Source organism: Acomys russatus, chromosome X (assembly GCF_903995435.1).
Source record: "Acomys russatus chromosome X, mAcoRus1.1, whole genome shotgun sequence".
Classification (NCBI taxonomy): Eukaryota; Metazoa; Chordata; class Mammalia; order Rodentia; family Muridae; genus Acomys; species Acomys russatus.
Window position 1 is genome coordinate 56587606 of NC_067169.1, and position 54996 is coordinate 56642601.

Here is a 54996-nt window from a genome sequence, read left to right on the forward strand (position 1 = left end):
TCGCTCTGTAGACCAGGCTGACCTTGAACTCACACAGATCTGCCTGCTTCTGCCTCCAGATTCAGCTGGGATTACAGGTAAGTGCCACCACCACCTTGGCCTCATTACCCAACTTCCTTGCTAAAAGGCTACGCAAACCAACGGGACCACCTTTCTTGTCATAGGAGAGGAGCTTCCCTCTGGGTCTAGAGACACCAGGGAGGGGTTAGTGGAGAGCTGAATCCCATGGTTTTCTTGGTGTTTGTTTGGGAAATTCAGCTCAGCTCCCACTTCAGAACAGCTGCCATCAAGGAAGGAAAGGAGAAAAGTAAAGCTACAAAATAGTTTTGTCTCATGGCCCATGATGGTTTTTGAAGATGAAGGCTGCACAAGTTCAGCTTGCAGGAAATCTCTGTTTAAATAGCTCAACCAAGAAGAGTAGATTAATACATGACTGGCAAGATGGTGGTCATCATAACTGGTCCTTGCTGGCACTCTAATATCAGCTGTATTCCTTAAGAATGGTAAGAAATGTCTGTGCTGTAGGAAGAGCACAATGTATAGAACTGTGTAATAGGACCACGGGATGAGACAATTACACTAATCTAAGACCACAACAGTCTCTCCATGGCCACATATGTATGGTTAGAAGTCCATGAGGGGCATAAACAACAGTGAACAGAACATCAATATTTGTGGCATGGGATACTGAACAAACATAGGTTTCCCTCAAAAGAGGATGGGATTGATCCTGTTAAAACTGGTATGTACATTCCCATGAAATACCTTGCACTGTGAGAAGCAGTGAGCTAGAGAGACCATAGCACGGCTATTACAGGACATACTCAAACACGAATCTATTTGACAAGAAAAAAATATATATGGATCTAATTTAAATATATTCGTCAAGGTCACCTGATGAGAAGACCATTAGTGCTATTAGAAAGGAAAAATGAAAGAAAACAAGAGAAACAGAATTTCATTTAAAAAAATATAGTGTGATAAATTTCAATAATGCAAGCAAATGAATATATTACCTTAAACAGTGGGCACTTCACTCTATGTTCTGTTAATAAATGAAAACACTGGTAGAAAAGGCATCTATTTTAAACTAGGATTTAAACAAAATAGGTAGTCTTAGATGAAAAATTGTAATAGGAAAGGTGATGTCAGTATGGAACACATGGGTTTTGCTGTCCTTGGTAAAGGAAACGTCTTTATTGGGCACATGTTTTTTGCTGTTGCTGTTTTATAATGATCCTCATATCAATGTACTCATTAAAGGGCCCTATTAGTTTGGACAGGCATTAGGTATCATATCAAAAATACTATCAGAGACTAAGGGAAAGTCAATGTAACCAAAAATAACAGATGATGGGTTAATTTAACGAGTTTGAAGCAGCAAACTCTAGCAATCTAACAGGTATATGAAGAAGTGAGGAAGCATAAGCAGGTTTAAGAGGTTTAAGCCAAGCCTCCTGTTCCCAACCAGACTTTTAGTTCTAGCACATTGCCTCCCTCGCTAGGGTGTGAAGGTGGCACTTTTGACGTGCAAGGCAAATCTGGGGTTCTCAGGCAGCCTGCCCTGGACACCCTTCAGCCTCAAACTGGTCAGAGGTAGGGCTTTGTGAGGTCTCAGCCCCTCCTTAGCTGCTGCTGTTGGCTAGGGCGGACTTTGCTGACCAATCAGGGCTGAGGGGTGGGGCCGGCCATTGTTCACGCAACACAGATAAGCAGGGGTGCTAGGCGCTCTGGTCCAGTCTACTGCAAAGCTTCAGGCAGACCAGAATGGCCAGGAAGGCCACAGCGCCCAAGGTGGACCAAGGACCATGCGCGTCGACCTCCAAAGCCAAACCCAAGAAACAGCGCAAGGCTACCAGGGCTCGCAAGCCTCAACCCTATTATTGTCTTGGAAAAGCTGCAAATGTGAGAGGACCCAACCTAAGCCCATTCCCTCCTTTCTTCCGCCACCTCTTTCTGGAAGAATTTCCCTGGCCCTCTATAAAATCTTCTGCCTCTCCCCTTTTTCCCTAAAGCCCACACCTCATGCTGTCTTTCCCCAAACCAGTGTCCTGGTGACCTTAGTGTGTGATCCTTTCAGATCATCCGGAAGCGGAAGGAACCGCTGACAAGGACCGCTAAGAGGAAGGCGCCTGAGAAACCCGTCACACCGACAACTCCTACAGAGCCAAGTGAAACCGCCGCATTGACCTCAGTTATCCAAGAACCAGTGAATGAGGGTGCCAACATGAATGTCCCTGAGCCCATACAACCTGGCCCAGAGGGCGCCGGCATTTGTGTTGAGGAACCAGCCAGCTCCTAGGCTGAGATCGCATCGGCCCATAGGTCTGGCAGCTGGTCCACGGTCAATGATGTGAAAATAAAATTTCACCGCATGGTTGTTTCCCTGTTGGTGACAATAAAATAAATCGGATGTGAAAATATTTATGTCGCTTTCATTCTCTGATGGTGGAACAGGGAGGGAAGGGAAGGGTGGGTAGATGATAAGGAACATTGGTTTCTTCAAGCTTTGACGTAAGATGAGCAATCCTCTGATAGGCAGACACTGGAGGGTCAGAACTCAGCTGAAAACAAATGTTGCTGAAGCTTTATTTCACAGGATAAGAGGGAAAGCCCTGGGTATTCCTAAATGTCACTACATAGGGCTGGGGCTTGGTCTCAGGATATTGCATGTATATGAAATGACGTGTGGGTGGCAGTTCTAGCCCCAACCTAGGTAACACATAACCTTTGTGACAACTACTTCATTGTGATGTGTGTAACTGTCCTGCATTTCATCTCATGTACTAAAGACTCTCAGAAGGGTCAAAGGCCACACCATGTTAAAAGGTGCCAGTAAGTACCAAAGGCAGTAATGGTGGCAGGAGCTACAAGGGCAGCACTGACATAGCCTGCTTCCTTCAGAAATTTGGGGAGGAGTAGGACAGTGAGGAGAGGCCTTCCAACTGCCGCTGGCCACAGAGCAGGCAGTAAGTCTGCAGAGCACTTAAGAACAACTGATCTGTCTTTTCATCTAACTTTACTGTGTATTTTCTAATCCTTTTCTGAACTCCCCTCAGGAAGTGTCCTGAAACCAATTGTGCTGGAGAGAGGACTCAGGTGATTCCTCAAAGGCATCAGGACCTGAGTTTGAGTTTGATCCCCAGAACCCACATTAAAAAAAAAAAAAAACTAAACTAAACACCATGGATAAGAGTAAATTATTATTAAGTGAAATACAGTATGAACCCAGGGGCAAGCATGGCATGGCCTCACTAAATCTAAAGTAGTTGAACAGATACAAGTTAAGAATGGTTGTATATTGAGTGAGTTAACCCAGAAGCAGAAAGACTCACATAATATATAGTCACTTATAATTAGGCACTAGCAGAAAGGCATGTCTCATGAAAGTCTTCACTTACCAGGAGATTGGGATAGATGTGAGGACATCCTACTGGGACTCTAGGTAAGACAAATATAGGAGGATGGGGAAATGGAAGGATCCAGCTTGTCCTAGAAACCTACAAGAAGAACATCGTGACGGGTGGATCTGGGCCCAATGGGGACTGCTCAAACTACTGCACTAACCAAGGACAATACAAGTAGTAAACATTGAACCCCTACTCAGATCTACCCAATGGACAGGACATTCTCCACAGTTATGTAAAGAGAGGGGACTGACTCTCACATGAACTCTGGTGCCCCATATTTGACCACCTCCCCTTGGTGGGGAGGCCTGGTGGCACTCAGAGAAAGAATAAGCAGGCTACCAGGATGAGACTTGATAGCCTATGACCATATAGTGGAGGAGCAGGTCCCCCTTGGTCATAGGCCTAGGGGAGGGGAATAGGGTGAAAGAGGGAGGGAGGGAGGAACAGGAGGATACAAGTGATGGGCTAACAAATGAGATGTAATCTGAATAAACTAATAAAATAAAATTTTGAAAAAGAAGGCTGTGAAGAGCTGGGCATCATGGTGCATGCCTTTAATCCCAGTACTCAGGAGGCAGAGACAGGCGGATCTCTGTGAGTTCAAAGCCAGCCTGGTCTACAAAGTGAGTCCGGGACAGCCATGGCTACACAGAGAAACCCTTTCTTGAAAAACCAAACCAAACAACAAACCAAACAAACAAACCCCACCAAAACCAACAACAACAAAAACAAGGCTGTGAGTAGACAGTGGTGGTGCAAGCCTTTAAACCCAGCACTCAGGAGGCTGAGTTCTAGGCCAGCCTGGTCTACAGAGCCAGTTCCAGTACAGCCCTGCCTCAAAAAACCACACACACACACACACACACACACACACACACACACACACAGTGAGCAGGTGGATTGCTCACTGGCTCCTGGCCAGGCATGGTGGTACATGCCTTTAATTTTAGCACCCAGGAGGCAGAGGCAGGCTGATCTTTGTGAGTTCAAAGCTAGCCTGGTTTACATAGTGAGTTCTAAGATAGGCAGGGCTACATAGAGAGCTGCTGTTGGGGGGGTTGCACAACTGTAGGCTCAGCTACTCTAGAAGTTGAGGCAGAAGTACCTGCCTGACCTGGGAAGTTCAAATCCAGCCTGGGCAGTATAGTGAGATCTTGCCATAATAAACAAGGAAGGGGCTACGATTTATTAAAATGGGAGTAACTGTAGGTGGAATGGGAGCAGAAGAGAACAAAAGGTGAAATGTCCACTCTTGCCTGTCATTGTGATATATCCATAGATATCCCAGAGGGGATATCAAATAAGCAACTGGATATAGAAAATTCAGGTTGTGACATATAGAAAATAAAAACCAGTATGTGACCTTATAAGGGATATTTCTCATTCAAACCACAACAGTCGGTAGTCCAAAAATACATTTGGGGTGGGGCTGGAGAATTCACTCAGCAGTTAAAAAGCACCTGTTACTCTTTCAGAAGATCAGGCTTGCACATGGTATACAGACATCATACAGACAAAACACTCATACATGTTTTTTTTTTTTACTCCTTAAGGGGCTGGAGAGATGGCTCAGAGGTTAAGAGCACACTGTCTGTTCTTTCAAAGGTCCTGAGTTCAATTCCCAGCAACCACATGGTGGCTCACAACCATCTATAATGAGATCTGATGTCCTCTTCTGGCATGTTCAGGAAGAACATTGTATACATAATAAATAAATAAATCTTTTTAAAGATCTTTAAAAGTGTAGGGATAAAGATGGTGCAAACATTAAGGCAAAGGCAAATGAATAACTGGCCCAACTTGAGACCCACTCCAGGGGAGAGATCCAACCTGACACCATTAAGGAAACTCTGCTATGCTTGCAGACAGGAAGGAGCCTTGCATAACTGTCTTGTGAGAGGCTTTATCAAGCAACTGATGGATACAGATGCAGAGACCCACAGCCAAACAATAGGCGGAGCTTAGCAAGTCTTATGGAAGAGTGGGAGGAAGGATTGAGGGAGTCAGAGGGGTCAAGGACACCACAAGAAAACCTACAGAGTAAACTAACCTGGGCTCATGGGAGCTCACAGAGACCGAAGAGCTTGCATGAGCTGGACCTAGGCTCCCTACACATATGTAGAGATGTGCACCATGGTCATCATGTGGGTCCCCTAACAATAGAGATCAGGGGCTGTCTCTGACTCTGTTGCCTGACTCTGGATCCCTTTCCTCTAGCTGGGCTGCCTTGTCTGGCCTCAGTGGGATAGGACACGCTTAACCCTGGTGTGCCAGGGTGGAGGCTTTGGGGGCCTCCTCTTCTCTGAGAAGGAGACAGGGGAGGGACATGAGGGTGGGACTGGCAAGAGAGGAGAGGGGCCAGGTTCAGGCTGACAAGTGACTAAAGAAATGAATTTTTAAACTCCCAATTTAAATGGGTGAGATTCATTTTACATACTTTAATGTTTCTTCTTTGTGGTGCTGAGGATTGAATACTTGAATATGCTAAGAAAGCACCCTGTCACCGAACTATACCACTGATCCTTCTTCATTTTCATTCTGAAGATCAGATCACCTAAATTGAGATCTTCCTGTTTCAGTTAACAGAGTCCCAGGCGATCTGTGTATGTGTGAATTTCAAGCAGCTGCAATTAGAGGCATGAGCCACTGGGAAGTTATAGGGAAAAAAAAAAGTTTGTAACTGTGATGACTTTTTGCTGCCCCAGCTTTGGTAAACTGGAACTTTGATAAACTGTTCATAGGATCATGTCTCTTTGTATGTCGGTATTAGCCATATAGCTCATTTATCAAGAGATCTGAAAAGCAGAAGTGAAGCAACATCCCCATAGTGATTTATCTCTTTATTCTGAGAAAGTCGATGTCTTGCCTGGAGCACCAAGGTGGATTGCTCACTGGCTCCTGGCTCACCTTGGTGTAGGTAGTATCTGAGCCTGCAGTTCATTAGGCATCACTAGCGCCACTTGAACAGCTTGTGTTAAAGCCTACTATATGCAAGTGTACTCTGTTATGAAGGTGCCAACTTCTCTTTTTCCTCAGCCAGCCACACACAGCCCTTGGAGAGACAATTCCAGTCACATCTCTCCTTAGTACCCTGGCCTCCGAGCAGCTTGGGCACACAGGTTTCTGTGTAAGGAAGAAAACCAATCTCAAGAAGAGACAAAATGGAAGAGAAAAATGCTTCCAGTAGAAGATTTTTCATATTTCAATGTGTCATTGAAATAAGCAATGTGTTGGGCCTGGAAAGATGGCACAGAGGTTAAGAGCACTGCCTGCTCTTCCAATGGTCCTGAGTTCAATTCTCAGCAACCACATGGTGGCTCACAACCATCTATAATGAGATCTGGTGCCCTCTTCTGGCAAACAGGGGTACATGCAGGTGGAACACTGTGTGTGTATGTATATATATATTTATTTATTAAAGTAATGTGTTTTGGTTGCTTTTCTTTTCCTAAAAGAAGTTTCCTGTAATTCCACTGTCCATCAGACAAAAGGGAGGGCCAGAAAGGGGCAACGAAGGTGGCAAGGGGTGAGGATGGGGGAGGGTCTCTCCTTTGCCCATGTTGCCACGTGGCAGACAAGTTGTGGAGCCAGCTCTCCCACACTCACACCCTCAGCTCTGACATCAGGGTCAGCTCTACTGTGCTGCCCAGGTTAGGTTCAGTGCCAGCTCTCCTGCTCTCATGTCCCTGTCAGGGCCAATTCTCCTGCCTGCCACCAGTAGCAAAGGCAAAAGAGAAGAAAGAGATTTCTCCTTGCCAATGCCACTGCACAGCAGACAAGATGCAGGGCTGGCTCTCCCATGCTAATGCCCTCTGGGCCAGCTCACCTGCAACCCCCACACCCAGCTCTACTGTGCTGTCCATGTGAGGTATAAGGCCTGCTCTCCTGAGTGCTGCAGCAGGTGAGGGGCAGGGACAGTTCTCCTGCTTTAATGACCATGGGGCCAACTCTCCTGCCTGACATAGGTGGTAGAGCAGTGGGGGAGGACATCTCTCCCTCAGTCATGTCACAGCAGGGTGCACACATGCACATGTAATTCCAGCACTCTCCCCAGGAGGCAGAGGCAGGTGAATCTCTGTGAGTTCCAAGCCAACCTGCTCTACAAAGCAAGTTCAGAAGAGCCAAGGCTACACAGATAAACCCTGTCTCAGAATCTTTTGAACACAATCAAAGCTCAACAGAAGTGATTTTTCCTCTGTGGCTAAGTGACTGAGGTAGTGAAATTTAGCAGCCACTAATTTTTCACTCTGAAGACAGCCCCCGCCCACAAATCATCACCCTCTGGAAGGCATTGACTTGGTTAGCTGTAGCATTTGTATTAGAAAAGTAACTTGGAGGGCTGGAGAGATGGCTTAATAGCACCAGTGTCTGTTTTTCCAGAGATCCTGAGTTCAATTCCTAGCAACCACATGTTGGCTCACAGTCATGTATAATGAGATTTGGTGCCCTCTTCTGGTGTGCAGGTACACATGCAGACAGAACAACTGTATATGTAATAAATAAATAAACAAATCTTTTAAAAGGAAAAAAAAAAAAAAAAGAAAGAAAAGTAACTGGGAGCCAGCATGGTGGCCCAAGTCTTTAATCCCAACACTCTGGGAGGCAGAGGCAGGCAGATCTCTGTGAGTTCGAGGCTAGCCTGGTCTACAAAGTGAGTCCAAGACACAGAGAGACCCTGTCTTGAAGAAAAGTTCCCTTCTTCCTTCCAGTCTAAGACCTGTTTGCCTGCCCATTAACATCTGCTTCTCACCATTAGATATGGACTTTTAACCTTGAGACTAGCCAGGAAACTGGGACGTGAGCTGAGCAAATGAGGAACTCACAGCTAGTCTTATCCTTTGACATGTTAGAATCATAAAATATGGATTGGGAATCATCATCAGAGAGGCTCTTCCTCTGGCGGTTGATGGGAACAGATGCAGAGACATTAGGCAAACATTAGGCAGAGCTTGGGGAACCCCGCAGAAGAGGAGGAGAAAGGATTGTAGGAGCCAGAGGGGTCAAGGACACCACAGGAAAAGCCACAAAATTAACAAACCTGGCCTCATAGGGGCTCACTGAGATAGAACTGACGATCAAGGAGCCCGCATGGGTCTGAGTATATATTTTAGAGTTGAGTAGCTTAGTGTTCTTGTAGGACTTCTACCAATGGGAGCAGGGGCTATTGCTTTTGCCTGCCTGCTTTTGAGGCCTTTCTACTGAGTTTCCTTGTCCAGCCTTCAAATAAGGGTTTGTATCTGGTCTTATTGTAATTTGTTCTGCCATGTTTGGTTGATATCCCTGGGAGGCCTGCTCTTTCCTGAAGGAAAATGGAGGAAGAATGGATCTAGGGGGGAGGGGAGGTGGAAAGGAGGGAGTGGAAGAAGTGGAGGGAGGGAAACTGTGGTCAGGATGTAGTGCATGAAAGAAGAATAAAGAAAAATAATGATTATATACAATATAATGAATATATTATATAATATATTTATCATTATACACTATGTATTGTTACATATTATTATATATAATATATTATATATAAATATATATAAATGTACTGGGGAAATGGAAGAGACTCTTGATATATGATATGATTGTCATTTTTGCTTATAAGGTGTGGTTGAGGTCATGGAAAAAGCCAGTGGGGCTTGCTTTTGTTCCAAAGGCTGTCCTAGCTAAAGATAAGATTAAAGCTACATTCATCGTCCTTCGAATCTTTCCTATATCTCTGACTTTGTTAAGTAGTGTAATCTCTGAGTGGAGCATAAGCTCGCTCACATGGCAACCCATTTGAAACTCCTTTTTGTCCCTACTTCCTAGGTCTCTTAAAGGCGTACCATGCACTGTTGCTCTGAGCTCCCCGCCTCCCTTCAAGTATTGTGACTGAAATATCCTCTAAATATCCTGGCCGTATTTAAAACCAACTTTGGTGAAGCTCATTTTATTTGTTTGTTTGTTTGTTTGTTTGTTATGTAAGCTCTGTCTGCATGTACACCTGCAGGCCAGAAGAGGGCATCACATCTCATTATAGATGGTTGTGAGCTGCTATGTGGTTGCTGGGAACTGAACTCAGGACCTCTGGAAGAGCAAGCAGTCAGTGTGCCTTTAACCTCTCAGCCATCTCTCCAGCCCCGAAGTTCATTTTTTAAATGTGGTCGGTCCTGTCACGTGTGCATCAGTAGGTGGTAGAGAGGAGAGAGCCTATGTCTGTGCTCAGTGTTCTTATGAGCATCCAAATGATTAGTAGCCTAACACTCCCTGAAAAAAGGCAAGCCTGAGAGGACCACCATTCCTCCTTTGCACAGGCCCAGAAGGGCTTCCAGAACCAGGAGCAAGCTGAAGACTAGAAGATCCCTGCCTGGAACCAGGGCCCCAGGAGGAGCCCAAGACATGGGGCCACCCTTGGGCCGGGGGCAGAGAACAAGCCTGAGATGGCCACCAGTCTGGTGCTGTGCAGGCCTGGGGGCAGGGGCAGACTATGCCGGAGATGCCCCCTGCCCTGTGCCATATTCCATAAGCGGACCACTTTTGAATTGACCCCAGACACTCAGAGACCCTGGGCACCACTAAAAGGACCTAAGTGGTAGAGAAATGGAAGAGAAAGAGAAACAGTAGGATGTGGGCACAATGAAGAGAGGCAGAACTGGAGACTCCAGGGTAGTGAGGACCAGCCTGGTATGAGTAGCCTGTGACATCACCTGGGACCATGGTGGGGTACCTGGCCTTGGCTGCCACCACATCTACACCCCTGTCCTGCAGCAGCAGGGGTCTGTTACTACAAAAGGCTGCTGTCTGGGGACATGTTGATGTCTGAGGGCTGTGCAGAGTTAGTCCCACCCCTCACCTGAGCATCCTTGGAGCTGTCTCTTGTGTGGTGGCATGAAAGAGGGAGGGATCCCCTCCTCCCTTCCTGACCCTCACCACATGCAGCAGGCAAGAGACCTGGCCCCAGGAGTCATGAGGGGAAAAGAGCGGAGTCCTGGAGAGTGGGCGTGGCATCCAAGTGTGTGGGCGGAGCTCCAGACTCCTGGACATGGCCCGAAAGTCCTGGGTGGGGCCCGGGAACGCATGGGCAGAGTCCTGGAGCTTGTGGGCGGTGTCCTGGAGAGAATAGGTGGGGTCTTGGAGAGAGTGTGCGTGGTTCCAAGTGTGGGCGGGGCTCCAGACTCCTGGGCGTGGCCCGGGAGCATGTGGGTGGAGTCCTGGAACGCGTGGGCAGAGTCCTGGAGAGAGTGGGTGGAGTCTTAGAAAGAGTGGGCGTGGCGTGCAAGTGTGTGAGTGTGGCCCGGGAGTCCTGGGTGGGGCCCGGGAGCGCATGGGCGGAGTCCTGGAGTGCATGGGCAGAGTCCTGGAGAGAGTGGGCGGGGCTCTGGCGCGTGTGGGCGGAGTTCTGGTGAGAGTGGGCATAGCCTACAAATGTGTGGATCCAAAACTATAAGATCTCCATGACACAGGGCAGCAACAGGATATCTGAGAGGAGTCCCACCCAGTGAGGTTCCAGTATTGATAATATGGCAGAATCCAGAGACCTTATACCAGAACAATGGGTCATAGCAATGAACATTTGCAAGCAAAGAAGTTTGGGCAAAATGATATATTGTGAGCCAGGACGGTGGCGCACGCCTTTAATCCCAGCTCTTGGGAGGCAGAGGCAAGCAGGGGAGGCAGAGGCAAGCAGATATCTGTGAGTTTGAGACCAGCCTGGTCTACAAAGTGAAGACAGCCAGTGCTACACAGAGAAACCCTGTCTTGAAAAACCAAAGGGGGGAGAAATGGTAGTACTGTGACACTACAGATTCTACAAGGAGATTTTTTTCTTTGTTGTGGAGGAGGTTGCAGGAGTGGAGAGTGGGTATGAGGGGTCAGGGAGATGAGTGGGATTGGGGTGCATGATGGGAAATTCATGAAGAACCAATGAAAAGTAAATATAAATTAAAACAAACTGTGGTCCTGCCGCTGGATGGATATCCCAGTGGGTAAGAGTGCTTGCTGCACAACCATGAGAACCTGAGTTCAAATCCTTAGCATCTACATAAGAAGCTGGGTGTGGCAACTCCAATACTGGGGGGAGGAGAAGGCAGAGAGAGACAAGAGGATTGCTGAGGCCACCAGCCTAGCTCCTGGTTGAGTGAGAGATCTCTCAAGAGAATAAGACAGACAGTGATAGAGCAGGAGCGCAAACACCCTCCTTTGGTACACTTGCACACACATGTGCATAGGCCGCATGCAAAAAACTATAAAAAAAAAATAAAAAGAAATATGGTCCTCACTGGGGCTACATCTTGCTGGAAGGATTCATATCTCCCCCCTCCCACCCCTACTTCTCTCTCTGTCTCTGTCTCTCTGTCTCTGTCTCTCTGTCTCTGTCTCTGTCTGTCTCTCTGTCTCTCTCTCTGTGTGTATGTATGTATGTATATGTAGCTCAGTGGTAGAATGTTTATCTACCATGCATAAAAAATGAGGTTAAATCTCCAGTATTAGAAAAACAATATTAAAAAACAGACAGGCTCAGTGGCACACTCCTGTAATCCCAGCACTCTGGTAGGCAGAGGCAGGCAGATGGCTATGAGTTCAAGGCCAGCCTGTTCTACAAAGTGAGTCCAGGACAGCCAAGGCTACACAGAGAAACCTGGTCTCAAAAAACCAACCAACCAACCAATCAAATAAAAACAATAGTGAATTAGATCTAAGCCAACCTGGTCTTCAGAGAGACCTCCATCTCAAAAAACCAAGAAATAGGCCCTTAAAACTGTTGCAGGCAGCCGGACGTAGTGATGCACCCCTGTAATCCCAGCACTCAGGAAGGCTGAGACAGGCATGTCTCTGTGTGTTCGAGGCCAGCCTGGTCTACCAAGAGAGCCAAGGCTCTGTGTAGAAAAGACACACTGTCTGGGCACCCCCCCCCCCAAAATAACAACAACAACAACAACAAACTGCTGCAGGCTTGCCAGAGCCAAACCAAGTGAGCCCACTGAGATGAAGTTTTGAGTGCAGCATTGTTGCTTTTTGGATCAACCCAACCTACTAAGTGTTCTTCCATTGGTTCCTAGAGACCGATCTTCCCACTCTACTTTGGAAATAATCTCGAGTGCAAACTCACTGTTCATACTTTTGTCAAAGCACTTAACAAATAGTTACCTTTGGAAGACCGAGACGATTCTCTGTTGCTCTCCAGGATAACTGACACATAAGAAATTCATGAGGTGAAAAAGGTCGCACGTTTAAATTGACCCTGACGAAACGGTGCAATGTATTTACTATATTTTCCAGAGTCATATAAGCAAAGTAGATGAGCAAGGTTTTTAGAATCTTCATACTCACGCTAATGTTCATTTAAAGGCGGAGGGTATAGCTCAGTGGCAGAGCACATTGTTGTTAGGACCGAGCCGGGCCCTAGGCTCCGCCCCCAGCACCAGCTGAAGCGGCTTAGGGAAGAGCTGAAAGGGAAGATCTGCAGCACTGACAGAGGCTTTCCAGGAGCTGCTCAGGGCTCAGTCTCCTTTTATTTGTTTTTATTTTATGTGCCTTGGTTTTCTGCCTGCATGTATGTCTGTGTGAGGGCGTCGGATCCCCTGGAACTGGAGTTATAGAGTTATGAGCCGCCCTGTGGGTGCTGGGAATTGAACCCCAGTCCTCTGGAAGAGCAGCCAGTGCTCCTAACCACCGAGCCATCTCTCCAGCCCCCTCAAGGCTTCTTTGAAATGGTCCCGTCTGAATTCTGTCAGAAACCGCTTCAATCCAACATTTGCCACTTTGCTTTTTTGCTTGTCAGGGCATGCCCCATCTTCACTGTAAATTACTGTAGTTTCACTTCTCTGTTTCTTTGGGAAGCCCATTCTTTTTGACAAGAAAGCAGAAACAAAATAGGAATGAAGCCCATCCCCCGCCCCACCCCCGACCCCCGTCATGAAAAACAGTGTACTATCTGCAGCCTTTTCCTGGTACCGCATTTCCAGAGGAAAGCACATGGCTGTTTTGTTTTGCTTTCTGTGACAAACAAGTGCTCTGTGTGGGTCTCTTCGTTTCCTCTCTCCAGTTTCTGTTCTCAGATTTCCTCCATTAACTTAGGAGAATCACACGTGAAAGCAAATGTATCCAGATAGCATCAAGATCATTTCTTATTTTATCTTCTATGCATTAGGGTCTTAAATCTTCATTTAAGCTGAGTGTGGTGGTGCACACTTTTAATCCTAGCACTGGGGAGGCAGAGGCAGGTGGATCTCTGTGAATTCAAGGCCAGCCTGGTCTACAAAGTGAGTCCAGGACAGCCAGGGCTGATACACAGGAAGCCCCGTCTCCAAAAAACCTATAAATAAATAAATAAATACATTTTCATTTAAATGTTTTTTTTCAGGGGCTGGAGAGATGTAGAGGTTAAGAGCACTGGCTGCTCTTCCAGAGGTCCTGAGTTCAATTCCCAGAAACCCCATGGTGGCTCACAACCATCCATAATGAGGTCTGGTGCCCTCTTCTGGCCTGTCGGAGTTGTTTTCTGAGGCAGGGTTTCTCTGTGTAAGAGCCCTGGCTGTCCTGGAACTCCCTCTGTACTCCAGGCTGACCTTGAACTCACAGAGATCCACCTGCTTCTGCCTCAGGCATGCTGGGATTAAAGGCGTGCGCCACCACCTGGCTAAATAAATAAATTTTAAACAATGACTATAGAAAAAATTTTCAATCTTCATATTATTTGGGTAATATATCCCTTTTTATACACCATGGTTAGATCACACTATGTTTAATTTTTTGAAGATTATTATTATTATTTGTTTTGTTTTGTTTGAGACAGTTTTTTTTTTTTCTTTCTGTGTAGCCCTGGCTGTCCTGGAACTCACTCTGTAGACCAGGCTGGTCTCCAACTCAGATCTGCTTGCTTCTGCCTCTCAAGTACTGGCATTAAAGGTATGTACCACCATACCCAGCTCTATTTTTATAATTTTAATGGTCTCTCTCTCTGTGGGAGTTGTGGTGTGTGTGTGTGTGTGTGTGTGTGTGTGTGTGTGTGTGTGTGTGCGCGTGCGTGCGCGCGCTGAAGTCAAGGCAGGAATTTGAAGATGGAAACCATGGCTGCATGCTGTGTGCTGGCTCATCCACAGGCACATACCTATCTATATACAGCCCCTAGCCTAGGGATGGTACCACCTACAGTGGACTGGATGCTCCCATATCAATTAGCAATCAGAATAATGTTCCACCGGCATTCCAGCACTTGACTTCTCTCAATAACAAGTTGTGACCTGGAAGTAGAGAATTCATTGAATCCTTTCCTTCCCAAGTTGCTTTTAGTTGTGGTGTTTATCATAGCAACAGAAAACAAGCTATGTAATCAAAAATACAAATTAAAACAATTCTGTGGCTCAGAAGGACCCACCTGTCCTTGAGGAGTTATAGACAATTCATTGTTGCTGGGAGAAAGGAGTCATATTACTCAATACTGTAGGCACTGGTAAGTTGCCCTTGTTCAAATAGCCCCTCCTCATGCTCATGCAAGCACCATTAATTAAAGTAGTGAGTCTCAGTTTGTCCTGGTCTGCGGGGTCTTCAATGGGTACCCTTGGAGGGGGCAGACAAGTGGGGTGACAGGAGACACAAAGAAATGAGGGCAAGTCTGGATTCTGATCAAGCTCCATTTATTGAAAAATTTCACAGAGTTTTTATAGGCACGGAGGCATGGGTATTTGCATAAACGAGGGTTGCTATGGATACCTAACTCTGGAATGCTCCAGCAGGTGTCTACCTTTACAGCTGCTATAATCACAGAAGAGGGAGAAATTCCAGAGAGAAAGGGAAGTGGCTAGTCAGGAAAAAGTTCCCGGAACTGCTGCTCGCAGGCAGCTGGCCTTTAATCTGATTTTACCAGTAGTCTTACTGGAAAAGCTAGTTTATAGTCAGAAAGGAGTAGCTCTTACTATGAGCTCGGGGGTCTTAGAATGACCGTCCCCCACAATAAACCACAACAGGTGTCTAACTGCCGAACCACTACAGGGTCAGCTGGTTTCTGATAAATGACAGACTGTTGGAGAAATAGGAACCCAGGCTCTGACAAGATGGAAGAACATTGGCCATATAGCCCGTCCCCAACATCAGTAAAAGAAGATAAGAGGTGCTGAAGAGATGGTGTAATAGTTCAAAGCACTTCCTGTTCTTTCAGCAAATGTTCAGTTCCGGGTACTAATGCCAGGTCACTCACAACTCCCAGTAACTCCAGCTCCAGGCAACCTAATGTTCTCTTCTGTCTTCCTAGGGCATACACATACATGTGCACTCTAGCCGTTAGGCTGAGAGTAGATGTCTTAGTTTCTTTTCTGTTATTGTGATAAGCCATCATAACCAAGGCAATTATAGTAGAATGGTTTATTTGTGGCTCACTGCTTCAGAGGGTTAGAGTCCATGACTGTCATGGCAGGGAGCCTTATAGAAAGCAGGAAGGGATGGTGCTGGAGTAGTAGTTGAGAGCTCACATCCTGAGACACTACCAGGAGGTCTGTGGGGGTCATTTTTACTCAAACCACTACCCCTACAACACCTGCTTAGTCTATTTAGTGTTGCTTGGTTTTGCTTGATTTTCTTGATTACTTGTTAAAGCACACTGTGGGTGGTGCCATCGTTGGGCAAGTGAGCCTGGGCTATTTAAGAAAGCTGACTGAACATGAACTATGTTTCTTCATAGTGTCTGCTTTAGCTCCTGCCTCCAGGTCCCTGCCTTCGAGTGGCTTGCCTTGGTGTTACTTGATGATGGACTGTCACCTGTCAGATGAATATCCCTGCCCCACCCCCAGTCCCTTCTGGTTAGTGTTTTATCACAGCAACAAAAAGCAAACTAAGACACTTTCACAAACTTCTTTTGGGCACTGTTTTAGGAGAAAACTCAAATTGTGTTCCCTCAAATAAGGTAAATATAGAATAACCTGGGAAATCCCATTAGTTGCAACAAAATGTGTGGTGGGATGAAGAATTAAAGATCAGGAAAGAGTTAGACACCGGATCCCATGGTTAAACCACAACAGGGATCTTGAGTCTAGGGCAGGATGGTTCCCAACTCCAGGACTTGATCCAGCTGAGCATCTCCAAATGAGCCTACACAGCAAGAAACTTGGGAGAATGTATGGTGGGCAGAAAGTGAACTCTCCCTTCAAGATTGTTTTTGCAATACACATCAGGCAATACTTTCATACATTTGAAACATACCTCCTGGCTCGCCTCCTCTACCGTGTCTGAAAAAAAAAGGAGAAGAAGAAGAAGAGATTTGAAGAGGAAGGAAATGCCTCATGTCCTAAGAGTTTAGAACAATCATCACGAGATTTTTAAGACTCTTAAGACAGATTGTCATTGTTTAGCAAAGATGAACAACTGTGCTATGCCGAGAACTTCCAAAGGTATGTTGTTTTTCTTGACTTGATTCCATTTCAGCAGTATACAGCAAGCAAAGTCATGGGAATATGTCCAATTTTTGTTTGAGACAGGTCTCGTGTAACCCAATCTTTCCCGGAGCTCTCTATAAGCCAAGGGTGATCTTGAATCACTGATCTTCTGCTTCAAGGGTCCTGAGATTACAAGTATGTATCACCACTTCTGGCAAAGAAATTTTTTAATTCAATGTAAATCACTTCATCACCCCCACCAAAGACGGTAGTAGCACAAAGGAGGAGGGATATTTATTTTCTTATTACTGCAAAGTCCCTGTTACGTGGTGCTTACACTTTTTGCCTACTTCTAATGTCTTGAGTATTGCTATTGTTGGTTTTGAAAATGACCTTTGAACTACTGATCTTCCTATCTCCACTTCCTGAGAGTTGGGCTTACAAGTGTGCTCTGCCATACTCAGTTTATGCAGGACTGGGGATCAAAGCCAGGGCTTTGTGCTTGCTTTGCAAGTACCCCACCAAATCAACTACATCCCCAGCCTTTTAAGCAGCAACTAAAAATTTGGCAGATGTTGAAGTATCTACTAAGCAGAATCTGCTATGCAAACTATTGTGGTGGTTTAAGATGTACTTCTATGTTTTGTATAATAAGCTTTTCAAAGTAGCATATGCAAGTTTATTTTATTTTTATTTTAATATGCTTTTGTAAAAATGTAAAATTTCCTTTGCTGGTTTTAGCCGCTTGTTTAAGTCAGAGTCTCACTATATAGCCCTGGCTGGCCTGGAAGTGACTATGTAGACCAGGCTGGTCCCAAATTCACTAAAGTACACCTGCCATTGCCTTCAGTGCCTTAAAGTGCTGAGATTAAAGGCATGGGCCACTGTGCCAGCCTTTCATTGTTTTTTGAGTCAGAGCCTAGCCACAATAGCCATGATTGGCCAAGAATTGGCTTCCTGCCTTAGTTTCCAGAGTGCTAGGATTACAGGTTTGTTCTCTCCCCACTCCTTTCTTTTCCTTTGTTTTTTTTTTTTTTTTTTTTTTTTTTTTTACTCCCTTCCTCCCGCCCCCCCTCTCTCTCTGATAGGAGGCCAGGCTGGACTCAAACTCAACGTCTAGCCCAGGGTGATCTTCAACTTCTGTTGCTCCTGACTCTTCACTTCTCAGGTTCTAGGAATAAAAGTATGAGCTACCAAGCCTGGCTTGTTTGCTTCTGAGAATGGACGCCAGGATATCACACATGCTAGGCACACAAGCACTCTACCAACTGCACTGCATCCACACTTCTTCTAGTGATAGAGTTTTGCTACAGTTTGGAGGAGCCCGCCCAAGCAGTCATGGGAACGGGGCACAATTTCAGGCAGAAGTGGCCTTTGGAGAGCACACACACACACAGCTCTATATTTTCACCTTCTCTGCTGAAGTGGTAAGAGTTCCGGATTAAGGTCAAGAAGTCTGAATTTAGCAGGGGCGGTGGTGGCGCACGCCTTTAATCCCAGCACTCGGGAGGCAGAAGCAGGTGGATCACTGTAAGTTCGAGGCCAGCCTGGTCTACAAAGTGAGTCCAGGTCAGCCAAGGCTACACCAAGAAACCCTGTCTCAAAAAACAAAACAAAACAAAAAAGAAGTCTGAATTTGAATGACAGTCTTCTGCATATCACTTACTAGCTAAGTGGGCTTCCCTTTTGTAGAAAACATAATCGAGAATTATGTTCTAGGGCTGTAAGCTGTGAAGTTTTAGGTAATTATGAGGCCTTTCTTTTTCTGGGTAGCAAGTTCCACAGACCCATTAGATTAGACCGCGGACTCTGGCTTACTTCCTGTATTTAAAAAAAAAAAAAAAAGGAGGCTCTCCTCTATCCTCACACTGATGGTTACCAAGCAACTTCCAAGTGAGTAGATCGGTGTGCCTCTGAGATTCTAGCTGTAGAATTTGACATAAAAGAATCCTTGAATCTAGAAGTTTGCAGTCAGCCTGGGCCATACAGAGAAAGGGGGAGAGACGGGAAAAGAGAGGGAAAGGGAGGGAAGGAGGGAGAGACAGAGACAGGCAGAGACAAGGCCATTCCAAGGGCAGCAGTAGAAGCATCCTCTTTTTTTTTAAGAAGCATCCTCTTAACTCGACAGAGAACGGTTAGAATTATTATAAAAGTTGTAAGGTATTATACTTTCAAAGTCATAGAGCACTTCTCAGACAGTGGGGGCATGACTTCAAGGCGTGTAACACTGATTGTGAGTGTGAGTTTGCAAGTTTGGAAGAGTCAAGAAGCTCTGCTTCTTAAACAACACTCCTTCGCTCATCCTCAGACTCCCACAGTCTCTTAGGGCCTGCCCATCTCAGGAATGCCTTTGATGGTTGCTGGAAAAATCAATGGGGTCATGGACCTACTCGGAAAAAGAAACTCAGGAATGCTCCTGAGGCATGATAACCCTTGTAACTGGAACACCAGCAGGCTCCTCTAGAGTTCCCCTTATCTCTTGCCTGTTTGGATGTGACTGCTGAAGAGTCTGTGCACTTTATATTAGATACGCCTCAACAAAACCCACAGGTCAAAGGCTGCTATTCCCTGTGGAGCTAGTCCTGCCCTTCACACTCTGGTGTTATGAAGGGTCCAGTCTTGAGGGGTAAAAGCTGTATTTCCAAGGTTTTGGCCTGAGGCATGCATGTGTGTCTGTGTGCCTGTGTGTGTGTGTGTGTGTGTGTGTGTGTGTGAGAGAGAGAGAGAGAGAGAGAGAGAGAGAGAGAGAGAGAGAGAGACAGAGACAGAGACAGAGACAGAGACAGAGACAGAGATGGTTGTGGAGAGGAGGGAGAGACGAGAGACAGAGACAGAAAGAGGCAGAGAGACAGAGGCTATGCTAAGCTGAGGTGATGTCAGAAGCTTTGTGAGCAGATGTTTCTCTTTAGTGAGTAGAGGGCAAAGACTGAAATGATAACTTACCGTGGGGTCCTGTTTCCTCCTCTTTCATCACCAGTGATTTGGTGACGGGCAAACAGAGGAGACTCTGGAATTGCTAGGAATCAAGGACAAAACTCACAGAGGCAAAGATAGTTGTTCAGAATGTGCCCCACTCCAGGCATCCATGTAACAGGGAGCTGGGATGAAGATGCAAATCTTGGACCTTCTCCAGACCCAGTTACTGTAAAAGTCCAGGGGTGGGGCCTAACCACCCGAGGCTTAGCATAGCTCCCAGATGAATCTGAGTCATGCTAATGCTTACGAGTCCCTTCCTTCCCAGCTTAGTTTCAGACTTGTCTGCATATATTCAGGCATTTGTCTTGAATCCAGACTCTGCAGTGGGACCAGAGATCCCTAGGGGATTTTACTTCCCAGGCAGGATAGAGAATCACAAATGCATCCTGTCCTTGAGGGCAAGTGTCCTGGTTTGCTTTCTACCACTGTGATAAAACCACTGCTGCCACAAGCAACTTGGGGTGAAAAGGGATTATTTCAGTTTATACTTACAGTCCATCATGAGGGAAAGTCAGGACTTGAACTCAGGGCAGGTACTACAGCAGAGGGCATGGAAAAGTGCTGCTTGCTTACTGGCTTGCTCCTCATGGCTTGCTTAGTTTGCTTTTTCTTTGTTTGTTTTGTTTTTTGAGACAGGGTTTCTTTATATAGTCCTGGCTGTCCTAGAACTAGCTCTGTAGACCAGGCTGGCCTCGAACTCACAGAGATCTATCTGCCTCTGCATCTTGAGTGCTGGCATGAAAGGCTTGTGCCAGGACCACCTGCCCAGGGGTGGCACCACTTACAGTGCTCTGAGCCCTCCTGTGTCAATCATTAATCACGAAAATGCCCTACAGACTTGCCTGCAGGCCAATCTGATGTTGGAATTTTCTTTCCTTCTTTTTTTAAAAAAAGATTTATTTATTTATTATGTATATAGTGCTCTGCCTGCCAGAGGAGGGCACCAGATCACACTATAGATGGTTGTGAGCCATCATGTGGTTGCTGGGATGAACTCAGGACCTTTGGAAGAACAGACAGTGCTCTTAACCTCTGAGCCATCTCTCCAGCCCTGGAGGAATTTTCTTAATCAAGACTCCCCTCCCCTCACTTTCCCAAATGACCTTAGCCTTTTTTTCAACTTGACACAAAAATCTAAGCGACACAGCAAGTTTACTTGAGGCCATGCTGCATTTGGGAGCTTTCTATCCCCTTAGGGCTATAGGTTGGAGTTTTAGGATTAGGTGGTTTTCTAGCTCAGGACCTGCCTCTGGACTGGATCAAAGCACAGGTAGGGTGATGTCTGTGCTTACCAGAGAAGCTCAGGGATGTCTGGACATCTTCTATTTCTTTCTCCCTTAAAGGTTTAGAATTAACAGTTGGTTGGATCAAATCCCATTAAATGTACATATTACAGTTTAGGGATTTTATTCAGCCACAGAGAAGGATACAAGTGTGCTGTTTGCAGGAAATTGGATGTAACTGGAGATTATCATATTAAGTGAATTAACTCAGTTGGACTGAGAAAGAAAATACCATAATTTTCCTTATTCGTGGGCCTTAGATTTTACAGAGATACGCAAAATTCTCTCTCTCTCTCTCTCTCTCTCTCTCTCTCTCTCTCTCTCTCTCTTACACACACACGCACACACACACACACACACACACACACACACACACACACATCATGAAAGGAAAAGTGAGCTGGACCTGGTAGCACACGCCTTAAATCCCAGCACTTGGGAGGTAGAGGCAGGGGGATCTCTGTGAGTTCGAGGCCAGCCTGGCCTACACAGAGAAACCCTATCTTGAAAAACCAAAAAAGAAAAAAGAAAAAGAAAATAAAAGAAAGATAAAAGAAAAAAGAAAGTAAAAGTGAAACTGGCCAGCAGAAGGTGAACACCAATGGTAGGAGTGAGAAAACAATGGTGGGAGGCATGGGGGTGAATGTGTTCTAAGTCCTTCTGAGACCCAGTACCATGTACAATGAATATATAACTACAAAAGAAGGAAAACCATGCACCTGACAGAAGGAAATAATGAAGCAGTTTGCCTTCAGCCTTGGACAAAGATGTGGAAGAAGAGGCTCTGTAGAAACAGTGGATTACTGGTGGACGCTGTGGCGCACGCCTTTAATCCCAGAATTTGGGAGACTGAGGTAGGAGGATATCTGTGAGTTCAAGGCCAGGCTGGTCTACATAGTAAGTTCCAGGACAGGAAAGGTTATGTAGAGAGATCCTGTCTCAAAAAACAGCAGCAGCAGCAGCAACAATCAACAGAATAAAATAACAAAAAAAACCTGACTTGACAACACAGGTACTATAGCCCCTGAGCCTTAATGTAAACTAGGAATTGCTAATATGCAGACAATTATCTTAGCATTCCCATTAAAACATTTCCTTCAACCTGAGTATATTTTTACCACACTTTTTTTTCAAGACAGGATTTCTCTGTATATCCCTGGCTGTCCTGAACTGGTTTGTAGACTAGGCTGGCCTCAAACTCACAGAGATCTGCCTCCTAGAACATGCGCCACCTTGTCCAGCTTTTTTGGTTTTTGTTTTTGTTTTTGTTTGGTTGTTTTGAGACAGGGTTTCTCTTGTAGTCCTGGCTGTCCTGGGCTCGCTTTGTAGACACATAGAGATCCACCTGCCTCTGCCTGGGAATAAAGGCAAGTGCTACCAAACCTGGCTTAGCATCCAGATTATTACCTTACTTTTGTTTTTTTTTTAAAGATGTATTTATTTATTACATATACAGTGTTCTGCTTGCATGCACATCTGCACACCAGAAGAGGGCACCAGACCTCATTATAGATGGTTGTGAGCCGCCATGTGGTTGTTGAGAATTGAACTCAGGACCTTTGGAAGAGCAGACAGTGCTCTTAACCTCTGAGCCATCTCTTCAGCCCTTATTACCTTACTTTTTAAAGTAAATAATGGACTAGAGAGATGGCTCTGTGGTTAAGAGCACAAGTTGCTCTTTCTGAGGACTTGGGTTTAGTTCCCAGCAGTCACATGGGCACATACAGTTCCCTGTAACTGCAGTTCCAGGGGATCCAATGCCCTCTTCTGGTCTCTAGGGGCACTGTGAAAGCACACACCCACGAACCACACCACACATACAAACATGTACACACACCAGAAGAGGTCATAAACATATTAGATAGTCATACTAGGTGCTTAACCTGGAATGCAAGCTCAGTTCTGGCAACACACACACACACACACACACACACACACACACACACACATCTTAAAGGAACCTTCTACCTATTGTGCCTATTGAGGAACTCAGCCCTACTCCTACTCCCTGTCTTTACGAGCTTGGGCTCCACAACTAAACACTCAGAGATTCTCTTCTCCTACTCCCCTCTTCCTTGAGACACAGTTTTGTTATTTATCCCTAGATGGCCTGGAACCCACTAAGTCATTCGGACTCACCTTGCTGTCCTAAAAGAGCAAAGAGGCTCTGAGAACAACCTCTCTGGTCGCAGGTGGACACAACTGGCTGCTCACAGGCCGACCAGTGAGGAGGCAGGCTTTGCTTTTCATTATAATGAAAACAAAGAAACCATGATGGAGCTTAGGAAAAGGCTTAGTCACATATACAGACAGCAGCCCTGGCAGCCCTCCCTGGGCAGCCGAGTGCAAGACCACGGAAATGATTTTCAATAGAAAAACTAAAGCACTGACTAGCACAGGGATTTTCGTCGCTGCGGAAGCCAAGATGCTCAGTAGGAATATGTCCATTGACTGTAATACGCACCGCAGCCCAAGGCTCTGCCCAATGCATTACAAAAAATAAAATAAAATAAAAAAAAAATCTAAGAGTCGTCCCTGCCATTCCCTGTCTCTTTCCAGCACTGCTGTGAAATCCTTCTAGTGCATTCCCAAGCCAGCCAGGCACGCGCTTCTCATCACGCTGTGTATGTAGTTCAATTCACAGAACTGCTAGAAAGAAGACATTTCTATCTAAAAGTAGAAAAGAAGGTTTGTATAGAAGGTATTTCTGTTATACAAGTATATTACAGAGCTGGCAGGAACGGGTCCGAAAGCTCTTCTCCACCAGTCACACTGGAAGCGGAACCTGGACAGACACAGTCTACCACGTAGGGTCTGGCTCCTGCTTGATCTGTGAGCTCCCATCTGTTTCTTTAATTTCTTCCGTCGCTGGGACTTCCAACTGGCTTGTCTCGGCTGATTCTTGGATCACAGGACCTTCCGATTCATTCTAATCAACCAGCTGGTTATTAATCACAAGTCCTAGAAATGGTCTAATGACAGTGAACTTGATAAACTCTACAGAATCTAAGATCCTCCTCATGGAGCTGATCTCCAGGTAACTGGGGGCTTTGAAGGACACGCCGGGGGGCATGCCGTCCACCACCACGCAGCCAGGGTTGATGGTGATTTTCCTGTAGGGAACCTGCACGGGGAAGCTCATGCCAATAGCGTCACCAAACTTACGGCTGAAGAGGTCGTTGACTTGCTCGCGCAGCTGCCTGGCCTTCTCAACTTTGCACAGGCGTTCATTATCATCATCTGGAATCGTCACCTGGATGATGTTAAGGTTTTCCACACCTGATGCAGTAGTATTAACGTTCGGCGATGAGTTTATCTTCCTGGGAGGGCTTTTGGAAGAGGTGCTCTCTTTGATGGCCGTCTCGAACATCTCAGGTTTCTTAATGATGAACTTGATCTTGGCCTTGTTCCAGAGGATCTTCTCCAGCCGTGGAATGCCAAATGTGGACGGTCTTCGGAAGGGCACCCCCTCGGGTAAGCCTTCTACATAGAAGTCTTTCGGGAAGGACTCGAATAACGCAAATGGCACTTTCACTGCCTGTTTAAGGCCGAGAGCTTTGCCGCATTTCTCATTGAAAAGGTTTTCCACTTTCTGCTTCAGGTCTGTGATCTTAGCGTTCCAAGCCTCTGTATGTGGAGAACAGCAGCCACCAGTCAGCAAGGGTTTCCCAGATGGCGGGCAGTTTAATTTAATTTGCTCATTCAGCTATTTTGGGGGGGGGGGATTGGTGTTCAAGACAGGGTTTCTCTGTGCAGCCCTGGCTGTCTTGGAACCTGCTCTGTACACCAGGCTGGCTACAGAGTTCCCCCAGTAGATCCACTTGCCTCTGCCGCCTGAGTGCTGGGATTGAAGGTGTGCGCCACCATGCCTGGCTTCATTCCTTCCTTCTTTCCCTTTTGAGGCAGGGTTTCATTTCCCTCTGTATCTGCCTCCTGAGTGCCAACATCCCTGCTTACGTCCTCTCTCCTTATTTCACAGCTTTTTTTCTGTTTTGTTTTGTTTTGTTTTGAGACAGAGTTTTTCTGTTATTTTGGTTATCCTGGACCTGCTTTGTAGACAGGCTGGCCTTGAACTCACAGCGATCTGCTTGCTTCTGCCTCCGTAGTGCTGGGATTAAAGGCATGCGCCACCATGCCCGGCCTTATATTCTTGTTTTTATCCTCACATCTCTAACAGATTTTTTTTTTCGGTTTGTGAGTGTGCCATGTACACATGTGCATGCCACAGTGCACATGTGAGAGTCAGAGTACAACTTTGGGAGTCAGGCCTCTCTTTCCACCACATGTTGCAGGAATCACATTTCTCAGGCTCAAATAAATGTCTTTATCTACTGAGAGATCTCATTGTTCCAAGGTTTATTTTTTATTTTTTGAAAGAATGGCTTTGGAGAAAAAAGGCAGAGGGCATGAAAGAATGAGCTAGAAAACCAATGCAAGGTCAGACTTGATGGCATATGCTGACAATCCTAGCACCTGGGAGATCAGGCAGATCAGGTGTTTAAAACAGTTTCAGCTGTATAATGAATTTGAGGCTAGCCTGGGTCCATGAGACTTTGTGTTAAGAAACAAAAATGAAAAATGAAAAACCAACAAAAAAGAAAGAAACAAACAAAGAAAAGGAAACAAAATATAAATGCAAAACTGATTTTTAACAATTTCATAACTGCCGCGTGATGGTGGCACATATATTTAATCCCAGCACTTGGGAGGCAGAGGCAGGCGGATCTCTGTGAGTTGGAGGCCAGCCTGGTCTACAAAGAGAGTCTAGGACAGCCAGGGCTAACACAGAGGAACTCTGTCTTGAAAAAACAAAACAAAACAAAACAAAACAAAACAAAACAAAAAAGTAAAAACCAAAAAAACAAAAACAAAACAAAACAAAATCCCGCACTTTTCTATATTTATTTAATTTTATGTCTATGGATGTTTTGCCGACGTGTATGTCTGTGCACCATGTGTGTGCCTGCTGGCTGTGGAGATCAGAAGATGACATCAGATCCCTTGGAACTGAAGTTACAGATGGTTTTGAACTGCTGTATGGATCCTGGCAATCAAACCCAGGTCCTCTGCAAGAACAGAAAGCACCCTTGACCACTGAACCGTCTCTCCAGTCCCCATTTCTGCATTTTTTAAAATCACTGCTTTTCAGTCACACATAGTTACCATGTAGGACTGGCAAACTTTAGCACTCAGGGAGATACTGGCATGGCTATGGCCAGATTCAGATTATTTGTCTATAAAATGAGGTAAAGGGTGTGACACATGTATCGTAGGGTTGGAATAACAATCACTATTTTGCATGATAAACACTAGTGCACAATATACAGATAATATTTATTACTATATGTGAAGAGCAGCTATATAGCTTATCATACATAGCAGTGTATTGTTGAGAGCCAAGGGAGGAAACCATTAAATGGAATGGTTGTGCGATAGGCATAAATCTGGATAGAATAGTCATTCTATATGTCTTCCTTTCTAGGGCCTTTCCCTTGCAAGATATCCTCACTAGGACTTAATGCTCTAGTGAAAGGAAACTCTTTTACACATCACCTAGAAGAGTAAAGTAGGCACTGGACATGTGTGTCGTATGAATTAGCTGATGAATTCATATACATTTTTTTTGTTTTTGGTTTTCAAGACAGGGTTTCTTTGTGTAGCCTTAGCTGTCCTGGACTCACTTTGTAGACCAGGCTGGCCTTGAACTCACGGGGATCTGCCTGCCTCTGCCTCCCCGAGTGCTGGGATTAAAGAAGTGTGCCACCATGCCTGGCAGTCTCCAAGCCACTTTTGCTCTATCCCCTCCAAATGGAGAATTATGTAGTTCTTGTTTTAACTTATAAGCTATAAATAAAATATAGATGGTAGACTGTGTCATCTTTTAGCCTGTGTACAGGGTGACCAAAATGTTAGTTCCTGTTATTTCCTGTGCTCTTTTCATACTCAGTGTGTTGGTTTGGTTGGTAAATTGTGTGTAGTCATCCTTCAGATGGCATTTCCCCCTTCTTTTTGCTTATAACATAACCTTTTATATATGCCATACTGGAGATTGCCCGTTTCAGGCAAGCACTCTTCTACTGTTTTGTTTGTTTGTTTTTAAGATTGGTCTAACTAAATTGCCCAGGCCTTGAATCTACTCTGTAGCGGGCCTTAACCTTAGTCCTGCTGTGTCATCCTCCAAGTCCTTGTGATCATACGGCTCTACCATCAGATCCAGCTAAGAAGTTCTCTCATCATCCTCTGTGTGTCTTAGGCTTCTGGGTTGTACTAATGACACTGTGTTTACTGGTATTTGTCATTTTTACATTTATCCTACATAATGTATGTTCATTTCTATTTGTAGAAAACCTAAATAAAAGGCTTGAGTTGATGAGTAAAGGCCACAAGATCCAGGCCAGGAGGAACCATTAAAGAAGACTATGAAGGACCATATAGTGTTGTGGGCTCACAGACCTTGCTGTGTAGTGTCAGAATTCCTCTGCTTATATTAGACCAAGGCGTGCTTCAAGATTTTCATGATCTTAGACATTCTCTACTTTTTGTCTCTATCTATCTATCTATCTATCTATCTATCTATCTATCTTTCAAGACAGGGTTTCTCTGTGTAGCCCTGGCTGTCCTGGAACTCATTCTGTAGACCAGGCTGGTCCTGGAGTTTTTAGAGACACAGTGTCACTTATAGCCCAAGCTGGCCTGAAACTCACTCTGAGGACTGGTTTTGGACTTGTTGGGTTTCTGCCTCAGCCACCTGGGTACTTCCAGGATTCCAGGCCTGTGCCATCAGGCCCATCTTTCTGTTGATTTTAAAGCCAGATTAGCAGGAAATCTCAGTGTTTATATCTAGGGTTATGGCAAGCAAGTGCTTGATCTCAGGATAGGGGAAACCACAGGACCAGAAAATCTCCATCTCTGTTAGAAAAGGAGTTAACTGTGGCAGTCATATTTGGCACCTCTTTGTTGAAATTTCACAATTCGTCTTTCTCAAGCTGGGTTTTCCAAGTTCACCTATGTCGGTCAATGCCAGTGGTGGATTATGGCCTGCTCTGCCTGAATCGCCCTCGCACTCTTTTTTTGTTTGTTTGTTTTTTGTTTTTTGAGACAGGGTTTCTCTGTGTAGCCTTGACTATCCTGGACTTGCTTTGTAGACCAGGCTGGCCTCCAACTCACAATGATCTGCCTGCCTCTGCCTCCCAAGTGCTGAGATTAAAGGCGTGCGCCACCACCGCCTGGTTTGCCCTTGCACTCTTTATGTTCTCAAATAAAAGCAGCTGACCAAGCCAGCTTCTAGTATGGGAAAGACACAGTGCCCCAAGCCACATCTGCTCTGAAAAATCCCTAGTGACTGAAACAAAAGAAACTGCTGTTTTCGTTTGTTTTGTTTTTCTGTTTTTCGAGACAGGGTTTCTCTGTGTAGCCTTGGCTGTCCTGGACTCACTCTGTAGACCAGGCTGGCCTCAAAATCACAGAGATCCACCTGCCTCTGCCTCCCGAGTGCTGGGACTAAAGGCATGTGCCACCACTGCCTGGCTGCAAAACTGCTGTTTTCTATCTAGATCAGCTTGGTATACAGCCCACGAAGGCCAAATCTTCCTGGCCTTGGTGAGCTTCAGCTCCACTGTCCAGTCTGTACACACCCTCAACCCCACGGCCCAGTCCACACCCACCCTCAGCTCCCTTCACATGAGCAGCCCTGCTCCTTGGGTTTTGCTAAAATGGCTTAGGAACTTGCAGCTGGCTCTCACCCCAGAGCAGTGTGAAGCAGATTTCCAGCCCTCCCACCACAAAGACCAGTGCTTCCTCTGATGCTCTGCTGACTTGGGTGCCTCAGCCCACTTCCGTTTTTCTGTGGAAAACTCTCTTTAGCATTCACATATGAAACTGCCTTTGGGCTATCTAGGACCTGTGTGGATCCATGCCCATAGCAAGCTTTTTCACTGAGTTAACAGTTGCTGATGATGAAGCTGTCATTTTTTTCCTTTGCTCCATTCATTTATTTCTTGTGTGCATCTCTCTATGTGTGTCTTTAAGGAATTATGTGCTATTTAAAAAAAAAACAACCTCTCAGCTGGGTGGCGGTGATGCATACCTGTAACCCCAGCACTTGGGGAGGCAGGGGCAGGTGGATCTCAGCAAATTCGAGGCCAGCCTGGTCTACAAAGTGAGTCCGGGACAGCCAACGGTACACAGAGAAACCCTGTATGGAAAAAGAAAGAAAGAAACAAACAAAAAAGGAAGAAAGAAGAGAAAAGAAAGAAAGAAGAAAGAAACAACTTCTAAGGGGGAAAAAAATCAATCTCTGAATGTCATGTTTCCTAGTTCCATTTGTATAAGGTTCTTAAAATTACAAACTTTTATAGAAGCAAAAAACAAAATTGAAGTTATTTGTGGTGTCACGCCCATCCTGTACCTTGAATGTGATGGTGGATATGCAAATGTAATCTGAATGTGATAGACACAAATACAAGTAAGCTCAGGGAGAGCTGAGGAAGCTCAGTGGCTACATGGCTCCATCAGTGTCATGATGCTGCACCATAATGGTGCTTGATGAAACCATGGAGGGAAAACAGGCCAAGTGTACAAGCATCTGTGTCAGTCCATTTCTGTTATTGTAATCCAGGCGAAGAGGTTTCAGTTCATGATCTTTTGCTCTGTTACTACTGAGGCAGCACATTGTGGGAGTAGGTATATGGTGCAACAAAGCTGTTTTCTTTGTGTCTAGAGCAAAAAAAAAAAAAAGAAAGAAAGACATAGGGGTGTGGGTCTCACTAGTCTCTTCAATGGCATCCCTCTCTTCCAACTAGGCTCTACCTGCTAGAGGTCCTACCACCTCTCCGAAGTACCATAAGTGGAGACTCAGCCTTTTTTATATGGACCTTTGAGGGACATTCAAGATTCAAGGTTTAGTGGCATCTCTTTGTATTATTTACCCATGCTGCATGTAAAAAACAAACAAACAAAAAACTAGGACTGAGGTGCTGGAGAGATGGTTCAGCAGTTAAGAGCAGTGGCTGCTCTTCCAGAGGACCTGGGTGCAACTCCTAGTATCCACACTTTAGCTCACAACCTTCTGTAGTTCCAGTTCCAGGCATGGACATGATACATACATGCATGCAGGCAAAACATTCATACAGATAAATCTTTTTTTTAAAGCAGACTGGAGGCTGGGGAGATGACAAGCCGTGAAGTCCTGAGTTCAAATCCCCAGGACCTACATGAAATATGGGGTACAGTAAGGGGACAGAGACAGGAGCCAGCCCTCCTCAAAACTGAAAGATAGCAAAGATCAACCTCTGGTCTCCACACACATGTATGTACATGTGCACAGGTGTACACACTCATACAAACAGGTACGCCCACCACACACACAAAACATAAACAAAACAGCAGTAAGTAAATGGGAGTTCTTGTTCGTTCTATAAAAATTCCTGTGCTGAGATGAAATTTTGAGGCTTTAAGAGAAACAGATTCCAGGGAGGGGAGTAAGGGGAAAATGGGAGGGAGGCAGGAATGGGAGGATACAAGGGATGGGATAACAATTGAGATGTAATAGGAATAAATTAATAAAATATATTTTTAAAAAGATAAACAGATTTCAAATATCTGAAATTTGAGTACAAATTGCAGGCCCAGTCTTCTATATGCAAGCACTGAACTGAATTGTTGTTGTTGTTGTTGTTTTGTTTTCTGAGACAGGGTTTCTCTGTGTAGCCCTGGCTGTCCTGGACTCACTCTGTAGACAAGTCTGGCCTCGAACTCACAGAGATCCGCAAGCCTCTGTCTCGCAAGTGCTGGAATTACAGGCATGCGCCACCACGACCCAGAACCACTTCTTAAAGTTCATCACAGAAGCACAAACATTAGTTTTAAAAACCTGATTTGATTTAAATTCCTGATTTGGAGATTTCTAGGGTTTTTTATGAGTTTTTTTTTTTTTTTGAGACAGGGTTTCTCTGTGTAGCCTTGGTTGTCCTGGACTCACTTTGTAGACCAGGCTGGCCTCAAACTCGCAGTGATCCACCTGCCTCTGCCTCCCAACTGCTGGGATTAAAGGTGTGCACCATCATGCCCAGCAAACTGAATCTTTTTTCAGGTTTGATTGAACTGCTGTCTGGAAGGATCTCTTGGTTTTGCAGTGTTTGTTGTGGGAGCCTTATAAACCAGAGCAGCATTTTCTGTGACTGGACTCTGGAGGCTGGAGAAGCAAGCTCCTCCCTTTCTGTGTGGATTTGATAAGCAGGTCTAGAAGCCTATTGCACCTAAAAGCAGTTGCATCCCAGTCCAGAGCAGAAAAGAGTGGCTGTCTAAAGGCCAGTACATAGCAAAGACATACAAACAGTGGTTTGGCAAGCTAAGCAGAATCAATAATAGAATCTGTGGGCTGAGACCAAAAACACCTGCCTTTCTGTTTACCCTGTGAACAAGCTAGCTCAATGTTCTATTTGTTTATTCTCTCCCATTTCTCATGTTTATTTTGCTCCTTAATTGAGTAGTAGAGGCCACACTCTAAGTATTTAGAGAAACGAAGCTTTAGTGTTCTGCAGTAGCTTTGTAGTGGCTTGCGACCACCCATTTAAAGACATATATATTTATTCATTGTAGTTTTTTGAGACAGGGTTTCTCTATGTTGTCTTGGGTGTCCTGGAACTCACTTTGTAGACCAGGCTGGCCTCGAACTCACAGAGATCTGCCTGCCTCTGGCTCCTGAGTGCTGGGATTAAAGGCGTGCGCCATCACACCAGGCTCAGTTCCACGCCTTTAAGAGTTCTTTGTGTTGCTATCAGGCCTCAGCTTCCAGCACTGGCTTTTGCTCTGTCTGCTCCTAGTTTCCTCTACCAGTCCTCCCCAGGACAACAAGTGATGATCCCCGCTCTGTCCCTCGAAGGATAGATATTTACATGTTTGGATGAGTTTTCAGGTTTACCCTTAGACTACTTCATGCCTGATGTCCTTTATCTCCAATACTCTTTTAGCCAACTGTGGTAGATTTGAGGGCTTGTATCACTGTCCTTTGACATCTCTGAGAAGAAAGAACATATTAAGCTGATGATGTCATCTTGCTCTACCCAGTTTCCTCTAGCCACATTTATGCAGTATGGATTTACCACTTCTTTCTCTTTCTTCTCCATTTCTTCCACCCCTTCTCTCTCTCTCCTCTCCCCCTCCCTGGCCTTCTTGATTTCATACCCTTTTTTCTTTCTTTCTGAGTTACCCAGGTGAATCTCAGGTTCCTCAGCCAAATGGTTACCTGCACCAGCTCCTGAGTGCTGGCATTATATTGCAGTTAAGTTCTTTGGTTTGGGGAGAGTGTTGGGGCTCAAGGCTAGGGTCATCTTGCTCTAATACCTGGCTCCATGCCCATTTCTCCTTTTCTTGCATTCACTTTTATAGACGATCTCTCCTTTTTGTTCCATTTCATTCATGTTCCCTTAAAAGATACAAATGCCTTAAAGCAGGGCCTAGTGCTACATGGTTTTAATTCTATCACTTAGGAGACTGAGGCAGGAGGGTTACCACGAGGCAGCTGGGGTACACACAGCGAGTTCCAGGACAGCCTGGGTGCCAGAGTGGGTCCTTTTCTCAACAATTACAACAACAGCAATGCTGTAAGCTTCTGTTCTCTATCCCTGAGTTAATTTATTCAGCTCAGTCTGGTGCCTGCTCTCTGGTGCAGGGATTTCCAGATGCTTGGTGACTCATTCATATAATTGGAAAAGTACACATGGACTGCAGAGTGGCAAGGAAGCCAGATCTAAAAGCAAAATGATAACACAGATTAGATATGCTGCAAATGAGCAGCGGTTCCCTTGAGTTAGAGTATTCAAGGGCCCCTGATTATTGTCTGGGGTCTTTCTTGATGACGTCTAGGAGGGGGAGCTTGATTACTATGGATTTACCACAAATGATTCTATTTTGATTGGAAGATTTGGATTATGTAAATCTTTGTTCACTGCACACGGAATTTCCTGTGATACATCTGATTTTAACCATATGTATGACCAGCCATGCATAAGCAGAAGATGGTAAGCAGAAGATCTGTCTTGAAAATTCATTCCAAGGACACAGATTGCCTTGCTGCATGCCTTGCATGCACCTCAAATGGGTCCAGGCCCTGTTTTAAGGATGTATTCTGGGACACACTTGACTAGAAACAGCATTTTTGAGAGATTGCTAAAGGGAGTAACACATTTCCATTGCTTAAAGTTGAGTGTGCCTATGCTTTGGTGTAGGTGGAGGGCCTAGGTTGCTAGGCCCATTACTTGCAGACACGTGTATGTTTAGCCCAAGCCAAGTGGAGTCCTGAATATCTAAACCATTTTGCTTGCTTGATTTTCTTTCTTTCTTTCTTTCTTTCTTTGAGATAGGGTTTCTCTATGTTATCTTGGCTGTCCTGGGCTGGCCTCAAACTCAGTGATCCACTTGCCTATGCCGCCTGAGTGCTGTGATTAAAGGTGTGAGCCACCATGCCCAGCTAGCTAAACCATTTTTGCCTCCCATGGATATTAAACTAAAGTGAACACAATCATTAGAACATTGCTTCTTCTACTCACCGTGGACTTCGTTATACCATACCTACTCCATTTCCATGTCCTTCTTTTCTGTTCTGGTCAAAGTCAGCTATATCCATCCTCTCAAAATTAGGAATAAGGCCCCTGTGCTAGCCTGACAATGCATTTGAATTTGATCCAAAAAATAGAAGGTGAGAACAGAGCTCCATACTCAGTTCCTAGCACCAATGTCTAGCAGCTCAAAACCAGCTATAACAGCAGATCTAAGGAATCTGGGACCCTTCTCTGTCCTCCACGAAACAGCCACACCCCTACACACACACACACACACACACACACACACACACACACACACACACACACACACACATCTTCAAAATTTAGGAATAGGAGAAAAATTTCATGACTTGTATTTGTAATGCCATCTCACTGACAAAAGACATGCTCTATCACTACTATAATTTAATATAATGATAGAGGCTGTGATCAGTTTTAGGGAATCAATATAAAAGAAAAGCATAGAAAATGAGAGAAGTTAAAAAAGAAAGTGTAGGGCAGGAGAGATGGCTCAGCGGTTAAGAGCACTGGCTGCTATTCCAGAGGTCCTGAGTTCAATTCCCAGCAACCACGTGGTGGTTCACAACCATCTACAATGTGATCTGAGTCCTGACATGCATGAAAACAGAACACTGTATACATAAAACAAATAAATCTTTAAAAAACGAAAGTGTAATTTCCATTACTTGCTGAAAGCATAATTGTTAACAGATAAAAATATAATACGTGTAGTGGTGAACACCTTTTATTCCAGCACTTGGCCGGCAGAGGCAGAGAAATCTCTGTGAGTTCAAGTTCGAGGTCAGCTTGGTCTACATAATGAGTTCTAGGACAGCCAGGGCCACACAGTGATACATTGGCCCCGGGTGGGGGGGGGGGGTGCAGGGAGGGAGATAAAAGCAAAAGCAAGAAAACAAAAAGCAAAACAAACAACTAATTTAAAAATCTAATACAACCAACATTCATATTTTTAAAACTAAGAGAATTCAGAAAGCTTGTTAAATTTATGCTCAACACCAATGAAAAGTCAGATACTCTTGCTCTATCAGACTATAAAATAAAAGGAAATGAAGAGTCCTTGAAATAAAAGGACCTAACCACTTCCAGGAGACAGCACAGGAAACAGTGCAGAGGGCACAGGGTCCTTGCGCTCACAGATTAGCACTAGGAAAGGCAGCAATGTTAAACACAGAGAGTTGTCTCCTCAGCGAGGTCATGCTTACCACCCAGAAAACTGGGAACGGATGTGGATTGTAGCCTCGTGATCTGTGCTATCTATGGGGTCAAGCCATGCCTGAATTTCCCCAGATTATTGTGTTTGTTCACCCTAGACTCTTCCTCCCTAGAGCAATGTTTTTGGTTGTGAGCCTAGCCTTTAACGGTTAAGCCATCTCTCCACCCGCCCCCGCCCCCGCCCCCAGAGTGTTGTTTCTCAGTCAGTCAAACACATCCTTATGGAAACTGTCACTTGCACATCATAAGAGCCTAAGTAACCTCTGTGCTATCTGTAGGGCCAGGCCACTGCTCACTCCCACAGACTTTTATTTATATTTCAGTCATTCACCCCAGACCCTTATCTTGAGTGTTAGTTCAGAGTCAACAGAACCCAACGTTATGGAAGCGGCCATATGCACTTTGTAAAGAACTTCAATGGAAACATGTCTTAAGATTTGTTGTACAAATGGAATTAATTGAGTTAATTACCAGAAGTTTCCCCCCAAAGTTGTGCTGTACTCAAATTTGCCTAAAATAAACTGCCCAGTATCAGACTTTAGACATTTTAACCAGCTCTGGGTAACTAAGTCACAGTGAATCGGATTTTCTTTTTGCTTCATGTGTGTCATTACTCTGCCATTTCTCAGTGTTAGCGGAGACCCCCACACACACACAAAGCAGCATCTCACAGAGCCTATTTTCATATGTAGCTCTTCATTGCAGGGAAATAAAGGCCACAGGATCTTCAAGCATCTGGTCACATTATACCCACTGTCAGGAGCAGAGAATGAATGCTTCTCAGCCTGCTTTCTCTACTCTTGCAGGATTCTGAGCCAACCCCGGGGAATAGTGCCACCCACTTTTAGGCCGGGTCTTCCCATATCAATTAATGTAATTAAGACAATCCGCCCAGGTTAATCTGACCTAGATGGTCTTTCTCTGAGACTTGTCTCGTACGATTCTACACTATTTCAGATTAACAATTAAACTAACCACCACACCACATTGTTACTGATGTTCATCTGTCAACAAAGGAGTTGATAAACAATGTTAAATTATAGATTGCAGGGGATATAAATCATTGACATTAAGAAAGGATTAATAGACAATGAATATACAAGAATGCTCACAAAGCATTAAAAAAAGAAAAGAAAGAAAATGAAGAACAGAGATAAACAGTCATGTCACTGGAAGAAAAGCTACCAAATATTTAGACAGATTTTTTGTTTTGTTTTGTTTTGTTTTGTTTTGTTTTTGTTTTTCGATATAGGGTTTCTCTGTGTAGCCATGGCTGTCCTGGACTCACTTTGTAGACCAGGCTGGTCTTGAACTCCGAGAGATCCACCTGCCTCTGCCTCCCGAGTGCTGAGATTAAAGGCGTGAGCCACCACCGCCTGGTGTAGACAGATTTTCAAAATCACATATACTCAGATATTGTGTTCCTGTACCTCACTAGTCAGGGCATCTTGCTCAAATTATATTGTTAACTCAAAGCTCACTCTTCCTCTTGCCCAATGCCACTCTTCTCCTTTTCCTCTCCTATGTCAGGTCAAGTATGAAGCTTACTGGTTCCCCTCTCCCTCTATCAAATGCAAATTGTAGTGAAATAATTGATCATATGGCCTCATTCACATTGAGGCAGCAGTGACCTGTATCACAAATGACATTGCATTCCCCCAGCCCATCCAATGCCTCCGCAGTGATGGTATTTCAGGTAACAGCCCACAAGAGAAGCAAGGGGGATGTTTTATTGTACAGATGTAGGAGGAGGATGGGCCCACTTCCTGATTGTCATACATTAAATGGCACACACTGCTGCCCTCCTCTGGCTCTGCATGTTGAAAATTTTGGTTGCAGAAAAAGAGCAGCAGCCTTTTTTGATAACACAGAGAATACTCTGGAAGTGGGTTGTGAAAGTTGGTGTTGGCCTGGGCATAATGGCTCATGCCTTTTATCCCAGAACTCAGGAGCCAAAGACATCTCTGTGGGTTCGAGGCCAGCCTGGTCTACTGACTGAGTTCCTGGACAGCCAGGCCGGTTACACAGACAAACCCTACCTCTGGGGAAGAAAATAAGGCTGATGTTGGGGTTGAGCGTTTTTGTTTCCTTGAAGCAGCTATAAAATACTTATTAGGAAAGAGGAATTTAAACTAAAAACCTTTGTTTTTCTTTTCAGCAAAGTCCATGTGTAAAGACCATATTTTCCAATGTGAGCATTGTATATGAGAAGGAATTTTTGCTCACTCAATTGTATGCCTAGGACAGTCAAGATGAGTGGGAGAAGCCGCATGCCTTCTCTCCAGCTCCTGCCCATGTTAGTGGGGTTTTCTCTCCTGTCTTTGGCAGAGACGTATGGGTTCAATAAGTGCACACAGTATGAATTTGATATTCACCATGTGTTCTGTATTCGGAAGAAGATCATCAACTTGACAGACGCCATTAGTGATGTGCCTGCATATACTACTCACCTCAACCTTACAAACAACCACATTCAAGTCCTCCCTCCCTGGAGCTTCACTAACTTGTCTGCTCTGGTGGACTTGAGACTAGAGTGGAACTTAATTTGGAAGATCGATGAAGGTGCCTTTAGGGGACTGGAAAATTTGACTCTTCTAAATTTAGTTGAAAATAAGATTCAAAGGGTGAATAACTCCTTTGAGGGCCTGTCTAACCTTGAGACCTTGCTCCTGAGCCATAATCAGATCACCTATATTCACAAAAATGCCTTTATTCCTCTAGTCAAATTGAAATACTTGAGCCTATCTCGAAACAACATCACGGATCTTTCTGGTATTCTTGAAGCAGTTCAGCATCTTCCATGTCTGAAGCACCTTGATCTTACTAACAACAGCATCATCTCCTTGGACCACAGCCCTATGTCTTTGGTTTCTCTGACCGATCTGAGTTTTCAGGGGAACAAGCTAATGGAGTTAAACTTCTCTGCTTTGTCATTACCTAACCTGACCACTCTAAGTGCTTCCCAGAATGGCCATGGCGTCATTCAGAATGTGCATCTGGAAACTCTGCCCCAACTTAGGAGCTTGAATCTGAGTGGAACATTGGTGAAATTGGAGATGCTTTCAGCCAAACACCTACAGACTGTAAGGGTTCTGGACCTTAGTAACCGGGAGCTTAGAAATGGTCACTTAAATATGAAAACTGTTTGTCAACTACTCAGAAACCTACCCATGTTAGAGACACTGGTTTTTCAGAAAAATGTCACCAATGCAGAGGGCATTAAGCATCTGGCAACATGTACCAGGCTTTTGGTCCTTGACCTGGGCCAAAACAGTGACTTGGTTCATCTCAATGATAGTGAGTTTCATGATCTGCCCAGTCTTCAAAGACTGAATCTGAAAAAATGCCAGCTTTCCTTCATCAGCAACAAAACCTGGGGTTCCCTCCAGAACCTGACCATCCTAGATCTGAGCCAAAACAAGTTTAAAAGCTTTCCCAATTATGCATTTTCGCCTCTCAAGTGCTTGAAGTCTCTCTTTCTTTCAAGAAACCCCATCACAGAACTCAACAATCTGGCCTTCGCTGGGCTATTTTCCCTGAAGGAGCTCAACTTAGCTGCGTGCTGGATAGTAACAATTGATAGGCATTCCTTTACTCAGTTTCCAAATTTAGAGATCTTAGATCTTGAAGACAACAATATCCGTACTCTCAACAGTAGAACTTTCCAACCTCTGAAAAAACTCCGGGTTTTGATTCTCTCCCACAACCGCCTGGAAATTATGGAGCCGAACGCATTTTCTGGTCTCAGTGGCCTCCATCACCTTGACCTGATGTACAACAGCTTGTCATATTTTCAGACACACGTTTTCTTGGGCCTTGAAAAGCTGCAGGTTTTGAAACTTGGTTTTAATAAGATCACATATGAAACTACGAAGACCCTCCAATATCCTCCATTTATGATGCTCAAGTCTCTGAAACAGCTCAACCTAGAAGGACAAAAACATGGGATTCAGGTTGTTCCGAGCAACTTTTTCCAAGGGTTGAGTAATTTGCAGGAGTTACTCCTAGGAAAAAACCCCTCAGTATTCCTGGACCACTACCAATTTGACCCTCTGATAAATCTCACAAAGTTGGATATCTCAGGAACAAAAGATGGAGATCGAAGTCTCTATTTAAATGCTTCCTTATTCCAAAAACTCAAAAGGCTAAAGATCCTCCGCCTTGAAAGTAACAACTTAGACTCTTTGGTTCCTGGTATGTTCTCCAGCTTGCAGAGCCTCCAGGTGTTTTCTTTGAGATTCAACAACTTGAAGGTCATTAATCAAAGTCATCTGGAGAATCTGAACTCATTGATGTATTTTGATGTCTATGGGAACAAACTTCAGTGCACCTGTGACAATTTGTGGTTCAAGAACTGGTCAACAACCACACAGGACGTCCACATTCCCTTCCTCCGGAGCTACCCCTGTCAGCAGCTAGACAGCCAGAGCTTACTTGTAGATTTTGATGATGCCATGTGTAATTTTGACTTAGGAAAGGTCTACTTCTTCTGTTCCTTCAGTATGGTCCTCACCACCATGGTCTTCTCTTGGTTCAGTGCCAAGATGATTTCATCTCTGTGGTATGGTTTGTACATATGTAGGGCCTGGTATTTCACTAAGTGGCACAAAACGGATAATAAGTTCTTGTACGATGCATTTGTTTCTTTCTCAGCGACTGATGAGGCATGGGTATATGAAGAGCTTGTTCCAGCTTTAGAAGAAGGCAACCAGACCACTTTTAAGCTCTGTCTTCACCAACGGGACTTTGAACCCGGCATCGACATCTTCGAGAACATCCAGAATGCTATTAACACAAGCCGGAAAACATTGTGTGTGGTAAGTAACCACTACCTGCACAGTGAATGGTGCCAACTTGAAGTCCAGCTGGCGAGCATGAAGATGTTCTACGAGCACAAGGATGTCATTATCTTGATCTTCCTTGAAGAGATTCCTAACTATAGGCTGTCTAGCTACCATCGACTCAGGAAACTCATAAACAAACAGACATTTATCACTTGGCCAGACAGTGCTCACCAGCAGCCACTCTTCTGGGCTCGCATTAGAAATGCATTGGGCAATGAGACTGTGAAGAAAGAAAATCTAATTATTGTTGACTGAAAGTCTTACAAGCCCAGATCCAGCTGCATGATGCTGTCCAAAATATGAGTAAGCGGAGCCTGCCTAAATGAAACCCTCTTCGGGGACAGAGGCAGGGGTTGCTTATACCTGGAAGACCCATGGCCGTTTGGACAGTGTTCATTAGATGAGTGCAAGGGACTTCTTGGGAAACTATCAGGAGCAGGGTCCCACTATTACAGGATTGGATACGTGGAAGGGATTCCTATTTTACTAGGAGGGGACTTGGGATACAAGTCACCTGTGCTTGAGATTGTTGCCCAAGTAGTTTCTCCAAATCAGTTCCTGTGCTGGAAGAGGACACTTGCTGTACACCAGTGTCCTCCAAGATTGAAACCTTCCATCTTGGAAGGAAACTTCCTAAGACTGATGGTTACAGGGAGGGAAGACAACAGGATGTTCTACGGAGAGATTGAAATATTCCCCCCTTCAGGGAAGCCTGTGAAGACAGGATGTAAACAACTCAAAATAGTTTCCCCAAGTCCTTGAAACTGACCAGAGACTAGGTGCTTTCCTCCTCCAAGTGTGTGTTAACAGTGAAGACTGCAGGGTGACACCGTCAGACAAGCCAGCTGCCTGGAAGAAGCAGAGTGCGGCCATGCTGCCTAGAAGATGCTCAGACCATCTGAGCTGCCTAGACCAGGCTCAGACTGACCGAGGCACCTGGGAAGGACACTCTCCATCCTGTTGAATGGCCTGAGGGCGTGCAGTGTGTTCAAGGTTCTCTGCTTTTGTAATCATCCAAGCTTGGGTGGGCTTTGATGATGCAGTGGTCTTTGACTCATTACTGCTACAGTAAGTGACCCCCTCACTCAAGTTCTTGTAAATAACCCCAATAAAACGCATTGCTTCACCAAGCTGGATTTTGATGGTATCTGTACTTTGGTCTCTTGTCAGTTCCCCATCTGGAGTGAGTAGACATTTGTTCATGGCTCCTGAGGAATAGTATCACAAAAACAGCACTGTACTGCTAAGAACCCAAACAACAGAGACAACAAAACAAAGACAGCACTGCAACAACAAAGGGCATCAAAACAAGAAGTAAAATAAGGAAAAGAAAAGGAATTATCTCCTGCACTACTCTGGTCTGTGACCAAGGCCCCAGACTCATAGCCATTGGAGTTTCTAAAACTATCTTAAGATGTCTGGAGGTGGCATTTCTGTTTTTGTTTTGTTTTGTTTTGTTGTTTTTGCTGTTTTGGAGGTGGCATTTCTATGCAGTCTGTTTTACCCAACTAGGTTGGGTAATAGCTTCTGCAATTCTTACTGCTCTGCTAGTTCATCAAGACCCCTTCTCCAAAACCTGATAGATCTCTACGAGCCCTCTCCTAAATGCTTGTGCTCTGTCTGAGTTGGAGAAAAACCTGATTTATGGAGTCTCGTGCCAACAGAAACTATAATGGAACCTTAACACAGATTCCAGTCAAAAGTCCATTTTGTGTTGTTTCCAATACCAGTGCTATGACTTTGGACTGGTTTTCTGTTCTGAGGTTTCAAAACCCTTGTCAATTGAATGTCTTTAAAGTTGAAAGGGGGCATGGCTCAGGCATTAGGGAAAGGTGCCAGGGAGTCTTACCGGCACGTATTTTGTACAAAAGTCCTACAAATTCCGGTTGTATGCAGGGCCTTAGGAGCCTAAATCAGATCAGTTTATGAGTGGGTGGTTGCTGCTGCACTGCCTGTTTCAGACTGTTTCCCTAGGAAAAGCTTTCTCATAAGTTTCTGGCTTACTTATTTATTTATTTATTTTTTTTTTGACTGTCCTGGACAACAGGCTGGCCCTAAACTTAGAGCGAGCCACCTGCCTCTGCCTCCTCTGTGAGTGCTGGGATTAAAGGTGTGCACCCCCTCACCCAGCGCTGGCTTATTTCTAGTCCCCACCCCCTCCTTATCCACAAATATACAAGATTTTGGGAGCAGCTTGTTGAGGAAGAGACTTAAAGGACAGACTTTTTCCTAGTGGGGTAGCAGGTGTGTACCTCAATGTACCTTAACTCACCTGCCAACATATATGATATTACAATTAACCCCAGTCCTTTCTACTACTTAAACATTTTGGTGCCCCCTCTTTCAAATACGTTCTTGTTGTATAGCTCAGGCTGGCCTAGAACTCAAGATCATTTTTGTGGCCTCCCAATTTCTAAGATCTTGGGTATGCACCTTACTCTCTACTATTTTTATACATAAAGAAAAAAAATTGAGGACGGTGTCCCAGTTTTTGGACCATGTTGGCCACGGATAATATATATACCCATTGTCCAAACTGGACTTTGGAAGCCTGACACTCTACAGCTTCTGGGAAATTACTGTAAGTGAAACTGGCCACACCCATTCCTTCCTGATGTTCTGTCACCTCCTTGGGGGTGGAGTAGCTCTTGAGTAATGGAAGGGACGTGCAAGCCTGTGTTCCTCTCTTGGTCTTGTGCAATCTTCACCTGTCTGGTTGAACTGGCCACTTCACCATTGCCCCCTCCACCCCAGGGTTGCTCTCCTCTCTGCCCTCCCTGCGTGCCAAGCAGAAGAGAGATGGTGTTCAAATAATCTCAGCAGGCATAAGAACAGATTTTTTGGGGGGTAGGGGAGAGCATTGTTGTCCTCTCATTCTTACCAATTCTTCTCATTCTTATTGATTCTTTCACAGCAGGGAAAACAAAACATAGACTATGCTCTAATATAACTAACATGCCACATTTATCTTAATGACACAGAAAATAAAAAAAGACTGAGATCACTAGGCAGCTTGCTGGTCAATGGCCCAAGAGTCCTTGAAACTATGGGACATGAGGGTTCCAAAGCTGTGAATACAATGATGCCTGAGGCTAATAGAAAATGCACTGAGGTGCATAGGGGGCTAGACTTTTGTTTTGTTTTGTTTTGTTTGAGACAGGGTTTCTCTGTGTAGCCCTGGCTATCCTAGACTCACTTTATAGACCAGGCTGGCCTTGAACTCTCAGAGATCCACCTGCCTCTGCCTCTGCCTCCTGAGTTCTGGGATTTAAAGGTGTGCACCACCATGCCTGGCTTTTTTTTGGCAGAGGGGAGTGTTAGTCTTTTTTTACAGGGAAGGTAAATAGTTAACTACAAGGACTGACTTAGTTTTGAAGAGTGTTTGAAAGAGGTGTTTTCTAGGAAACTGAATAGTATGTTTGTTCTTGTCCGGCAGAGACTGGTGGACCCTGTCTAAACTGCAAAGTAGCTGGGCATGGTGGTGCAGGCCTTTAATCTCAGCATTCTGGAAGCAGAGGCTGGCATGTCTCTGTGGGTTCCAGGCCAGGCGGGGCTACATAGTGACTTTAAGGTTTTTCCGACTTTCAAGACAGATCACAAAGCATTCAAGCAAGCACAAGAACCTTTGGGGACCTTGTGTGAGGACATCAGTTGCATTGACCATGAAGGTGGTCTTGCTTGTTACTAGCAGCCAGAAGAATATCATCTTTGAACCCACAATAGCAGTCTCCAGAGAGAAACCCAGCGGGGCTTTGCCCAAAGCATCTGTGTATCTCTTCAGGAAAGGGGTGGACACTTGTTGTAACAAAATGATCCTGCATGTCTGAAGCAGTCTGAGAAGTGGGCTGTGGATGGTATTAAAAATGAAGTAGGGGGCCGGGCGTGGTGGCACACGCCTTTAATCCTAGCACTCGGGAGGCAGAGGCAGGTGGATCTCTGTGAGTTCGATGCCAGCCTGGTCTACAAAGCAAGTCCAGGACAGCCAAGGCTACACAGAGAGACCCTGTCTCAACAAAACAAAACAAAACAAAACGAAAAAAATGAAGTAGGGGCTGGAGAAATGATTTGGTGGAGATCACTTGCTTCTCTTTGAGAGGATAGAAGTTTGGTTCCCAGTCCCCACATGGTAGCTCACAGCCGGCTGTAACTCTAGTTTCAAGGAACCTGACGCCCTCTTCTGGCCTCTGAGAGCACTGCGCTGACATGGTACACATCCATACACATAAAATAAAAATAATTAAGGCTTAATCAGTAAAAAGAAATGTGAGGGCAATCAAGATGGCTCAGCCAGCAAGAGCACTTTCCTCAAAAATATGTTGACCTGTGTTTGATCCTTGGAGCTCACGTAAAGATGGAAAGAGAGAACTGACTCTGTAACATCTCTCTCTGTCTCTGTCAGTCTCTCACTTACATACAAGGATGATGATGATGAATTTTATGAAAGACATACTGTTTGTTGCCATCACTAATAGAATAGTGCTGTTGTTATTCTTGTTTTGGGCTTGGAATGGATGGTGCTGTAGTTCATGCCATACTTGCTAATTTCACAGGGCTTTGCATTAAGTGTTCTTATATGTTTAGTATTAGCTAACTAGCCAGGACATGGGGAAATTCATTTCCTAAATGAAATTACTAGAGTTCCAAGCATTTATTTATTTTTTAAAGATTTATTTATTTATAATTATGTATACAGAGCTCTTCCTGCATATACACCTGCACACCAGAAGAGGGCATCAGATCACATTATAACCATGTGGTTGCTGGGAATTGAACTCAGGACCTCTGGAAGAGCAGACAGTGCTCTTAACCTCTGAGCCATCTCTCCAGCCCCACATTTTTAATTTTTTAATGAAAATGTTGAGTTCTATTTTTCAAAAGAGATTTGAAAGTTATTATATAATTTCTCTTTGAGCAAATCTGAAGTAGTAATCGTTAAATTATAATAGAAAAATTATAAAAATAAATGCTCTTTTGCTACTAAAGATAGAAATATATTAGGCTTTAATTTAGTTTGAAGAGCTGAAATTTTCTTCCCTATGAGAGGAGGAGTAGGAAGGAGGAAAGGAGGAGGAAAATGAGTCCAAGGCCTGCATGTGTGGCTCTCAAGCTTTGCCAAGCCATGCTTTCAGTGACAGTTTCGTATGTGTGAAAAGGGGGTAGTGTACCAGGGTATGGTGGCGCATGCCTTTAATCCTAGCACTCAGGGAGTCAGAGGCAGGTGGATCTCTGTGAGTTCAAGGCCAGCCTGGTCTACAGAGTGAATCCAGAACAACCAGGACTACACAGAGACACCCTGTCTCAAAAACAAACAAACAAACAAGCAAAAACAAAAACAAAATAAAAGGGGAGTCAGGACTAATGTCTCTACTTCTTCATTGATTACTTATTGTTGTGTGGTATCCCCTGAAGAAGACTGCTTGGGCATGGGTTTAAGCCAATAGAAAGTCTTTATTGGCTGTCCAGCGACTACACTGGGTGTTCAGAATCCTAGTGTAGTGCCCAGCCTTTCCCAGGGTGAGCTTTTAAGCACAAAAACCATGTCCTGGGTTGACATATTTCCATTAACAAGAACAGTTAAACAGAAGATGAACTACAGAAGCCCGTAAACAAGGTTAGTACATCTAGAGACTTTCCAGAACCTTGGACTTTAATGGATTAGGCCTTTGCTTTCACTTTGGCAGGTGCTGAATTTTATGGCCTGAATGGTACTCCCATCATGGAGTCAGTCGTGCTAAGATTTAGGGATCTACTAAGGTCTGGGGGGGGCCCTGTTACAGTATTTTCTTACAACCACATTTATTCTACTAATAATATGATTGGTACTAGTTTAAAGGGCAGAGCCAGGCCAGTGACCAGGATAATCATGAATTTGAAGCAAGCACATGCTTGAACCAAAGTTATAGGCGATATGATTGCTTTCTAGTCACACTGTTCCACAAACCCAGAGCATAAACATACCCCATGCCCCAGAAGCATTTTAGAAAGCCAGATCTCAGGCCTACCGAACCTGAAGCTGTCTGTCAGCAAAAGTCCCAGGAGATTCTTAGGCACAGCCAAGTTTGAAATGTCGGAGGTTAAACAGTTAATCTGTCGGAGCTCTCATATCTTCAAAAATTAACTCCCCTTAGGTGACACAGTGGTTAACACTTAATCATTACACTGCCTTTGGATTTCTGCTTGTGTAATAGCTCTTAAAATAACAGGAACAGGCCTGGTGCCATGGCTCAGTAGATAAAGGCACTTGCCAAACCAGCTTGACATTCTGAGTTTGATCCCAGGAACCCACACAAAGATGGAAGGAGAGAATGGACTTCACACAGTTGGCCTCTGATCTTAGCACTGAAGTCAGCTCAATGCAGAGATGTGTGCACACCAACCTTGGGGTCAGTTCAATGCAGAGATGTGTGCATACACAGCCTTGGGATCAGTTCAACGCAATCATTAATTTCAAAGTAACACTAACAACAACTTTGCCATTGTAAATTTTATTAATATTTCACAAACACTTCCATACCTATGATCATCCTTGGTTCTTGGCATTTTAATCATTCTACCAATAAATATGGAGTTGGGACAACAGTGGCTGGAGATACACACACACACACACACACACACACACACACACACACACATACAGTTTTTGTTTTTCAAGGCAGGGTTTCTGTGTGGAGCCTTGGCTGTCCTGGAGACTAGGCTGGCCTTGAACTCACAGTGATCCGCCTGCCTCTGCTTCCCGAGTGCTGGGATTAAAGGCGTGTGCCACCACCGCCTGGCTATATATATATTTTCATGGTTCAAGAATGTGTGGCAGTCAGAAAAAAAACTTCTGGGAGCTGGATCTCTCCTTCTACTCTGTGGAACCCAAGAATCAAACTCAGATTATCAGGCTTGGAAGCGAATTCCATTATGTACTGAGCCATTTTTCAGGCCCATATATTGTTTTATCTTCAATTATAAACCTAAGATTAACATAAGTACAGTGAAATTGAAATAAATTATGATTTTAAGATACACACACACACATATATAAAGGTTATTCTATAAAATGGAATTTAATAAAGATACATGCCTGTGTATAAAAATGAATCATAGTTCATCAAATCCCAGAAAGGTTCTTTATCCTTGGGTAAATTTATTTGTCTAAAATAATGTTCATTTTAATTGTTAAAGTAGTAAAATAGAGGATCTGTAATCTACATTATGAAGGTTCTTGTTTGTGTGTGTCCTGGGCTCGCTGTGTAGGCCAAGCTGACCTCCAACTCACAGTGATCTGCCTGCCTCTGCCTCCCAAGTGCTGGGATTAAAGGCATGTGCCACCACCACCCGACAAATGAGTGCTTAATTTTTGAGACAGGATCTCATGTATCCAAGGCTGGCCTTGAGTTTACTATATAGCTGAGAGTAAACTTGAACTACTGATCCTCCAGCCTCCAGCTCCCCAGTGCTGTGATTATAGACATGTGCTCTCACACTGTTTAGGCAGTGCTAGAGATCAAGAGTAGGGCTTTACTCTACCAACTGAGCTACATAGCCAGCCATACCTTATGTATTTCTGAAAAACTGGGCAATTTAACTTGAGTGCCTACAATTAGCTCAATAAAAATGGCTGATTAGCTCAGGAAGCAAGCAAGCAGCCTTCTAGATGTGTCTGGACACTGGCTGCTGTACAGATTGGTGCACAAATCAGGAAAGTTACATTGACTCAGTAGTGACTTAATGCCATTATTTTACTATGTACTTTGCCTTCAGGGTGTATTTAAGCCCGTTATTGGTGGCCAATGGTAAGTAGATCACAAATGAAGTTTGCCAAGGGCTCTTTCCATATTAAATCATTAAATATAATGACATGGTAAGTAGATCACAGATGAAGTTTGCCAGGGGCTCTTTCCATATTAAGTCATTAAGTATAGTGACGTGAACAAGAGCCTGTTATGGTTTGGATTTTAAGTGACTCCTCTCCCACCAAACTTCCCATATCCTAAATAAAGACCTATTTGCCAGACTGTGGTACTTGTTAGGTGGTGGTACAAGCTTTCGGTCGTGAGGCTCAGTGGGAGCTTACATCAGTTGGGGCAAACCCTGAGGTGGATATTGCAAGCCAGACCCCTTCTCCTCTGTTTTTGAGGTTTGAGACCTTGCTCCACGGTGCTTCCCACCAGGCTATTCAGCCTCACTACAGGCCCAAAGCTAGTAGAGTCAAGCAACCAGGGACTGCAACATCTGAAATCATGAGCCAAAGTTAAGCTTTCCTTCTTTAAGATGCTTTCCCTCCCAGGGCGGTGGTGGCACATACCTTTAATCCCAGCACTTGGTAGGCAGAGTCAGGGGGATCTCTGTGAGTTCAAGAGTGAGTTGCCTACAGAGCGAGTTCCAGGACAGCCAAGGTTACACAGAGAAACCCTGTCTTGAAAAACAATGATGTTAATCACAGAGCCAGGTTCCAGTTGGAGGCCAAAGGTTGGCTCACCTTTGATGAAATTTGCTAATTAGAAAACCATAACATATATGTGATGGTTAATATTGTCAACTTGATAGAGCCAGAATCACCTAGGAGAGAAACTTCTGGGCATGTCTGTGAGGGCATTTGTAGATGGGTTGATCCTGCTGGGAATGGGACAGAGGCTGGACTGCATACAAAAGCGAAAGCGAGCTGAGGACAAGCATTCATCTCCCTGGCTGCTAATGCAGCCCTGTGCTCTGGCTGCCTTCCATCATAACGGACTCTACTCAAACCGTGAGCCAAAAATACATCCTTTTTTCCTTAAGCTGCCTTTGCCAGTAGATTATCCTGCCAGCGATTGCAGTAATCGATACAACAACTCAACATACAATAATTACAATGCCATGCCATGCTTGTTTCAAGGATGGAATCAGTGATACAGTGTGCACTAGACCAAAGAAAGGAAAGATGGATGCAAGCCAAACCCTTAACATTAGTACAGAAACTGATACCCAGATGATTAGGACTTGAGCCTTGGATTCTCTTCTTAGTAACTAATTGATGCTCATCTTCCATAAACTCCATGTGTCCCATCTATGAAATTGGCATCATTGAAACAGTAGCTTGCAAAATGTGCTAAGGATTAAGTGAAATAATGCATAGCAGTGATGACCAGCACTCCTGACCCACCAATATTAGCCAAAAAAGCCATCTTTCTCATAATAGAAGGAGCTGGAGCAGAGAGAGCATCGTGTGTGTGATGATGGCCTTATTAAAAAGAAACCACAAGCCAGGCAGTGGTGGTGCACGCCTGTAATCCCAGCACTTGGAGAGGCAGAGGCAGGCAGATCACTGTGAGTTGGAGGCCAGCCTGGTGTACAAAGCGAGTCCAGGACAGCCAAGGCTACACAGTGAAACTCTGTCTCAAAAAACAAAGACAAATACAAACAAACAAATAAACAAACAACAACATGAAAAAAAAACAAAAAAAGAAAGAAAGAAAGAAAGGAAAAAGAAACCACTATAAATACAGTGGCCACCAGCTTTGTCCATCTTGCCTTTTGCTAAGACTATTGCTGGAGCATTTTCTCCAAACGTCACAGTATTTGTTTATTTATTTATTTATTACTATTCCAGAAATTAAAGTTAGAGCCTCAATCTACTACTGAGTTATATCCATAGCTTTCTTTTGACTTTTTTTGTTCTGTTTTTGAGACAGGGTTTCTCTGTGTAATAGACCTGGCTGTCCTGGAACTCTTTTTGTAGACCAGGTTGGCCTCAAACTCACAGGGATCCACCTGCCTCTGCCTCCTGAGTGCTGGCATTAAAGGCGTGTGCCACCACCGCCCGGCTCTCTTTTCACTTTTTCTCTTGAGACAGGGTCTCACTAAATTCCTCCTGCTTGCCTAAGCTCCTCAGCATCCCAGACAGGCCCTGAACTTAGTGAAGTCATCTCGTCTCAGCCTTCCAAGTAGCTGGCATTGAAGGCATGTACCAACAGATCCAGATCAAGGGATGTAATTTTCCAGCATCAAAAGCTTTGTAAATACTAACAGATCTTCAGCAGGGCATAGTAGCATGTACCTGCAGTCCTAAATACTTGAGAAGCTTAAAGTGGGAAGATTAAGTTCTCAGCCAGCCTGGGAAGCATAGCATAGCATGGCTATTAAAAACAAAACAAAACAAAACAAAACAAAAACCCTTTTCAGTCCTTGAGCTGCCAAATCCAGGGACTGGGGATGTAGCTCAGTGAGAAAAGTAACAGGAATGGAACTTCGTGTTTGAACCTCAGCAGCACATACACTGGGTGTGGTTGTGTATGCGTCTGTAATCTCAGCACTCAGGTGGTGGAGTCAGGAGGATTGGGAGTTGAAGGTCATCCTTGGCTACATACTTCTAGTCTAGCCTGGGATACATGAGATATTGTAATAAAAGGAGAAAGAATAAGGAGGGGGGAGGGAGAACGAGAAACGCCTAATATACTTTCTGGACCCTAAATTATCTGTAGTCTGAGGATGTACAAGGGCCAAACATGCTGCTTTGGGGAAGAAGATACTGATTTTAAGGGTAGGAAAGATGAAAATAAATAAGCCATTTAAAAGGGGGTGAGGGATCTGGGGGTCGTGATGTCCACTTGTAACACTTGGAAACTGGAGGCAAGAGGATCAGGATTTCAAGGTCATCCTCTGCTAAATAGTGAGTTACAGGGGAGCCTGGGACAGAGAGAGAGAGAGAGAGAGAGAGAGAGAGGGAGGGAGGAGGGAGGGGGGGGGAGAGAGAGAGAGAGAGAGAGAGAGAGAGAGAGAGAGAGAGAGAGAGAGAGAGAGAGAGAGAGAGAGAGAGAGAGAGAGAGAGAGAGAGAGAGAGAGAGAGAGAGAGAGAGAGAGAGAGAGAGGCTAGCGCGGAGCTTGGGGGAGGTGAACTAGAAGTAGGTTCCTTTCCATCTCCTGTACAGCACCTCCACCTGGTGGTCATCTCAGGAATAACCAACCAACCAATGCTGGAGCAAATTACTGTTATGAGCCCTGGACGTCCTATCGGCCCCATTGTTCTTCCTTAATGAGCCGCCTAAGCATTCCATTGTTAACAGATCGAGTAGGTAACACAGTGTGTGTCAAGCTTTTGTGACCACTATAACTAATGTGGTGGCTTTAAAGCAAGAGAAATATCTTCACAGTTCTAGAGGCCAGAAATCCCAAATTTTGTGTGTGTGTGTGTGTGTGTGTGTGTGTGTGAGAGAGAGAGAGAGGAGGAGAGAGAGAGAGAGAGAGAGAGAGAGAGAGAGAGAGAGAGAGAGAGAGAGAAAGAGAGAGGCTTGTGTTACTGTCTTCCTTGATAGGTCTCATGTTTTGAGACAGGGCCTCTCACTGACACTAGAGCTCACTGATTCAGCTAAACTGGCTGGCCTGCAAGCCCCCAGGATCACAATGTTTCTGCCTCCTCAGCACTGAGGTTAAATGTGTGGGTTAACACACTCAGCTTTTATGTACATTAAAGTCAGGTCCTCAAGTTTGCAGAACAAGTGGCTTACACGCTGATGGCACCCAGGGTGCTGAGTGTTGTGTTTGGATTGGAGGGTAGGACAGGAAAGGAGGGTGTGCGCCACCAATTTTTCAAGGGAAGCTATCAGGCAATGGAGGGCAGGAAGTGGAGCTGCACAGTGAGAGCCTGTGGGGGGGGGGGGCGCGCGTGCGCGTAGGAGCTGCTGCCCCCAGAGGCCAGAACAGGGTGTCAGAATCCTTAAAGCTAGAGTTAAAAGCATGTGTGAGCCACCCAGTGAGGACACTGGGATCTGATTTGTGCAGCAAGCTCTCTTAACTTCAGAGCCACCTCTCCAGCCCTAAAGCCATTTCTTGGCATTTTTTTTTTATAATGGTGATAACTTGGAGATAATAATAATGTTAAGTAGTAGTAGTGTACTGCTAAAATGCTTTACAATATGTCCAGAGTAGGGTGCTATTTAGGCCTCATCTATGAGAATGCAAATGTATATATTTATCAAAATGGAAAGAAGTGCTAGTGTATTCTAAGTTGAAAATTGATCAAGTTATAAAATAATGCTAAGGAAACTCCCATGTTTATATATGTACATTTGTATGTCTAGACATGAAATTGCAATTTTATGAAGGCACACCCTAGAATATTAACAGTGATGATTGAGTGGTAAAAGTTTGAATGATTTAATTTTTATGACTATATTTAAAATTTTTCTCTAATGATGTGTGTGTGTATGTGAGAGAGAGAGAGAGAGAGACAGAGAGAGACAGAGAGAGACAGAAAGAGAGACAGAGAGAGGGGGATGGAGAGATACAAAGATAAGATAATAACTACTTTTGGGGAGATCCTGAAGGAGGGAGCTGGGAAGGTAGCTCAGTGAGTAGAAGTGCTTGCTGTGTAAGCTTGAGGACCTGAGTTCAAATCCTGGCAGCCATGGAAAAACTCAGACATATGCATGTGCCTATAATCCCAGCCCTAGGAGCCATAAGCAAGTGTCTTCCTGCCAGCCAAGCCTAAGAGTCGAACTCTTCATTCAATAAGAAGCATTATCTGAAGGCAATAAAGGCAGACAGCAAAAGAGAAAGAATTTCCACTTCTTGTTATGGCCTCTACATGTCCCTGTACACTCACATGCATGCACTACATAACACACACACACACACACACACACACACACACACACACACACACACACACCACAAAGGAAGAAAAGGAAATCCCTAAAGGTCTGGCTATGGTGGTACCTGTAATTCCACCTATAGTTGTGAGATGGAGGTGTGGAGATCAAGAGTTCAAGTACATTCTTTTCTAAAGAAGTTTGAAGCCAGCCTGGGCTAAACATCTTTAACCAACAATCATCCCTAAGGACAGAAAATATAACAAAAATGTTAGTGATAATGGCTGTCTTTGCAGGGTGAAACTGGAAGTCATTTTTATTTTCATTTTACTCATTGTGTTTCTCAATTTTTATATGATGAATATGTATTATTCTATAATAATTGCACTATCTGTCTTATCCTTAATAAAACTATGCTGCAACAAACACTCAGATTTTACACAAGCAGGGTAAATGTGACTGCTCATTTCTCTGTCGTAGTATTAGTGTAGAGGCGAGTGGCGGTGGTAAGGAGTCCGAGATGGCTGTAGTAGCTTTTGACTTCTTCTAGCCACCAGGAGAGAGGAAAGGCCAGAAGAAAGCACGACTTTTTTTTCCCCAAGGTCACATTGTGGAACCGTCTCAAGCAGGAGGTCTAGAACTCGATGACATGGACACTTGACGCTGCACAAGAAATATGGAAATATAGTATCTTGCTGGATGGCTACAGCCTGACTGAAAGTTAGGTATTCTACACTTAGTGAAGAAGAGAAAATGGTCTCTGTTATGACAGTGGTGCTAAGTGTACTGGTTTAAGACTGAGGCATTGCAATCTAAATAATAATGGCCAAAAACCCTCCTCTTTACAAACTTGCAGTGGATAACTGTGATGGCTTGAATGAAAATGACCCCCATAGGCTCCTAGGGAGTGACTCTCAGGAGATGTGGCCTGGTTGGAGGAAGTGTGTCTCTCTCCTGATGTGTTTACCTCTTAGGTACCTCTCTAGCACCAAGTTTGCCCTGCTTCCCACCATAATGATAATGGATTAAACCTCTAAACTGTAAGGTAGCAACACTTAAATGTTTTCCTCCTTAAGCATTGCTGTGGTCATCGTGTCTTTTCACAGCAATAGAAACTCTAATTAAGACACTGACTGATGTCAGGGAATGCCAGGTTCATGCAGCCTTTGATGAGTGTTCCCTGTGGTCTGTGTTATTTACTGTTTACCGGAGCTCCTGGACACTTGTTTTTCTTGTTTGCTCCCTGTCTGTGCTGCTGAATGTGTGCACTTTCTGTTGCTTCTTTTCCCATTGCTCACATGTCCACGGAGACAGCAGTCTATTTCCAGGACAGCTCTTGGGGCTTGTTAATAAATTAATTGGCAAAAAGATGCCTCTCAGGGAAAAAAGCCAGAGGCGTTTTATACCTCTGAACTTTCTATCTCCCTTCCCTTGCTACCTCATTGAACTCTGATAAAGAAGGAGGAAGGGGAGTCAAGAGGCCTATGTGAGCATAAGTTGAGCAAGTGTCCTTGTTGTATAGTGGAGCATCTTTCGGGTATAGAGCCAGGAGTTGCCTGAGTCTTGAGGTAGATCTAGTCCCAATTTTCTGAGAACTCGCAAGATTGATTTCCAAAGTGGTTGTACAAGTTTGCACTCCCACCAGCAATGGAGGAGTGTTCCCCTTTCTCCACATCCTTGCCAGCATGTGCTGTCACTTGAGGTTTGTTCTCCCTCCCTCCAAGACAGGGTTTCTCTGTGTAGCCTTGGCTGTCCTGGACTCACTCTGTAGACCAGGCTGGCCTCGAACTCAGAGAGATCTGCCTGCCTCTGCCTCCCGAGTGCTGGGATTAAAGGCATGGGACATCACCACCCAGCATCATTCCAGTTTTTGATCCTACCCATTCTGGTCGGTGTAACATGAAATCTCAGAGGTGTTTTGATTCGTATTTCTCTAATGACCAAGAACGTTGAGCATTTCTTTAAGTGCTTCTTGGCCATTAAATATTTCCCTGTTGAAAATTCTGTTTAGGTCTGTATCCCATTTTATAATTTGATCGTTTGGTTTGTTGTTTAATTTCTTGAGTTCTTTATATATTTTGGAAATTTGCTCTTTATTAGATGTAGGATTGGTGAAGATATTTTCCCAGTCTGTAGACTGTTGTTTTGTTCTATTGACAGTGATAGGAACTTCACAAGAAGATCAACAGAACCAACTACCATGCCCCAGAGGGCCCTGTGGAGACTGAAGCACCAACCAAGGATCATGCATAGACTGGATCTAGGCCCCTTACACAGATGTAGCTGATGGGCAGCTCAGACTTCATATGGGTCCCCTAGTAATGGGAGTGGGGGCTATCTCTGACATGGACTCTGTTGCCTGCTTTTTAATCACTTCCCGCTGGTGGGACTACCTGGCCAGACCACAGCCGATGCGACTTGATGAGCTGGGGGCAGGTTGGTAGGGGAGGGCTCCCTTCTCTGAAGAACAGAAGAGGAGGGATGGGGGAAGAAGGAAGGAGGGTGAGGTTGGGAGGAGAGGATGGAGGGAGGAGGCTATAATCAGGATGGAAAGCGAATAAGTAAATTAAAAATTAATTAATTAATTGAATGAATAAAAAAAGGTCTAAGTGGCCCTTTTGGCTCAGGTTACTTGTAAAAGGGGTCCTGAGTTGCAGGCACTGCTAAACTCAAGGATAAGGATGAAGCCACAAAGGAACGATCGTGATGCCCTGTGATTTATCGCTGAAACCAGAGCTCTTCAAAGAATTTAGGGCACTGAAGCAATTTCCTATGTCAGAGAGTTTTTACCTGCTG

The 54996-nt window shown here is 44.6% G+C and overlaps 1 protein-coding gene and 1 non-coding gene across 2 annotated transcripts; both read left to right on the top strand.

Annotated features, from left to right (window-relative positions):
- The first annotated feature begins 9514 nt into the window (after positions 1-9514).
- On the top strand, positions 9515-9645 carry LOC127186081 (small nucleolar RNA SNORA17). The gene has a single exon (XR_007830325.1). It is a non-coding gene; the product is annotated as a small nucleolar RNA SNORA17 (small nucleolar RNA).
- Positions 9646-37036: 27391 nt separating this feature from the next.
- On the top strand, positions 37037-39957 carry LOC127185599 (toll-like receptor 13). Its single transcript, XM_051142036.1, has one exon. It carries the CDS (start codon positions 37037-37039, stop codon positions 39899-39901), a length of 2865 nt encoding a protein of 954 aa, XP_050997993.1. The 3' UTR covers positions 39902-39957.
- Positions 39958-54996: the final 15039 nt, after the last annotated feature.

Bases quoted from the DNA above. Each gene is read 5' to 3' on its own strand.
- LOC127185599 (XM_051142036.1), top strand. From the start codon at position 37,037: ATGCCTAGGACAGTCAAGATGAGTGGGAGAAGCCGCATGCCTTCTCTC.